General features: G+C 42.2%; 2 long non-coding RNA genes across 2 annotated transcripts; both read right to left on the reverse strand.

The window, feature by feature from the left end:
- Positions 1–34663: 34663 nt before the first annotated feature.
- On the reverse strand, positions 34664–39403 carry LOC130272779 (uncharacterized). Its single transcript, XR_008843743.1, has 4 exons — positions 39301–39403; positions 39113–39172; positions 34993–35156; positions 34664–34789 (listed from the first exon to the last, which is right to left on the reverse strand). It is a non-coding gene; the product is annotated as an uncharacterized LOC130272779 (long non-coding RNA).
- Positions 39404–40781: 1378 nt separating this feature from the next.
- On the reverse strand, positions 40782–48496 carry LOC130272780 (uncharacterized). Its single transcript, XR_008843744.1, has 3 exons — positions 48348–48496; positions 46290–46415; positions 40782–40853 (listed from the first exon to the last, which is right to left on the reverse strand). It is a non-coding gene; the product is annotated as an uncharacterized LOC130272780 (long non-coding RNA).
- Between the last annotated feature and the right edge of the window lie 23593 nt (positions 48497–72089).

Consider the following 72089-nt stretch of genomic DNA (forward strand, 5'->3'; position numbering starts at 1 on the left):
CTTGGTCCTTTTAAAGTTTTGTGTCAAATTAATCCTGTCTCTTACAAACTTCTTCTTCCTCCTTCTCTTCGTATCCCTAATGCCTTTCACGTCTCTCTTCTTAAACCTCTCATCCTCAACCGTTTTTCTCCTAAATCTGTTCCTCCCACTCCTGTTTCCGGCTCCTCGGACATCTTCTCTGTCAAAGAGATCTTAGCCTCAAAAAAGGTCAGAGGAAAAACTTTTTTTTTAGTGGATTGGGAGGGTTGTGGTCCAGAAGAGAGGTCCTGGGAACCTGAGGACAATATCCTGGACAAAAGTCTGATCCTCAGGTTCTCAGGCCCCAAGAAGAGGGGGAGACCCAAGGGGGGGGGTACTGTTACGCCGAGCGCTCCGGGTCCCCGCTCCTCCCCGGAGCGCTCGCTACACTTCCCTCACTGCAGCGCCCCGGTCGGTTCCACGGACCCGGGGCGCTGCGTTACCACCTCCGGCCGGGATGCGATTCGCGATGCGGGTAGCGCCCGCTCGCGATGCGCACCCCGGCTCCCGTACCTGACTCGCTCCCCGTCAGTTCTGTCCCGGCGCGCGCGGCCCCGCTCCCTAGGGCGCGCGCGCGCCGGGTCTTTGCGATTTAAAGGGCCACTGCACCGCTGATTGGTGCAGTGGTTCCAATTAGTGTTTACACCTGTGCACTTCCCTATATCACCTCACTTCCCCTTCACTCCCTCGCCGGATCTTGTTGCCCTAGTGCCAGTGAAAGCGTTCCTTGTGTGTTCCTTGCCTGTGATTCCAGACCTTCTGCCGTTGCCCCTGACTACGATCCTTGCTGCCTGCCCCGACCTTCTGCTACGTCCGACCTTGCTTCTGTCTACTCCCTTGTACCGCGCCTTTCTTCAGCAGCCAGAGAGGTTGAGCCGTTGCTAGGGGATACGACCTGGTCACTACCGCCGCAGCAAGACCATCCCGCTTTGCGGCGGGCTCTGGTGAAAACCAGTAGTGACTTAGAACCGATCCTCTAGCACGGTCCACGCCAATCCCTCTCTGGCACAGAGGATCCACCACCTGCCAGCCGGCATCGTGACACGAACATTTGTCATAATGAATATATTTTGCTGTATTCTAAATATTCGCAAAATTGCGAAGTGCCGATATTCGCAATAAAAATTCACTATTCTAATATTAGTGCTCAACACTAGTGTTTACCCACCCAAAGTGATTCTACAGACAGAACAAATTGAACCCAGTACGTCCATGTTTTTCTTAATTAGTCTGCCTCCAGCTGTGGCAAAACTACAACTCCCGGCATGCCCAGAGAGCCGACGGCTGTCCGGGCATGCCGGGAGTTGTTGTTTTGCCACAGATGGAGGCACGCCGGTCGGAAAACATTGCTCTATGTTGTAATTGGACACAGATGATGTCCTTACTGTACATGGCTGGGTTCGGAGAGTCTATAGCCGGGGGCCGGTATAATCAGACATATGTCGGTCCTCGCCATTCACAATCACACATAATGATCCTAATCAGACACTTTTATTGTCAGAAAAAAAGCGTAATACGATATCTCAATCATCCCGCACAGACATCTGATGAGATGTGATTAAGCCCAAGCAGTTAGCAGTTTCTTCTGCAGTCATAGATGGCGGGCAGCTGAAACCTTCTAAGGAGGCATTGAAGAGATCAGATGAATCCCCTGAACAATAAGTAACAATGGGGGAAAATTATCATTGTGTTAATTTTTTACCACATTGCACAAAAAATATGTGACCTTTACCCCATTGTGAAAATTTTTTTTTCTTTAAACTTGGTTTTGCTTTCCTGCAACCTATTTATCATAATGGTGCATGGAGTATGATAAATGTGATGCAGGGAGGTAAAAGTTTAGAAATTACTCCTCTGGGACTTTTCTGCCACTATTTACCCTGGTGCAAAAAAAATAAAAAGTGGGACTTTTACCCCATTATGAAAAAGAATGTATGAATTTTACCTGTTGCGGAAAAGAAGTGCCATTTTTACCCCATTGCAAAAAAAGGAAAAAAAAATGTGCGACAATGATGCCACAGTAGGAGGATAAAGAAGACAGTGATGTCACAGTAGAAGGATAAATAAGACAGTGATGTCATAGTAAACTGAAAAAGAAGACAGTGATGTCCCGGTAGATGGAAAAAGAAGACAGTGATGTCACAGTAGAAGGATACAGAAGACAGTGATGTCCCAGAAGAAGGAAAAAGAAAACAGTGATGTCATAGTAGATGGAAAAAGAAGACAGGGATGTCACAGTAGAATGATAAATAAGACAGTGATGTCATAGTAGATGGAAAAAGAAAACAGTGATGTCACAGTAGAAGGATAAAGAAGACAGTGATGTTACAGTAGAAGGAAAAAGAAGACAGTGATGTTACAGAAGAAGGAAAAAGAAAACAGTGATGTCACAGTAGAAGGAAAAATAAGTGAGTGATGTCACAGTAGAAGGAAAAAGAAGACAATGATGTCACACTAGAAGGATAAATAAGACACTGATGTCACAGTAGAAGGATAAAGAATACAGGGATGTCACAGTAGAAGGAAAAAGAAGACAGTGATGTCACAGTAGAAGGAAAAAGAAGGCAGTGATGTCACTGTAGAAAGATAAAGAAGACAGTGATGTCACAGTAGAGAAATAAAGAAGACAGTGATGTCACAGTGGAGGTAACTGGGGAGCAGTCTGCAAGTCGGACCTAAGGCTGCCGTAATTTGGTTCCTGGCTTTATTTATATCGCCAGGTAGGCTTAGTGTTAGGTCCCGTACCACTTGAGAAACCTTGGCGTGGTGTGCGGGCTCAGGTATGTCTTTCATATAAAGATATACTGGCTAATGTCTCAATTTTACATCAGTTTTGAGGGTTAGCTAATGGTCATTGTTTACATTTGCCACAGGAGTGAACCCATACTGTGGTCCACAACTGTAGGTCCTCCACTCCAACATAGGCGCACAACTGCACTTGGGGTTGAGCACCTCCTATCACCTTAGACCACGTTAATGTAATTGAAGGAAAAAGAAGGCAGTGATGTCACAGTAGAAGGAAAAAGAAGACAATAATGGCACATCAGAAGGATAAAGAAGACAGTGATGCCACAAGTATAATGCACACAGTGATGTCACATTATGGAGATAAAACACACAGTAACGTCATAGCACAGGTTTAATACCATGTATAGTAATTATACAGTAGAGAGATAATGCAGACCATGATGGTGGTGATGGTGGTAGGATAAACCCGCCAACTATGGAGCAGGCTAAGATTCCTGCATGACAAACAACAGGAAACCGTATTGCACTCAAACCTTCAGTGTGTGATCTGTGGGGTCCACATCCTGGGGACTACCATCAATCCGGAGAACTAAGACGCTCATCGAGCACCATGGTCACCTTGACCTTCATCCATGCTCAGCGGTAAGTCGTCATGTACTGCTATCTGGAAGAAAATTGAGGAGGGGGGGAGGTGGTTGAGGTTCGATGCTCATTGGAACCCCATGACTTTGCCGAACATGGAATCTTAGAAATCAGTTCGTCCCCTGAGCGTACACTGGTCGCCCATCCTAATGACCATTGTAATACATTTGACCAACGTGAACTACAGGTAAATACAAGTCATTTTCCATGTTTGAACTTTAACCCAGAAAACTGGATGAAGTCTCCCTCTCGCATACAGATTAAGGCACTTAACATCTTCTCTCTCATTCCGCCGGTGCAACAAGCGGTAATCGGCGGTGTGAATGTAATGCAGAATTAAGAGGGACTATTCATCAAAGATGTAAAGTGGAGAGACCTACATTAGTCATAAGTTGACTGTGCGGTAATTTCACATCCTTCATTCCAGATTTCCCACGTGAAATAATACCATGCGCTTTTAGTCATGTTTTCATATGCATTAAACTGCCTTGAGCAGACTGATGAGTATACGGCAGAATTATTTATCACACCCCATTGTGCAAAATGAATCAGAAATTCATGTCGTTTTCCAAACAGATTAAATTTGATGGACCCCTCGCTGAGACGACTCCTGTTTATAGATAAAAGCCGCTTTGTTTTCTACTACAAAGAAGAAAAGAAGGAAACAAAAATAGGTGATTATATGTCCATACAGGTTTATAAAAATAAATGAATAATAAATAAATAAATAAATAAATATGTAATCATTTATGGCTTGTTGCCAATTTGGCAGCATGCTCCAGTATATGGAGCTCATTCTTCTAGTCTGTGCCAATGACGCGAGTTTAGCGGAGAAAAAAAATAGAGCATGTCCGATTTTCATCTCCCCCCCCCACTAAATTCGGTAAAGAGCCTCATTCCCGACGAACCCCATTCAAGTCAATGGGAATGGTCGGGACTCGGGGGTGTCAGTTGAGGTCTGGTCCCGTTCTGGGTCCATTCTGCGCAAAAAAAAAAGTGAAAAGGACCGAGAAAGGGTCAGAGCACAATGGCATTGGGAACCTAGCCTTAATTACCCAAATTAAATAGTTTTTTTTTTTTCTCTTTACCATCTTCTGTAAGGACCTTTTCTTTTCTCCTAAGACAGACCTTGTTTAAAGGCTTGTTTTTTTGTGGGCCAATTGTATTTTCAACAGCATCCTTTATTTCACCCCAAAATGTAGTAAAGAAACCATTAAAAATGTATTTGTTAGGTGGAATGGAAAAAAATGGCACTTTTTTCATTTTTTTTTTTACTAGCGATCACAGGGACGGAGCATTGTGACGTCACGGCTCCGCCCCATGGGACGTCACACTCCGCCCCCTCAATGCAAGCCTATGGAGGGGGCGTGACATATGTCGCTGTGATCGCTAGTAATCAGACCCGGAGCGAGCACGCTATGGGGGCTGATTCTAACGGGGTGCGGCGTGGAAGATCACGGGGGTCCCCAGCTACAGGACCCCCGCGGTCAGGCATCTTATCCCCTATCCTTTGGATAGGAAATAAGATGTCTTAGGGCCGGAGTACCCCTTTAAAAAAAATTATAAAAAAAAACTTTCAAAAACTACATTATTTCGCATTGCACTAATCTATTTTGCTTTCCATCATTGGAGGTGTGAGGATGTTCATTTTTTGAAGGGTGGACTGTAAGATTTACTGGTACCAATATCTAAGGAGTAGATATTACTTTTTAATCCCTTTTTAAAACCATTGATTTGTCATATATATATATATATATATATATATATATATATATATATATATACTGTATAAATAGCATGAATGTGAGGTGACTATTCTATTTAAATAGTGTGAAGGCAATTTCCTGATCGTCCTACGGCGGCACACCATGGGTTAACTTTCCTTCTAACCCCAGAAAACAGAAGAGTTAGTAAGCAGTATGCTAATACAGAAACAAGGTAATTAGGCATAATTAGTAATTAGACAACTCCTAGCTAGGATACAAAAGACCCCACAAAACAGGGAACACTCGTATTTAATTTTCTTCTGAATGAAGACAGAAGAGCCTACAGAAGCAAGGCCCCAAACCCTCAGGCTTCTGGGGTCCCTGGGGTGAAATAAGGTCGCGTACTGGGGGCTCCCCTAGTTCTCCGACTATCTCCCCCTCCTCCGGTACCTGCCTCCTTCATGCCGATCGCCAGCGCTAGATGTCCAGGGCTGTCAACTGCCGGTGGGGGTGAGTTTGTGGTCTCCGGTCACCCGGTGATTCGCAAGTAAGCGCCGTCATGCTCACCTGTTGAAGGTTCATGCCGGCATTGCGCAGCGCGTCCCACGTGTCTTCCCTGCTAGGTTTTCTATGTGGGACGTGCGCGCGCAGGGGAACTTCCGGTTGCAATTGCGATAGGCTGTCAGTGCACAGCTCGCGACGGCGGTGCGCACGGCGCATGTGCGGTCCCTTCTGCGCATAAAAGCGCTACCCTGCCACTGGGAAGCTGCGCTTAGCCTAAGCAGCAGACTTCTCAGTTGGCAGAGGTAAGGAGTATTCCAAAGCTTGTCCAAAAGCTCCCTGAGTACCTATACCTTTCTTCTTAGTCTAATAAAAGTTTTTTCTCCCTTAGATGTCCCAATCTAGGAGGAAAAGATCCAGAAAATCCCGCCATAGGGAATGTACAAAGTGCAAGCAGCCCTTACCTGATGAGTGGCAGGATGACATCTGTTCATTATGCGCCACACCCCCGCACGCCTCAGCCCCAGTGGATCCTAAAGCCTTTCTGGGATGGTTTAGAACAGAGTTGTTCTCCACCTTTTCCGAAGTCAAGGCATCTTTGGGTGTAAAAAAGCACAAAACATCTCATAAGCAGCCGTCTCCCTCCTCATCCTCATCATCTGACTCCAATGATTCAAGCAGCTCTGAGCTGGTAGAAGTTAAGGAGGTTGAGATTCCAGAAGACCTTTATCTGTTGGATAAGGATAAGGTGCACACACTGATAGCGGCGACCAAAGAGGTCCTTGAGAGCAGTGAGGATGTCTCTCAAAAATTACAGAGAGACCAGCTATATTATTTTCCGCCATCTAATGATAGGTTGCTACCATCACACCCCATTATTAAAGACTGGTTTCGGAAGGACTGGTCAAAACCAGAAAAATATACTGATCCTGGTTCAAGACTACGCTCCACCTATAGACTCTCTCCAGCGGCTTATGAAGAGTGGGAAAATCCACCCAAAGTGGACCTAGCAGCAGCCCGCTTGACAAAGAAAGCCATCTTTCCGTCCGAAGAATCGACCTTACTGTCGGACCCAATGGAGAGGAAGGCAGACCTCCTTTGCAAGAAATCATATGGATCAGCAGCCGCAGCAGCTAAGGTAGCAGCGTCATCACTACCAGTCGCTAGAGCTCTACGGATCTGGGTGTCAGATCTGGCCCGGGATATTAAAGATGGGGTGTCCCGAAAGGACCTCCTAAAAAGCTTCCCACTGATCAAGTCTGCAACAGAGTTTCTATGTGACGCCCCGCTGGACGTCATGAAGTTTTCTTCTAGGACCTTAGCGTTGTCCAACGCGACAAGAAGAGCACTGTGGATTAAGAACTGGGGGGGAGATATATCTTCCAAGTACAGCTTTGTGAAGCTTCCTTTTCACCCTTCCTCTTTATTTGGTCCTCAATTAAAGGGCATATTAAAATCCCTGAGAAAAGACAAGGGAGAATATTTTCCATATGAAGATAAAAGATCTGGTAAATATGGTAATTCACGTAGAAGGAGTCGATACTCGAGTCCATACAGGAAAAGGGGGAATTTTCGTCAGACCGGTGCAAGACGTCAGTACCCCAAGAAGCAGGAGTCCGCAGCGTCAAAGAAGAAGCCATTTCTGCGGAAAGACAAGGACCAATGACGCCAGGATTCAGTTGCACCCAGTGGGAGGCAGACTTCAAGCCTTTGCGAATATCTGGTCCCAAACCTCCTCAGATGCCTGGGTGTCAGATACAGTGGAAAACGGATATACTTTAGAACTCCGGTCAATCCCTCCAGACAAGTACATGGTGAATCGAGCTTCTCCAATAGTCTCGGATTTAATTCATCAATTTCTTCTCAAAAGAGCCTTAGAAGAAGTTCCAGTACCCGAGCAAGGGAACGGGTTCTACTCCCCCATCTTTGCGGTACCCAAGTCCAGCGGCGATTGGAGGTTAGTCATAGACTTGTCAGATCTCAACAAATTCTTTGTGAAGAAGCGGTTCAAAATGGAATCGATAAAGTCGGCTGTCCTAGACATCCAGAAAGGGGACTATATGGCATCACTGGACCTCCAGGATGCATATCTGCATATTCCAGTCCGACCATCTCACCGCAGGTTTCTTCGCATAGCAGTGAAGAGTCAAGGTCATGTCAGACACCTTCAATTTACTTGTATTCCCTTCGGGATAACGTCAGCACCCAGAGTCTTCACGAAAGTCGTCGTGGTCCTGGTAGCCCATCTGAGACTATTGGGCATTCATGTGACACCGTACCTGGACGACTGGCTTATCAAAGCCCGGTCGAAACAACTCCTCATCAGCCATCTTCAGGTAGTGATAGAAGTCCTGAACGATCATGGGTTTCTCATAAACTACAACAAGTCACACTTAATACCCACTCAGAGAATTACCTTTCTGGGATTTATAGTGGACTCCAGCCGCATGAGGTTGTTTTTATCGGAAGAGAGGTCAACCAACATCTCCCAGAGTCTCCAAGCTCTGTTAGGTCTCCAGACATGCACAATTCGCCATGCCATGAAGATACTGGGTCTCTTAACATCATCAATAGAGGCTGTCTTGTGGGCAAAGTCACACATCAGGAGTCTCCAGTCACACATCCTGTCCAGGTGGGACAAGTCTCAATCGTCCCTGGATTCTACTATTCATCTTCCGAGGAGACTCAAGAAAGATCTTCTGTGGTGGCTGAATCCTCTGCGTTTCCTCCAGGGCAGGAGTCTGATATGTCCCCAACCGATAGTCCTCACTACGGATGCCTCCGCTTACGGTTGGGGTGCCCATGTCAGAAGCCTGTGGGTGCAAAGAGTCTGGAAAAGGGAAGAAGCAGCGAAATCCTCCAATTTCAAGGAGATGAAAGCAGTCTTCCTGGCATTGAAAAACTTCAGAGACACCCTGAAGAACCATCATGTGCAAGTTCAGACAGACAATCTTCCAACTGTTTTCTATATAAACAAGCAAGGTGGCACCAGAAGCAGAGAACTTCAGAAGTTATGTGCACGAATGATGAGCTGGGCAGAGAAGAATCTGCTCTCCATCTCAGCAGTCCACATAAGAGGTGTACAGAACTACAGGGCAGATTGGCTAAGCAGGAAGAAAATCTTGCCGGGAGAATGGGGTCTCAACCCGAAGGTCTTCCGTTCGTTGGTGATGAAATGGGGATCGCCGACGATGGATGTCTTCGCCTCTCAAGAGAACAAGAAACTGCCAAAGTTCTGCTCTCTCTCTCCAGCGGGTCACCCCTTCGCAGTAGACGGCCTGTCGGTAACTTGGAGGGGGAAGTTTATCTATGCCTTCTCTCCCCTCCCGTTAATTCCTCGGGTGCTCAGGAAGATCCTCGACGAGCAAGTCCATGCGATAGTGATCATGCCCTTCTGGCCACGACGGGCATGGTTTCAACTCGCCTGGGAAACATCAAAAGGAGACTTCCTCAAGCTTCCTCCGATAGAAGATCTCCTCCTACAAGGAGGCCTCCTTCACCCAGACCCAGGCAGCCTAGACCTGACGGCATGGAATTTGAACGCCTAGGGTTAGAAGAGCAAGGCTTTGCCTCCAGCGTGATCGATACATTGATGGCTTCCAGAAAACCGTCTACGGTTAAAATCTATGCAAGAATATGGCACCTCTATTCAGGTTGGTGTTCTAGGAAACAGCTGCCTCCTTCCGAAACAACCACTCTTTTACTCTTCCTTCAGGAAGGGTTTGAAAAAGGCCTGAAGCCCAACACTCTAAAGGTGCAGGTTACAGCGATCAATGCACATCTGAATGGTCTTTTCTCAAACTCCAGCATCGTCTCCAGATTCTTCAGGGCTCTGAAGAAATTACGACCACCGTATTGTCACCCATTACCATCTTGGGATTTACCGTTGGTCCTAAAAGGACTGTGTAGAGATCCGTTTGAACCACTACATTCCACATCCCTGAAATGGCTTTCCCTGAAAACACTCTTTTTGATTGCAATCACCTCAGCCAGGCGGATTGGCGAACTACAAGCCTTATCATGTAGAGAGCCATACTTGAGAGTCCTACCCAATGCAGTAATCCTCAGAACAATGCCAGGTTTTCTTCCCAAGGTTCCATCAGCCCAAAACCTGAATCAGGAGTTGGTGCTACCAGCATTGCTGGAAAAGGATGGTGAAGATCTACACCTCCTGGATGTGAGAAGAGCGGTTCTGATGTACCTAGAAAGGACCTCTTCGTTCAGATCATCCGAAGCCTTCTTCGTCCTATATCAAGGAGAGAAGAAAGGAAGGAAAGCTAGTAAAGCCTCCTTGGCCAGATGGGTCAGAGACACGATTCGGTGTTGCTACGAGTTTGAAGGTTTAACATCACCTCTTTGTCTAAGAGCTCACTCAACGCGCTCAACTGCAACCTCCTGGGCGGAGAAGTTCCACGTTCCTTTAGATCAAATTTGCCGGGCGGCAACCTGGGCGTCACCGACGACCTTCATGAAGCATTATCGGCTGGACATCTCTGCCTCTGAGGGGTCAGCTTTTGGTACAAGTGTGATTCAAGGAGCTGGTAGTATTTAGTTCCCTCCCTGTTATCTTTGGTTACCTGGACTGCTTTACAAGTCCCATGGTGTGCCGCCGTAGGACGATCAGGAAGTAGGAAATTTGTTCCTCACCTGAAATTTTCTTTTCCTGGAGTCCATAGGCGGCACAACTTTATCCCTCCCCAAATAAATTTTTCTTTATTGCTGCAAACTATACGAGTGTTCCCTGTTTTGTGGGGTCTTTTGTATCCTAGCTAGGAGTTGTCTAATTACTAATTATGACTAATTACCTTGTTTCTGTATTAGCATACTGCTTACTAACTCTTCTGTTTTCTGGGGTTAGAAGGAAAGTTAACCCATGGTGTGCCGCCTATGGACTCCAGGAAAAGGAAATTTCAGGTGAGGAACAAATTTCCTACATATTAAGTATATTTAGAATAAGCATACAATCTATATATATATATATATATATATATATATATATATATATATATATATATGTGTGTGTTTATGGAATTGGATTGTGTATTGAGCACAGAGCAGGGACTGATGTTGGGGGACGTTACATTATATTTTATATTTCTGCTGATGTCATGGAAATATTGCAGATGATGATGAATTCCTATGGGAATCCTCAGTAACACAAAATCAGAACAACCTAAATTCAACTTTACCTTTGGTCGCTCTATAAGCAAAACTCATTATTTGTATGTAGTGTTATATAATGACTGTATATATTACTATCAGTGTTATATAATGACTGTATATATTACTATCAGTGTTATATAATGACTGTATATATTACTATCAGTGTTATATAATGACTGTATATATGACTATTAGTGTTATATAATGACTGTATATATTACTATCAGTGTTATATAATGACTGTATATATTACTATCAGTGTTATATAATGACTGTATATATTACTATCAGTGTTATATAATGACTGTATATATTACTATCAGTGTTATATTATGACTGTATATATGACTATTAGTGTTATATCATGACTGTATATATTACTATCAGTGTTATATAATGACTGTATATATTACTATCAGTGTTATATTATTAGTGTATATATTACTAATAGTGTTATATAATGACTGTATATATTACTATCAGTGTTATATAATGACTGTATATATTACTAATAGTGTTATATAATGACTGTATATATTACTATCAGTGTTATATAATGAGTGTATATATTACTATCAGTGTTATATAATGAGTGTATATATTACTATCAGTGTTATATAATGACTGTATATATGACTATCAGTGTTATATAATGACTGTATATATTACTATCAGTGTTATATAATGACTGTATATATTACTATCAGTGTTATATAATGACTGTATATATTACTATCAGTGTTATATTATGACTGTATATATGACTATTAGTGTTATATAATGACTGTATATATTACTATCAGTGATATATAATGACTGTATATATTACTATCAGTGTTATATTATTAGTGTATATATTACTAATAGTGTTATATAATGACTGTATATATTACTATCAGTGTTATATAATGACTGTATAAATTACTAATAGTGTTATATAATGACTGTATATATTAATATCAGTGTTATATAATGACTGTATATATTACTATCAGTGTTATATAATGACTGTATATATTACTATCAGTGTTATATAATGACTGTATATATTACTATCAGTGTTATATAATGACTGTATATATTACTATCAGTGTTATATAATGACTGTATATATTACTATAAGAGTTATATAATGAGTGTATATATTACTAATAGTGTTATATAATGACTGTATATATTACTATCAGTGTTATATAATGACTGTATATATTACTATAAGAGTTATATAATGAGTGTATATATTACTAATAGTGTTATATAATGACTGTATATATTACTATCAGTGTTATATAATGACTGTATATATTACTATAAGAGTTATATAATGAGTGTATATATTACTAATAGTGTTATATAATGACTGTATATATTACTATAAGAGTTATATAATGAGTGTATATATTACTAATAGTGTTATATAATGACTGTATATATTACTATCAGTGTTATATAATGACTGTATATATTACTATAAGAGTTATATAATGAGTGTATATATTACTATAAGAGTTATATAATGAGTGTATATATTACTAATAGTTGTCACGATGCCGGCTGGCAGGTAGTGGACCCTCTGTGCCAGAGAGGGATTGGCGTGGACCGTGCTAGTGGACCGGTTCTAAGCCACTACTGGTTTTCACCAGAGCCCGCCGCAAAGCGGGATGGTCTTGCTGCGGCGGTAGTGACCAGGTCGTATCCACTAGCAACGGCTCACCTCTCTGGCTGCTGAAGATAGGCGCGGTACAAGGGAGTAGGCAGAAGCAAGGTCGGACGTAGCAGAAGGTCGGGGCAGGCAGCAAGGATCGTAGTCAGGGGAAACGGCAGAAGGTCTGGAAACACTGGCAAGGGACACACAAGGAACGCTTTCACTGGCACTAAGGCAACAAGATCCGGCAAGGGAGTGCAAGGGAAGTGAGGTAATATAGGGAAGTGCACAGGTGATAACCCTAATTGGAACCACTGCGCCAATCAGCGGCGCAGTGGCCCTTTAAATCGCAGAGACCCGGCGCGCGCGCGCCCTAGGGAGCGGGGCCGCGCGCGCCGGGACAGAACAGACGGGGAGCGAGTCAGGTAGGGGAGCCGGGGTGCGCATCGCGAGCGGGCGCTACCCGCATCGCGAATCGCATCCCGGCTGGCAGCAGGATCGCAGCGCCCCGGGTCAGAGGACGTGACCGGAGCGCTGCAGCGGAGAGGGAGAAGCGAGCGCTCCGGGGAGGAGCGGGAACCCGGAGCGCTCGGCGTAACAGTACCCCCCCCCTTGGGTCTCCCCCTCTTCTTGGAGCCTGAGAACCTGAGGAGCAGACTTTTGTCAAGGATGTTGTCCTCAGGTTCCCAGGATCTCTCTTCAGGACCACAACCCTCCCAGTCTACTAAAAAAAAATTTTTTCCTCTGACCTTTTTGGCAGCCAAAATCTCCTTGACCGAGAAGACGTCCGAGGAGCCGGAAACAGGAGTGGGAGGAACAGATTTGGGAGAAAAACGGTTGAGGATGAGTGGTTTGAGAAGAGAGACGTGAAAGGCATTAGGGATACGAAGAGAAGGAGGAAGAAGAAGTTTATAAGAGACAGGATTAATTTGACACAAAATTTTGAAAGGACCAAGATAGCGTGGTCCCAACTTGTAGCTAGGGACACGGAAGCGGACATATTTAGCGGAGAGCCATACCTTGTCTCCAGGGGAAAAAACGGGGGGAGCTCTTCTTTTCTTATCCGCGAATCTCTTCATGCGTGAAGAAGCCTGTAAGAGAGAATTTTGGGTCTCTCTCCATATAATGGAAAGGTCACGAGAAATTTCATCCACAGCGGGCAGACCAGAGGGCAAGGGGGTAGGGAGGGGGGGAAGAGGGTGACGGCCGTACACCACGAAAAATGGGGATTTGGAGGAAGATTCAGAGACCCTGAAGTTATACGAGAATTCGGCCCATGGAAGGAGATCTGCCCAGTCATCCTGGCGGGAGGAAACAAAATGTCGCAAATAATCACCCAGGATCTGGTTAATTCTTTCTACTTGTCCATTGGACTGGGGATGATATGCAGAGGAAAAATTTAATTTAATCTTGAGTTGTTTACAGAGAGCTCTCCAGAATTTAGACACGAATTGGACCCCTCTATCCGAGACAATCTGCGTAGGCAACCCGTGAAGACGAAAAATGTGTACAAAAAATTGTTTAGCCAACTGAGGCGCAGAAGGAAGACCAGGAAGAGGGATGAAATGTGCCATTTTGGAGAATCGATCAACGACCACCCAAATAACGGTGTTGCCACGGGAAGGGGGTAAATCAGTAATAAAATCCATACCAATCAGAGACCAAGGCTGTTCGGGGACAGGCAGAGGATGAAGAAAACCAGCGGGCTTCTGGCGAGGAGTCTTATCCCGGGCACAGATAGTGCAGGCTCGCACAAAGTCCCCAACATCCGTCTCCAGAGTCGGCCACCAATAGAAGCGGGAGATGAGTTGCACAGATTTCTTGATGCCCGCATGACCTGCGAGATGGGAGGAGTGACCCCATTTGAGGATTCCGAGGCGTTGGCGTGGAGAAACAAAGGTCTTTCCTGGAGGAGTCTGCCTGATGGAGGCAGGAGAAGTGGAGATCAGGCAGTCAGGTGGAATGATGTGTTGCGGAGGGAGATCAACTTCTGAGGCATCCGAGGAACGAGAGAGAGCATCGGCCCTAATGTTCTTATCGGCAGGACGAAAGTGAATCTCAAAATTAAATCGGGCAAAGAACAGAGACCACCGGGCCTGGCGAGGATTCAGCCGTTGGGCCGACTGGAGGTAGGAGAGGTTCTTGTGGTCGGTGTAGATAATAACAGGAAATCTTGATCCCTCCAGCAGATGCCTCCATTCCTCAAGTGCTAATTTAATGGCTAGAAGCTCTCGATCCCCGATGGAGTAGTTCCTCTCCGCTGGAGAGAAGGTCCTAGAGAAAAAACCACAAGTGACAGCATGCCCGGAAGAATTTTTTTGTAGAAGAACAGCTCCAGCTCCTACTGAGGAGGCATCAACCTCCAATAGGAAGGGTTTGGAAGGGTCAGGTCTGGAGAGCACGGGAGCCGAAGAAAAGGCAGACTTGAGTCGTTTAAAGGAGTCCTCTGCTTGAGGAGGCCAAGACTTGGGATCAGCATTTTTCTTGGTTAAAGCCACGATAGGAGCCACAATGGTAGAAAAATGTGGAATAAATTGCCTGTAATAATTGGCGAACCCCAAAAAGCGTTGGATAGCACGGAGTCCGGAGGGGCGTGGCCAATTTAAGACGGCAGAGAGTTTGTCTGGATCCATCTGTAGTCCCTGGCCAGAGACCAAATATCCTAGAAAAGGAAGAGATTGGCATTCAAACAGACATTTCTCAATTTTGGCATAGAGTTGGTTGTCACGAAGTCTCTGAAGAACCATACGGACATGCTGGCGGTGTTCTTCTAGATTGGCAGAAAAAATTAGGATATCGTCCAGATATACCACAACACAGGAGTATAACAGATCACGAAAAATTTCATTGACAAAGTCTTGGAAGACGGCAGGGGCATTGCACAGTCCAAAGGGCATGACCAGATACTCAAAGTGTCCATCTCTGGTGTTAAATGCCGTTTTCCACTCGTCCCCCTCTCTGATGCGGATGAGGTTATAGGCGCCTCTTAAGTCCAATTTAGTGAAGATGTGGGCACCTTGGAGGCGATCAAAGAGTTCAGAGATGAGGGGTAAGGGGTAGCGGTTCTTAACCGTGATTTTATTAAGACCGCGGTAGTCAATGCAAGGACGTAGGGAGCCATCTTTTTTGGACACAAAGAAAAATCCGGCTCCGGCAGGAGAGGAGGATTTACGGATAAAGCCCTTTTTTAGATTCTCCTGGACGTATTCGGACATGGCAAGAGTCTCTGGGGCAGAGAGAGGATAAATTCTGCCCCGGGGTGGAGTAGTACCCGGGAGGAGGTCGATAGGGCAATCATAAGGCCTGTGAGGAGGTAGAGTCTCAGCTTGTTTTTTGCAGAAAACATCCGCGAAGTCCATATAGGCCTTAGGGAGACCGGTTACTGGAGGAACCACAGAGTTACGGCAAGGGTTATTGGGAACCGGTTTTAGACAGTTCTTGGAACAAGAGGACCCCCAACTCTTGATCTCCCCAGTGGACCAATCCAGGGTTGGGGAATGAAGTTGAAGCCAGGGAAGTCCAAGGAGAATCTCCGAGGTGCAATTGGGGAGGACCAAAAGTTCAATCCTCTCATGATGAGATCCGATGCTCATAAGAAGGGGCTCCGTGCGGAAACGTATGGCACAGTCCAATCTTTCATTATTTACACAATTGATGTAGAGGGGTCTGGAGAGACTGGTTACTGGGATGTTGAATCTGTTGACGAGAGAGGCCAAAATAAAATTTCCTGCAGATCCAGAGTCCAAGAAGGCCACTGTAGAGAAGGAGAAGGCAGAGGCAGACATCCGCACAGGCACAGTAAGACGTGGAGAAGCAGAGTAGACATCAAGGACTGTCTCACCTTTGTGCGGAGTCAGCGTACGTCTTTCCAGGCGGGGAGGACGGATAGGACAATCCCTCAGGAAGTGTTCGGTACTAGCACAGTACAGGCAGAGGTTCTCCATACGGCGTCGTGTCCTCTCTTGAGGTGTCAGGCGAGACCGGTCGACCTGCATAGCCTCCACGGCGGGAGGCACAGGAACAGATTGCAGGGTACCAGAGGAGAGAGGAGCCGAGGAGATGAAACGCCTCATGCGAACAGAGTCCATATCTTGACGGAGTTCCTGACGCCTTTCAGAAAAACGCATGTCAATGCGAGTGGCTAGGTGAATAAGTTCATGTAGATTAGCAGGAATTTCTCGTGCGGCCAGAACATCTTTAATGTTGCTGGATAGGCCTTTTTTGAAGGTCGCGCAGAGGGCCTCATTATTCCAGGACAATTCTGAAGCAAGTGTACGGAATTGTACAGCATACTCGCCAACGGAAGAATTACCCTGGACCAGGTTCAACAGGGCAGTCTCAGCAGAAGAGGCTCGGGCAGGTTCCTCAAAGACACTTCGGATTTCCGAGAAGAAGGAGTGTACAGAGGCAGTGACGGGGTCATTGCGGTCCCAGAGCGGTGTGGCCCATGACAGGGCTTTTCCGGACAGAAGACTGACTACGAAAGCCACCTTAGACCTTTCAGTGGGAAACAGGTCCGACATCATCTCCAGATGCAGGGAACATTGGGAAAGGAAGCCACGGCAAAACTTAGAGTCCCCATCAAATTTATCCGGCAAGGATAAGCGTATCCCAGGAGCGGCCACTCGCTGCGGAGGAGGTGCAGGAGCTGGCGGAGGAGATGACTGCTGAAGCTGTGGTAGCAACTGTTGTAGCATAACGGTCAGTTGAGACAGCTGTTGGCCTTGTTGCGCAATCTGTTGTGACTGCTGGGCGACCACCGTGGTGAGGTCAGCGACAACTGGCAGAGGAACTTCAGCGGGATCCATGGCCGGATCTACTGTCACGATGCCGGCTGGCAGGTAGTGGACCCTCTGTGCCAGAGAGGGATTGGCGTGGACCGTGCTAGTGGACCGGTTCTAAGCCACTACTGGTTTTCACCAGAGCCCGCCGCAAAGCGGGATGGTCTTGCTGCGGCGGTAGTGACCAGGTCGTATCCACTAGCAACGGCTCACCTCTCTGGCTGCTGAAGATAGGCGCGGTACAAGGGAGTAGGCAGAAGCAAGGTCGGACGTAGCAGAAGGTCGGGGCAGGCAGCAAGGATCGTAGTCAGGGGAAACGGCAGAAGGTCTGGAAACACTGGCAAGGGACACACAAGGAACGCTTTCACTGGCACTAAGGCAACAAGATCCGGCAAGGGAGTGCAAGGGAAGTGAGGTAATATAGGGAAGTGCACAGGTGATAACCCTAATTGGAACCACTGCGCCAATCAGCGGCGCAGTGGCCCTTTAAATCGCAGAGACCCGGCGCGCGCGCGCCCTAGGGAGCGGGGCCGCGCGCGCCGGGACAGAACAGACGGGGAGCGAGTCAGGTAGGGGAGCCGGGGTGCGCATCGCGAGCGGGCGCTACCCGCATCGCGAATCGCATCCCGGCTGGCAGCAGGATCGCAGCGCCCCGGGTCAGAGGACGTGACCGGAGCGCTGCAGCGGAGAGGGAGAAGCGAGCGCTCCGGGGAGGAGCGGGAACCCGGAGCGCTCGGCGTAACAATAGTGTTATATAATGAGTGTATATATTACTATCAGTGTTATATAATGACTGTATATATTACTATAAGAGTTATATAATGAGTGTATATATTACTATAAGAGTTATATAATGAGTGTATATATTACTAATAGTGTTATATAATGAGTGTATATATTACTATCAGTGTTATATAATGACTGTATATATTACTATCAGTGTTATATAATGACTGTATATATTACTATCAGAGTTATATAATGAGTGTATATATTACTATCAGTGTTATATAATGAGTGTATATATTACTAATAGTGTTATATAATGACTGTATATATTACTAATAGTGTTGCTCGCGAATATTCGCAATGCGAATTTTATTCGCGAATATCGCATATTCGCAAATTCGCGAATATTCGCGAATATAGCACTATATATTCGTAATTACGAATATTCTTTTTTATTTTTTATTTTTTTTATTTATTTATTTATTTTTCACAGTACACATCACAGTGATCATCCCTTTCTGCTTCCAGCTTGTGTGGTGTAAAGAAGGCTCTAATACTACTGTGTGAGACCAGTGTGCGAATTTTCGCATATGCGGAAATTTGCATATGCTAGTTTTCGCATATGCAAATTTACGCTTATGTTAATTTCTGTATATGCTAATTTTCGCATATGAGAGTTTTCGCATACACGAATTTTCGTGTATGCGAAAATAAATCGAGAATATTACGAATATGCGAATATTCGCGAATATATGACGAATATTCATCCATATATTCGCGAATATTCGCGAATACGAATATGGCCTATGCCGCTCAACACTAATTACTAATAGTGTTATATAATGACTGTATATATTACTAATAGTGTTATATAATGACTGTATATATTACTATCAGTGTTATATTATCAGTGTATATATTACTAATAGTGTTATATAATGACTGTATATATTACTATCAGTGTTATATTATTAGTGTATATATTACTATCAGTGTTATATAATGACTGTATATATTACTATCAGTGTTATATAATGACTGTATATATTACTATCAGTGTTGTATTATGAGTGTATATATTACTAATAGTGTTATATAATGACTGTATATATTACTAATAGTGTTATATAATGACTGTATATATTACTATCAGTGTTATATAATGACTGTATATATTACTATCAGTGTTATATTATGAGTGTATATATTACTAATAGTGTTATATAATGACTGTATATATTACTATCAGTGTTATATAATGACTGTATATATTACTAATAGTGTTATATAATGACTGTATATATTACTATCAGTGTTATATAATGACTGTATATATTACTATCAGTGTTATGTAATGACTGTATATATTACTATCAGTGTTATATAATGACTGTATATATTACTATAAGAGTTATATAATGACTGTATATATTAATATCAGTGTTATATAATGACTGTATATATTACTATCAGTGTTATATAATGACTGTATATATGACTATTAGTGTTATATAATGACTGTATATATTACTATCAGTGTTATATAATGACTGTATATATTACTATCAGTGTTATATAATGACTGTATATATTACTAATAGTGTTATATAATGACTGTATATATTACTATCAGTGTTATATAATGACTGTATATATTACTATCAGTGTTATATAATGACTGTATATATTACTAATAGTGTTATATTATTAGTGTATATATTACTATCAGTGTTATATAATGACTGTATATATTACTATCAGTGTTATATAATGACTGTATATATTACTATCAGTGTTATATAATGACTGTATATATTACCAATAGTGTTATATAATGACTGTATATATTACTATCAGTGTTATATAATGACTGTATATATTACTATCAGTGTTATATTATGACTGTATATATTACTATAAGAGTTATATAATGACTGTATATATTACTATCAGTGTTATATAATGACTGTATATATTACTATCAGTGATATATAATGACTGTATATATTACTATCAGTGTTATATTATGAGTGTATATATTACTATAAGAGTTATATAATGACTGTATATATTACTATCTGTTATATAATGACTGTATATATTACTATTAGTGTTATATAATGACTGTATATATTACTATGATATCAGTGTTATATAATGACTGTATATATTACTATCAGTGTTATATAATGACTGTATATATTACTATGATATCAGTGTTATATAATGACTGTATATATTACTATCAGTGTTATATAATGACTGTATATATTACTATCAGTGTTATATTATGATTGTATATATTACTAATAGTGTTATATAATGACTGTATATATTACTCTCAGTGTTATATAATGACTGTATATATTACTATGATATCAGTGTTATATAATGACTGTATATATTACTATGATATCAGTGTTATATAATGACTGTATATATTACTATCAGTGTTATATTATGAGTGTATATATTACTAATAGAGTTATATTATTAGTGTATATATTACTATCTGTTATATTATGAGTGTATATATTACTAATAGTGTTATATAATGACTGTATATATTACTAATAGTGTTATATAATGACTGTATATATTACTAATAGTGTTATATAATGACTGTATATATTACTAATATAGTTATATTATTAGTGTATATATTACTATCTGTTATATAATGACTGTATATATTACTATCAGTGTTATATAATGACTGTATATATTACTATCATTGTTATATAATGACTGTATATATTACTATCAGTGTTATATAATGACTGTATATATTACTATCAGTGTTATATTATGATTGTATATATTACTAATAGTGTTATATAATGACTGTATATATTACTCTCAGTGTTATATAATGACTGTATATATTACTAATAGAGTTATATTATTAGTGTATATATTACTATCTGTTATATTATGACTGTATATATTACTATCAGTGTTATATAATGACTGTATATATTACTATCAGTGTTATATAATGAGTGTATATATTACTATCAGTGTTATATAATGAGTGTATATATTACTATCAGTGTTATATAATGACTGTATATATTACTATCAGTGTTATATAATGACTGTATATATTACTATCAGTGTTATATAATGACTGTATATATTACTATGATATCCTTGATATATAATGACTGTATATATTACTATCAGTGTTATATAATGACTGTATATATTACTATCAGTGTTATATAATGACTGTATATATTACTATTAGTGTTATATAATGACTGTATATATTACTAATAGTGTTATATAATGACTGTATATATTACTATCAGTGTTATATAATGACTGTATATATTACTATGATATCAGTGTTATATAATGACTGTATATATTACTATGATATCAGTGTTATATAATGACTGTATATATTACTATAAGAGTTATATAATGACTGTATATATTACTATCAGTGTTATATAATGACTGTATATATTACTATCAGTGTTATATAATGACTGTATATATTATTATCAGTGTTATATAATGACTGTATATATTACTAATAGTGTTATATAATGACTGTATATATTACTATCAGTGTTATATAATGACTGTATATATTACTATCAGTGTTATATAATGACTGTATATATTATTATCAGTGTTATATAATGACTGTATATATTATTATCAGTGTTATATAATGACTGTATATATTACTATCAGTGTTATATAATGACTGTATATATTATTATCAGTGTTATATAATGACTGTATATATTACTATCAGTGTTATATAATGACTGTATATATTACTATCAGTGTTATATTATGAGTGTATATATTACTAATAGTGTTATATAATGACTGTATATATTACTATCAGTGTTATATAATGACTGTATATATTACTAATAGTGTTATATAATGACTGTATATATTACTATCAGTGTTATATAATGACTGTATATATTACTAATAGTGTTATATAATGACTGTATATATTACTATCAGTGTTATATAATGACTGTATATATTACTATCAGTGTTATATAATGACTGTATTTATTACTATAAGAGTTATATAATGACTGTATATATTACTATCAGTGTTATATAATGACTGTATATATTACTATCAGTGTTATATAATGACTGTATATATTACTAATAGTGTTATATAATGATTGTATATATTACTATAAGAGTTATATAATGACTGTATATATTACTATGATATCCGTGTTATATAATGACTGTATATATTACTTTCAGTGTTATATAATGACTGTATATATTACTATCAGTGTTATATAATGACTGTATATATTACTATCAGTGTTATATAATGACTGTATATATTACTAATAGTGTTATATAATGATTGTATATATTACTATAAGAGTTATATAATGACTGTATATATTACTAGCAAGAAGCGAAGATACCAGCTCACTCCTGTAAGCGCCCGGATTGGATTTGGACTAATCCAGTTAAGTAGTAGGCAAAGAAAGGGATATCCAGCGCAGACTCTCATGCAAAAGGAACTTCTTTATTGGTTAAAATGCATGTTGCTAGGGGATACAGCAAGGATTCATGCAGTGTGACGCGTTTCAGCCCGCAGGGCCTTAGTCATACACTTAAAACATTTTTTGTGAGTCTGCTTATATATGCTAGGTGTAAGTGACGACACAACAGGTGACGCCTCTACTACACCTGCATACATAATCACCATCCAGTGTTAAATACAGACACTAAAAATGGAGCATAATATATTAGTAATACGTTTAACTCTACTTGGACACTCAGGGTTTATCATATAGAAAATATATAAAATAAATGAAAAAACCTTTCATTGTACAATCGTGAGCAGTCACAAAAAGAGAAAAAAACAGAAAGATTATAAAAGCAGACATGATAGTATCAATAAAACTAGATGGGAGAACATGTAGATGTAATATCTTGACTTAAATAATCTCAAACACCAAAACTGAGGTATAAAAAATTATTATTAATAGGCATGAATAACCAATATAGTATAATGCAAAAATATGCGGTGAAAAATGAAAGTAAAAAGCTTTTTGTTTATAGACTTAGACACCATATAAGTACATCTAAAGTGGAAGTAAATCTATATATATGAAATAATATAAAGAAAAATATAAGCAAGAAAAAATAAATTAAATTTAATAATCTTTCCACTAATAATGCAATATGGTGTCTAGTCGTCTGTTCAAACCTTGCGGCATACGTGTTTGAAGCGTTAAGATCCAAAAAATCTCTCTGTCAAGGACCTTTTGCCTCAAATCTTCTCCCCGTAGTGGTTTATTCACTCTTTCTATTCCTTGTAACATAAGGCTGGAGGTATTCCCTTCATGCATGTCTACACAATGTTTTGTTACCATGGAGACATGCCGCTTTTGGAAATGGGCAACGTCTGACAGATGTTTGCGTATGCGCACCTTGAGTGGATTAATAGTGCACCCAACGTATTGCACATTACAAACGCGGCATGTGAACAGGTAAACAACTCCAACAGTTTTACAATTTATATATTGTTTAATATCATATGTCTGATTGTTGCTAGATGATACAAACGATGTAGAGTTGTGAAATGTATATACAAAATATGCACCTCTGGGACCCACATTTGTAGGATCCAGGGTGATTAAGCCATGTTGGTTTTTGACAAGGAGACTCCAAGTATAAACTCGGTGACAATTTTTGACCGAGAGTGGGGGCCTTTCGTGAGACACACATAAAGCCATCACAGAGAGCTTCCCTGAATTCTGGATCAGTGTAGACAATAGGCATGTTTTTCTCAATGATTTTTTTGATAGCTGTAAAATCAGTGCTATACTGTGTTGAAAAAACTAAAGAGGGGGATTTTTTACTGGTGGATTTGTGTGAGACCACAAGTTCGTCATGATCACGGCCTTCAGCAATAATTTTGGCTCTAGATATGGTCCATTCTGGATAATGTCATTGTCTAAGTCTGTTACCAAGGGCAACGGCCTCGAATTCGAAGTCGCTGTCCTGGGAACAGTTACGGCGCGTGCGGATCATTTCACCAACTGGAAGATTCTCTATCACATGTGCGGGGTGGCAGGACCTGGCATGAAGTATAGAATTAACTGCCATTTCTTTGCGAAATGTTGTAGTATGAATTTTGCCCACAGTCAAGTCACCCCGCAATGTAAGATCAAGGAAATTGACTGACTCAGATTTGGACGCCACCGTAAAATGTAAATTCAGGTCATTGGAGTTAAGAAATTCAGTAAACCCCTGTATGGCCGCCACATCAGACCCCCAAATAAACAGGAGGTCATCGATGTAGCGGCCATACCAAATGAGACAGTGACTGTAGGGGTTAGTGGGGGCGAAGAGTGTCCCCCTCTCCCACCAACACATATATATGTTGGCGAGAGAGGGGGAGAACTTCGCCCCATCGATGCTCCAGTGACCTGAATAAAAAACCTCCTATTAAACATGAAAAAATTGTGGCTCAACAAAAATTCCACCACAAGTGAAATATATTCACAAAGTTGGGAGGGATAGCAGGAAAAGGTACAGAGAAACCAAGATAACGCCTGTATAGCTAGATTATGGGGGATAACGGAATACAGGGAGGTCACATCTGCCGTAATCCACCTGCATTCCGGACCCCAAGCTACATTCTTGAGCATGGCAAGGAGATGTTTAGTGTCTTTGATATGGCCAGGCATTTTAGGAATGAGAGGTTGAAGCAGGGAATCTACCCAGGCACAAAGCCGTTCGTTGAGGGAAGATATGCCTGCTACAATGGGCCTTAGGGGGGGAGGGAAAACCCCCTTGTGCACCTTCGGCAACGAATGAAAAAACGGTAAAACAGGGTTGTCAATGACCAAATATTCTGCTATTTTAGAAGAGATATGTCCTCTTTCCACTCCAAGGTGCACAATTGAAGTAAGTTGGGATTTAAACAGGGCTGTGGGATCCTGAGACAGTGGTCTGTACGTGGACACATCATTAGGCATGATCGTGTTCAGTTTGTTGTACAGGCTACTGTCCAGGATCACCACAGCACCCCCTTTATCGGCCTGTTTGATGACTATGTTGTCCCGCAATTGAAGTTCTACAAGTGCTTTTCTCTCAGTAAGCGAAAGATTATAATGAACTTCATTATATAATGACTGTATATATTGCTATGATATCAGTGTTATATAATGACTGTATATATGACTATCAGTGTTATATAATGCCTGTATATATTAATATCAGTGTTATATAATGACTGTATATATTACTATCAGTGTTATATAATGACTGTATATATTACTATCAGTGTTATATAATGCCTGTATATATTAATATCAGTGTTATATAATGACTGTATATATTAATATCAGTGTTATATAATGACTGTATATATTACTATCAGTGTTATATAATGACTGTATATATTACTATAAGAGTGATATAATGACTGTATATATTAATATCAGTGTTATATAATGACTGTATATATTACTATCAGTGTTATATAATGACTGTATATATTACTATCAGTGTTATATAATGACTGTATATATTACTATAAGAGTGATATAATGACTGTATATATTACTATCAGTGTTATATAATGACTGTATATATTACTATAAGAGTGATATAATGACTGTATATATTAATATCAGTGTTATATAATGACTGTATATATTACTATGATATCAGTGTTATATAATGACTGTATATATTACTATCAGTGTTATATAATGACTGTATATATGACTATCAGTGTTATATAATGACTGTATATATTACTATCAGTGTTATATAATGACTGTATATATTACTAATAGTGTTATATAATGACTGTATATATTACTATCAGTGTTATATAATGACTGTATATATTACTATAAGAGTTATATAATGACTGTATATATTACTATCAGTGTTATATAATGACTGTATATATTACTATCAGTGTTATATAATGACTGTATATATTACTAATAGTGTTATATAATGACTGTATATATTACTATCAGTGTTATATAATGACTGTATATATTACTATCAGTGTTATATAATGACTGTATATATGACTATTAGTGTTATAAAATGACTGTATATATTACTATCAGTGTTATATAATGACTGTATATATTACTATCAGTGTTATATAATGACTGTATATATTACTATCAGTGTTATATAATGACTGTATATATTACTATCAGTGTTATATAATGACTGTATATATTACTATCAGTGTTATATAATGACTGTATATATTACTATGATATCAGTGTTATATAATGACTGTATATATTACTATCAGTGTTATATAATGACTGTATATATTACTATCAGTGTTATATAATGACTGTATATATGACTATTAGTGTTATATAATGACTGTATATATTACTATGATATCAGTGTTATATAATCTTTTCCTATCCATCGGGACAAGCGCCTTCATTCTGGGAAATCCTTTTCCGTTATACTGTTTCTGTTTGAGGTTGTGGACAGGTGTCTCTTATACTGATAACAAGTTCAAACAGGTTCCATTTATACAGGTAACGAGTGGAGGACAGAGGAGACTCTTAAAGAAGAAGTTACAGGTCTGTGAGAGCCAGAAATCTTACTTGTTTGTAGGTGACCAAATACTTATTTGACCGAGTAATTTACCAACTAATTCATTAGAAATCCTACAATATAATTTCCTGTATTCTTTCCCCCCATTCTGTCTCTCATGGTTGAGGTTATAACCTATGTTGAAAATTACAGGCCTCTCTCATCTTTTTATGTGGGAGAACTTGGTGGCTGACTAAATACATTTTTTCCCCACTGTACTATGGGATGTGTAGTTTAGAGAACAAAATTCAACAGGAAATACCCAGTTCTGGCAGGTACGTACTACTAAAATCCCCTTATGGGGGATAATAACCCCTAGGGGTACTCCACTGGAAAACATTTTTCTTTAAATCGAGTGGTGCCAGAAAGATAAACAGATTTGTAAATTACTTCTATTAAAAAAAATCCTAATCCTTCCAGTATTTATCAGATGCTGTATGATCCGCAGGAAGTTCTTTTCTTTTTTAATTTCTTTTCTGTCTGACCACAGTGCTCTCTGCTGACACCTATGTCCATGTCAGGAACTGTTAAGAGCAGGATAGGTTTGCTATGGGGATTTGACCCTACTCTGGACAGTTCCTAAAATGGACAGAGGTGTCAGCAGAGAGCACTGTGGTCAGACAGAAAGGAAAGAACTTCCTGTGGAACATAGAGCAGCTGATAAGTAATGGAAAGGTTAAAGGGGTATTCCAGGCAAAACCTTTTTTTATATACATCAACTGGCTCCGGAAAGTTAAACAAATTTGTAAATTACTTCTATTAAAAAATCTTAATCCTTCCAATAGTTATTAGCTTCAGAAGTTTTCTGTCTAACTGCTCAATGATGATGTCACGTCCCGGGAGCTGTGCATGATGGGAGAATATCCCCATAGGAACTGCACAGCTCCCGGGACGTGAGTCATCAGAAAGCAGTTAGACAGAAAACAACAACTCAACTTCTGAAGTTAATAACTATTGGCAGGGTTAAGATTTTTTTAATAGAAGTAATTTACAAATCTGTTTAACTTCCCGGAGCCAGTTGATATATAAAAAAAAGTTTTGACCTGGAATACCCCTTTAACATTTTTTTAATAGAAGTAACTTACAAATCTGTTTAACTTTCTAGCACCAGTTGATAAAAAAAAAAAAAAAAAGTTTTCCACCGGAGTACCCATTTAACCCCTTAAGGACCAAGGACGTACCGGTACGTCCTTGGTCCTGCTCTTCTGATATAACGCGGGGTTACACAGTAACCCCGCGTCATATCACGGCGGGCCCGGCGTCATAGTGAAGCCGGGACCCGCCTCTAATAGCGCGCAGCGCCGATCGCGGCGCCACACGCTATTAACCCTTTAGCCGCGCGCTCAGAGCTGAGCCACGCGGCTAAAAGTGAAAGTGAAAGTTCACGGCTAGCTCAGTCGGGCTGTTCGGGATAGCCGCGGCTAATCGCGGCATCCCGAACAGCTGACAGGACAGCGGGAGGGCCCCTACCTGCCTCCTCGCTGTCCGATCGCCGAATGACTGCTCAGTGCCTGAGATCCAGGCATGAGCAGTCATCCGGCAGAATCGTTGATCACTGGTTTCTTATGAGAAACCAGTGATCAATGATGAAGATCAGTGTGTGCAGTGTTATAGGTCCCTATGGGATAACAATGATCAGCATAGAAGATCAGTGTGTGCAGTGTTATAGGTCCCTATGGGACCTATAACACTGCAAAAAAAAGTGAAAAAAAAAAAGTGAATAAAGATCATTTAACTCCTCCCCTATTAAAAGTTTGAATCACCCCCCTTTTCCAAAAAAAAAAAAAAAACACAATGTAAATAAAAATAAACATATATGTATCACATATATATAATCAAATAAACATATATGTATCATATATAATTAATTAAACCGCTCGGTCAATGGCGTGCGCGCAAAAAAATTCCAAAGTCCAAAATAGTGCATTTTTGGTCACTTTTTATATCATTTAAAAATGAATAAAAAGCGATCAATAAGTCCTATCAATGCAAAAATGGTACCGTTAAAAACTTCAGATCGCGGCGCAAAAAATGAGCCCTCATACCGCCCCATACACAGAAAAATAAAAAAGTTATAGGGGTCAGAAGATGACAATTTTAAACATATTAATTTTCCTGCATGTAGTTATGATTTTTTCCAGAAGTCCGACAAAATCAAACCTATATAAGTAGGGTATCATTTTAGTCGTATGGACCTACAGAATAAATATCAGGTGTCATTTTTACCGAAAAATGTACTACGTAGAAACGGAAGCCCCCAAAAGTTACAAAACAGCGTTTTTTTTTTTCAATTTTGTCGCATAATGATTTTTTTTCCCTTTTCACCGTAGATTTTTGGGCAAAATGACTGACGTCATTACAAAGTAGAATTGGTGGCGCAAAAAATAAGCCATCATATGGATTTTTAGGTGCAAAATTGAAAGAGTTATGATTTTTTAAAGGCAAGGAGCCAAAAACGAAAATGCAAAAACGGAAAAAAAACCAGTCCTTAAGGGGTTAAACCCCTTATGGTCCCGCCCCTAGGGATCACAACTAACCTGCATGATAGATTTTTTTTATTTGTAGTGCTTTTACTATTACAAGAAGCTGAATGAATCAAACACCAAAGGATACCGAATATTTAATAATTCATTATAATACGATAAATCGTGCATTTCTTTTCACTTGAGGTCTTGTTACTAAGGAAAGTACAACATGATGGCTGAATGAACGTCTTTCCTTCATCCTAATGGCCATGTAACGTTTTAGTGTCTGCACCAACCCAAGGAGACGGGCACCTTGGAGAGTCGAGAGCGGTTGTCTTAGTCACATGACACTTTCCTCTCCAACTCCACCGCAGATTATACATCATATCGGAAAGTCAGCATTTGTAGCTACAGCTGCTGACGTGTAAGAAATTATGAAAAAAAGGCTAAAATAATGAAATGTGTTTATAAATATAGAGACTGTGACCGGAATAGGAAATGCTGTCATAAATCAGGAATACATGTAACAGACCATGGATTACACTGACTGTGATAAAATATGCCGTGAATCACTAGATGTTGGTTTAAGACTTGTTCATAAATATGCACTGACCTGAGCGTCGGGACAAAGTGACATTGTGGTGTCCCAGTACAGCTGTTCCACCAGAGAGTTGTCGGGTGTATAAAGCTTTCCTGGATGTATAATGTAAATATATCAGGTACTGCAGAATCTTGCAAATGTATTTATTTCAATTGCATATTGTTTTATGCTTAATCTAAGATCTTGGTAATTTGGTCACATGTCATCTCCTAACCAATATGTGTTGGAGAAAGTTCTGGGTTCAACCTTACTCTTATGGCAGTGTTTCCCAACTGGGGTGCTTCCAGCTGTTGCAGAACTACAACTCCCAGCATGCCCGGACAGCCAACGGCTGTCCGGGCATGCTGGGAGTTGTAGTTTTGCAAAAAACTGAAGGCACATAGTTTGAATAGCACAGAGGTATAGGATCAGGAAGGCTGCCTGGGAATGCTGGGAGTTGTAGCTTTTCAACAGCTGGAGGCACACAGTTTGAAAGACACTGATGTAGAGGATCACACAAGCTGTCTGGGCATGCTGGGAGTTTTAGTTTTGCAACAAGTGGAGGCATCTTGATTGGGAAACACTGATGTAGAGGATCACACAGGCTGTCTGGGCATACTGGGAGTTGTAGTTTTACAACAGCAGGAGGCACCCTGGTTGGGAAACACTATCTTATGGGATGGAGATAAACCTGTTAGAACAAGAGCCACATGTGTGTCCCTTCAGCTCTGCTTTCTATGAGAAAACCAAGTTTAGTGGTCCTAGGTTTGCTAATGCCAGGCATACCTTACATAGGAACACATATTACCATAGTTGCTGTTCCTGATCCCTCTTTCAGTCCACATTGAGACTTTTTTTTTTTTTTTTTAAATCCTGTACTGATTTTTCCTTATTCTAGCCCAAGGGGATAATTTTTTTTTGTTTTTAAGAGAGGAGAAGTTGTACAAGGGCCTTGCTGCCTTACATTGATCTTTATTCTAGGCCAAATGGTCTGTGCTGAATATCTGCCATGTCAGATGGACTATTCTGTGTGAACCTTTTCAAGGGTCACATCTCAGATTACCACTAAATGTAAGAATGACAAACCAAACATGATGACCAAATATCCATTTTCCCAACTCCAAAGCTATATTTATGTAACTGTATTCCACTGGAATTGCAAAATGAGTTCAATAAAATTGTTTCACGGAATTCTAGTATCAGAGGTCTCATTTCTGTGCTTTATTTTTGGAAAAAGCTTCACTGATGGAAAGATGGCTGTGTACATACATTCCATTACGTATCCTGTATTATACTCCCAGATCTGTACTCACTATTCTGCTGGTGAGGTCACTGTGTACATACATTACTTATCCTGTACTGATCCTGAGTTATATCCTGTATTATACTCCAGAGCTGTACTCACTATTCTGCTGGTGGAGTCACTGTGTACATACATTACATTACTTATCCTGTACTGATCCTGAGTTATATCCTGTATTATACTCCAGAGATGTACTCACTATTCTGCTGGTGGGGTCACTGTGTACATACATTACATTACTTATCCTGTACTGATCCTGAGTTATATCCTGTATTATACTACAGAGCTGCACTCACTATTCTGCTGGTGGGGTCACTATGTACCTACATTACATTACTTATCCTGTACTGATCCTGAGTTATATCCTGTATTATACTCCAGAGCTATACTCACTATTCTGCTGGTGAGGTCACTGTGTACATACATTACATTACTTATCCTGTACTGATCCTGAGTTATATCCTGTATTATACTCCAGAGCTGTACTCACTATTCTGCTGGTGGAGTCACTGTGTACATACATTACATTACTTATCCTGTACTGATCCTGAGTTATATCCTGTATTATACTCCAGAGCTGTACTCACTATTCTGCTGGTGGGGTCATTGTGTACATACATTACATTACTTATCCTGTACTGATCCTGAGTTATATCCTGTATTATACTACAGAGCTGCACTCACTATTCTTCTGGTGGGGTCACTATGTACCTACATTACATTACTTATCCTGTACTGATCCTGAGTTATATCCTGTATTATACTCCAGAGCTGTACTCACTATTCTGCTGGTGGGGTCACTGTATATATACATTACATTACTTATCCTGTACTGATCCTGAGTTATATCCTGTATTATACTCCAGAGCTGTACTCACTATTCTGCTGGTGAGGTCACTGTGTACATACATTACATTACTTATCATGTACTGATCCTTAATTCATTATTCTGCATTCTTTAGAGGTAAAATGATGCCAACAATTGACACCAGTCTCTATATCACTGTTTTCCAAGCAGTGCGCCTCCAGCTGTTGCAAAAGCACAACTCCCAGCATGCCCGGACAGCCTTTGGCTGTCCGGGCATGCTGGGAGTTGTACTTTTGCAACAGCTGGAGGCACACTTCTTGGGAAACACTGCTCTATATAGTAAGATGAGATGGCATAAGAAAAATGAACCGCCCTCATGCATTATATTTGTAGGTAGGAAAAAATAATAAATAAATAAATAAGTTATAATTTTAAATAATATAATTTTATATAATATTCTATTTAATGTTATATATTATTCAATAGAATGTATATTTTTATTCCGAATGTCACACAGATGCGCATCTTCCATCACTGTTCACGATTTTACGCTCACAGAATTGAAATCTCGCCAGAATCTCAATCATAGAAAGAAAGAAAATTGCATTTTTTTGTTTATTTATTTATTTATGTTTTATTTATTTATTTTTTATTTTTTGAAATGTCACACATTGTAACAAAAGAGCAGCATGAAATAACATGTAAACAAAACATAAGGTCAGGAGCTTCTCTACCAGCATCAGGAGGAAGATTAATCGAAGAAGCGTCGCCCGCGACAAAGTTAAGGAAACGTTTACACTCGGCTTCGTCGCGGATAATCATCTGACATTTGAGGTTTTTGTCGGGCGGAGGACGGTGCAGTGCTTACCCCATCAGGCGACACTATTTATCCAAACACTAATAAGTGACATCACCACAAGGAGGCAGCACATCGCTTTACTGCTGGATGAAGAGACGCGTGCGCGTGTAGCAGAGCTCACTTTGTTATTTAGCACAAGATTTGCGCTTCAGATACAGACAGTGTGGGAGAGCTGTCAATTTGACAAACACACATGTAGCAGAGGGGAATTTGTTATCTGGCACCGTGATACCTTGGTGTGCAGATGGAGGTTTTACAATAAAATATGAGAAACCTGTTGGATCGTAGGTGTTTGTGTCGCAGAGTTAATTTTGCCGTGGAGTATAGTTCATCATCATCATCATCATCACAATGTAGACTGACACAGGGGTGCAGGATAGAGCCCACAGATGTAGCAGAGCTGTATCCTCAAGTTTGCACCATTGGTGAGATATAAGTGTCGTCTGTGGCTTAATATCATAGGACTGAATTATGAACGCGCTGCCCCTGATTTATCATTCTGTCCGAGACATAAACTGGAGTTATTCACCCACATCAACCAATCACAACTCAGCTTTCATAACTTAAAGATTTATTGTAAAATTAAGGCCGTGATTGGGATCTATCTCATTTCTATCACACAACTATCTTGAAAATGGTTTGGTGAGCAAACCGAAACGTCGCCTCGCGTTGTGTGAATAAAAATCCACTTTTTGCTCTTTAATGGAGTTGCTGCTATTCTGTGGACCCCTGAACCTGGGCTCTATGCTGACGGCACCCATGCACCTTACATTGGGGATGTGCTGCTCTCCTTCTGCTTTGGTATCTATATATCTCATATCTATCTATCGCATATCTATCTATCTCATATCTATCTATCTATCTCATATCTATTTCATATCTATCTCATATCTATCTATCTATCTCATATCTATCTATCTATATATCTCATATCTATCTATCGCATATCTATCTATCTATCTATCTATCTATCTAGACAAGATGCTGTATCTATCTATCTATCTCATATCTATCTATGTCATATCTATCTATCAATCACAGATCCATCTATCTGTTTCATATCTATCTATCTACCTATCTCATATCTATCTATCTGTCTATCTCATATCTATCTATCTCACATCTATCTATCTATCTATCTCCTATCTATCTATCTATCTATCTATCTATCTCATATCTATCTATCTATCTATCTTTCTCATATCTATCTATTTATCTCATATCTATCTATCTATCTCATATCTATCTATCTCATATCTATCTATCAATCTATCTATCTCATATCTATCTATCTATCTCATATCTATCTATCTCATATCTATCTATCGAGCTTGAGAAGGACTGCAATTGCGCAGTTGAAACGTTGTTCCTGACGTTGGGTCAATAAATCTTATTCACCTTGTACCTTGGAGTGCTGCGGCTTTTTGCTTCTTGGAGTGGATATCTATCTATCTATCTATCTATCTATCTATCTATCTATCTCATATCTATCTATCTATATATCTATTTATCTCATATCAATGTATCATCTATCTATCTCATATCTTTCTATATCATATCTATCTATCTATCTCATATCTATCTATCTATCTATCTATCTATCTATCTCATATCTATCTATTTATCTAGCATTCCTGAGGGTATGGGTAGGTGCCTACTGGCAAGAATCCCGGTTCAGGATCCTTCACAAGTATTCCAAGGAAAATTCTGTGGCCCTCAAATGATGAAAATAGTGGATTATTTATTCATCTTGAATGTGCAGAGAGGGCGACGTATCAATGGTCTCACACCATCATTATCAAGCAACTAGTGTTACAGCTTGTGGCTTTTTATGGTCACGCAGGACCTCATGATCAATTAAACAATTTAGTATAAACATTGTAAAAAAGTGCATAAAAAGAGACACATATATACAGCAGCATACATCAATGTGAAAGATACATATATCGGACCATCGGCATAATCTCCGATCGTTAAATATATAAATACAGTGCATACCATAATATGATTGCAGGTGCAGAGTGCATGGCGTGTAGGTGGGCAAAGGGAGGCGGGACACTCACCGCAGATCGCTATGGAATCCATCAGCTGTTCAGCGTGGACGCTAAGGCGCTTCCGGGATCCGTCCGCAGGACCGGAAGTGACGTTCCGCTCTGTGAGATCAGGTGGCATGTCATGTGATGGCCGTTACTGTGGAGCAGAGACACTCGCCTCAGCGCATGCGCTCTGTGTACCTAGAGTGTGGAAAAACCATCCTGAGTGTGGAAAAACAGTGCCCATTTCCTAGTGCTTGTCCCCACAGCATTCATCTTTATAGGTATTCTGCACAGATGGTCTGGGAGGCCTACGGATAACTGAAGGCTCTCCCAGGGTCCAAAAAACTGGCCGTCCCAGTCGTTACCATAGGCAACAAACTGGGAATAGCTTTGGTGCTAACCTTATTTCTGAAGAAGTGGGTTTTCATAACGGATGGCATCTGTTCATACGGGTGCAGCGCTCTGCAGATTAGGTCCAACACTAGACTAGGAGAAGAGAGGTTGGTCCACATGAATTCCTTACGATCAGGTTAGGCAGAGTGTTCCTCCATCACCTGGCCCATCTCTATAAAAAAGAGAGAAATATAAAATTAATAAAAACGTATTACTTGTAACGATCCACACACATAAGTGGTGCTATAACGGAGTTTAAAGTTTGACAGATTTCATGTGATATCTTAAAGTCCACATTGAGCCCTCGTGGCTTCAAAGTGTCCAATTGGTAGATCCACCAAAGTTCTTTACGTTTTAATTTGGCAATACGATTGCCGCCACGTTTTAATGGTGGTACGTGGATGACAACTGTGAATTTTAGATCCTTTTCATTATGTCCCTTGTCAAGGAAATGTTTCGGGACGGGCAAGTCAGCACGACCCTTACGAATAGTGTAGCGGTGCTGATTTATCCGAGTTTTTGCTTCATGAATGGGCTCGCCAACATATCACAAATTGCATGGACATTGGAGTTCAAATACAATACACTCTGTGTTGCAGGTGTGGTAGAACTTAATTGGGAATCGTTTTCTTGTAGTGGGGTGTACAAATTCATTACTCTTATTCATGTATGAGCAGTTTATACAAACACGGCAAGGGAAGGAGCCCTTATTAGCAGTTGATAAAAGTCCTTGTGTTGCTTTTGGACACTGACATCTGCCTTTACTAATCGGTCACGAAGATTAGGGGGTCTTTTGTATGACATTATCAGAGGATTATTGAACTCGGGTATGTGACTAATCCCCGTGCTCAATATATGCCAGTGTTTTCTCACAATGTTGGATATATTGGTCCATTGGTAATCGCTTATCATCTCCGCTTTTTTCTTTAGGTTGTAGTAATGTCTGTCTGTCAAGGGTTAAAACCTTGTCTTTTGCTTGTGTCACCAATTTTTTCGGATACCCTCTACGTCTGAAGTTTTCCATCATGTTGTCTAATGCTGGCAATACCCGCTCGTCCGAGCTAATGATGCGTTTTGCCCTGACCATCTGGCTCACAGGTAAGGCTTTAACCATGCTGCAGGGATGGTTACTATCGAATCGCAGCATGGAGTTGCAATCTGTTTGCTTAACAAATAGGTCAGTCTCTAGGTGATTGTCACTGATGTATACCCTAGTGTCCATGAATTGTATACTGTCACTGGAAGAGGTTATGGTGAAACGTATGTTGGTAGTCGTGGAATTCAAGAACTCAAAAAAATCAGTCAATTGTTCAGGTGTTCCAGTCAAAATCATGAAAATGTCATCAATGTATCTCAACCACTTTAGCACGAGGCCAAAGTGGGGAGATACAAAGATGAGTGATTCTTCCAGATATGCGACATATAAGTTCGCATAGGAGGGCGCCATGTTTGTCCCCATTGCTGTCCCAGTCATTTGATTATAGTACACCTTATTAAAGACAAAGTAATTCTTAGTCAGTACCAGTGTAACCAGTTGTATTAGGAATTCAGTCTGTTCTGTGGTGAAATCAGAGGAAATGAATGATCTGGCTGACTGTACACCTCCATCATGAGGGATGGAGGTTTACAGGCTTGTAATGTCAAGAGATACGAGAATCGTGTTGGGGGGGACCTCCCATCCCATCCTTGTTTTTATTTAGGAAGTCACCCGTATCTTTCAAATAAGATTTGGCCCCATATACATATGGCCTAAGTAATTTGCCAACAAAAATTGAAATATGGCTTGTCAATGAGTCACACCTGGACACTATAGGTCTTCCAGTGGGATTGTGTAAACATTTATGAATTTTCGGCATGAAATATATGACTCGGGTGACCGAGGAATTTCAAAGATTACAGCTAATGTTAGAGCTAACAGAAAGTAACCTGACAGTGTAAACAAAAGGCTGTTTTCCCTGTAGAAGGTGCATAAATTGCAAGTACCTCCAAAAGGGTCACACATTTATACATCTGAGGACAGGCAAAACATTCCCGATACTTAACATGTGAAAGTGACCACAAAGTGTACATTCTCTGGTGCCCTTGCTACCTCATTTATGTGGGTGAGACGAGACAAAATGTTATTTTAAAACAAGACTAAACCAACATCGTTATACTATACGAAAAAATAGGGCTGACCTACCGGTATCCAAACATTTTATGGAGGAGGGACACTCAGAACCTGACCTTAAAGGGGTACTCCGCTGCTCAGCGTTTGGAACAAACTGTTCCGAACGCTGGAGCCGGCATCGGGAGCTTGTGATGTCATAGCCCCGCTCTTCATGATGTCACGCCCTGTCCCCTCAATACCAAGGCTAAGGCTCTGTGACGAGCCAAAACGCGTCACCTCTGTCTACTCTACCTCTACTCTATCTCCATATACTGATGTGACATGCGCAGTAAGTCACAGCTGTGACCGAAGCTACGCTGTGCTAGAGTTATTGCCTCCTTTTCTACCATGGTAACGAGTGAGGCTCCATTGTAATTGGCTATAGCTCCTCTGTACCCGGAAATGACTCTCAGCCCAAGCCGGCGGGGTCCCGGGCTTGCGGACCTTAGCGTTTCACGCCTTGAGGGCGGTTGGTTTCCGTTGTCATCACGACTGGTAATGTTTTTATCATTCACACCTGTACACTTTCACATATGTTCTCAAGAAATCACAGATCTGTTGACTGTATTTATAGATCAGCGCATAGGTTTTATCCAGGGCTCAAGTCCTGCAGGAACACATGGGAACGGAATTCCTGCACTTTTCCACAGCAGGAACACTGTTCCCATTAACCGGAGTCCTGTTGGACCAGCCCTTGAGTGGAAATCTTGGGTGAGTTCCCACATTTTTTTCCCCAGGACTTGACCCCTGTTTGTTACCACATTGATTATAAGAGTCACAGTTGTTTCCCAACTTATGGGGAAAGCATTATTAACACTGTAACATGAGTTTTGCACTTGCCTGTGGGGATATCGTTTTCTGGATGAGGATTGCAGTGACGTAACTATGAGGGGTGGGTGATAAAGCATGTGGCAGCGGCTAGGCATGCTATGCTTATTGCTGACAAATAAGTATTCCGGTCGGCAGCATGAGACCTTTCTGTGTGTTACATTCTGTGTATAACGTTAGTATGTTTGTTCAGTGCATATGTTTAGCTTAGATTCATTCTGTGCTTACAAGTAGCATGTGTTAACTAGGTATACGTTTAGCGTGTTTAATTCTCAACTGACCCTTGAGAAGCAGTGTCAGTTCCGCAAGGAGTCTGTCGATCTTCTGTATAGACTCAGCTGCCCCCCCACAACCCCCCTAACTTTCCCCACGCCCCAATACACTCAACTACCTTGTCCATGTCCCCTGTCCAAAGTTCTGTCCGTTCCCGTCACATCTCCCCACACTATTCACGTCACCGCTCTGCATCGTGCCTGTAGATGTGCTAGGTCTTTGTGAAACCATCATGCATGTAGGCGTGACAGGTCTTTGCTAAACCCTCGTGCCTGTAGACATAACAGGTCTTAGTGAAACCTTTGTGCCTGTAGATGTGACAGGCCTTTGTGAAACCATCATGCCTGTAGATGTGACAGGCCTTTGTGAAACCATTGTGCCCGTAGATGTGGTAGGTCTTTGTGAAACCATCGTGCCTGTAGACTTGACAGGTCTTTGTGAAAACATCATGCCTGTAGATGTGACAGGTCTATGTGAAATCATCATGCTTGTAGACGTGACAGGTCTTTGTGAAACCATTGTGCCTGTAGATGTGACAGGTCTTTGTGAAAACCATTGTATTGGCGCTTTGCATGATTCGGGTCAGATGAATCCCATAGGGCAGGACGAGCTTCAACCATACTAATTAGGAGGTTGTCATCTATTATAACCTCCAACTCGCCCTGCCCCACTTGAGTATTCACCCGACCGGGTCGAGCGCCAAACCTGAAATTATAAATATTCTGTTAATAGTTTTGCAAACACTGTGGTATATAGTTGACTAGGCAAGCAATCGCATTGGCTCTTAAAAAGAAAAAAAAATAATCCATGTAATTACTTGCTCTGGGCAACAGACTTCCAAAGTACAATTACAAAAAACAACTATATTAAATACTCACACAACTAAGTCCTCTGCCACGGACCACAATTCCTCCTCTTCTGGGTTGAGGCTCAGGACGCTATTAAAAAAAAAAAAAAAATATATATATATATATATATATATATATATATATATATAAATGTATTTATATTTAAAATACGGTATACAATATGTTGAAAAGATGCAATAGAATTGTGCAAAACATACTGGTTCAGGCTCTTTGAAAGGCCTATCCTGGGAGTCCTGGGGGGCCGACACTTACGGGACACTGTCCTCACTCTCCTCCTCGGATTCCTGATGGGGATGGGGTGGAATATATTCTGACTGTCAAAGAAATAGGAAAAATTTTAATTATATAAAAAGTGATTTCATAATCACTCCAAAAAGAAAAAACAACACTCACACCTGAGCTTCCACGTGCATGTGTCCCTTGTCAAGATTCTGATTCCTCAGATGTTGACCCCGGTAACTGCTTCTGCAAAAAAAAAAAAAAAAAATTAAAAAAAAAAATAAATTGACTTGAGTATAAGCCTAGGGTGGGAAATACATAATCCCCCCCTGTCATCATCCAGACCCCCGTCATTAACACCCTCATCATCATCACCCTGTCATCATCCCCCCTTCATCATCATCATCACCTGTCATCATCCCCCCTTCATCATCCCCCCCTTCATCATTACCCTGTCATCATCCCCCCTTCATCATCCCCCCCTTCATCATTACCCTGTCATCATCCCCCCCTTCATCATTACCCTGTCATCACCCCCCCTTTATCATCCCCCCCTTCATCATTACCCTGTCATCATCCCACACCACCCCCTTCATGATCACCGCTTGTCAATGTCTGATTTAACAGTGGTCTTCAACCTGTGAACCTCCAGATGTTCCAAAACTACAACTCTCAGCATGCTTGGACAGCCATCGGCTGTCCGGGCATGCTGGGAGTTGTAGTTTTGAAACATCTGGAGGTCCGCAGGTTGAAGACCACTGCCCGGGCCTTCGTCATCATCCATCCCCCCTTAAGTTTTGTACTCACCTCCGCTCGGCGAGACGTTCGGGTGAGCTGGTCCGGGCCATCTGTGCTGCAGGACCGTCCGGTGGGGAGGGATAGTCGTTCCGGGCTGTCCATCTTCACCGGGGGGGGCCTCTTCTTCACGCTTCGCGCCCGGCCCCAGAATAATGACATTGCCTTGACGACGACGCACAGGGATGCAATGTCCCTGTGCGTTGTCGTCAAGACAACATCATTATTCCGGGCCCGAAGCGCGGAGATGAGGCCCCCCCGGTGAAGAGGGACAGCCCGGAACGACTATCCCTCCCCACAGGACAGTCCTGCAGCACAGATGGCCCGGACCAGCTCACCCGAACGTCCCGCCGAGCGGAGGTGAGTACAAAACTAAAGGGGGATGGGGGGGCTGGATGATGACGAAGGCCCGGGCAGTGGTCTTCAACCTGCGGACCTCCAGATGTTTCAAAACTACAACTCCCAGCATGCCCGGACAGCCATCGGCTGGGATTTGTAGTTTTGAAACATCTGGAGGTCCGCAGGTTGAAGACCACTGAGGTCGGAGAGTTCACTCGAGTATAGGCCGAGGGGGGTGTTTTCAGCACGGAAAATCGTGCTGAAAAACTCGGCTTATACTCAAGTATATACGGTAAATAATTAGGCTAAAAAATTTGATACTCACAAAGGGTCCTGGAGAAGCACGAAGTCTAGGTTCCTCCTCAGAATTTGAAGATGATTCCATTGGTGGTAGCTTCTGATAAATCCAAATTAAAAAAATTAAAAATATTCAGCAATTAAAGAATGTAAAATAATAACATAAATCATTCCAAATTATGATAACTCCCCCTTTTTTTAGGGCCGTCTTGTGCTCCTTTGATTTTGCCAATTTTTGGTGCATTATGTCTAGAGATGAGCGAACTTACAGTAAATTTGATTTGTCACGAACTTCTCGGCTCGGCAGTTGATGACTTTTCCTGCATAAATGAGTTCAGCCTTCAGGTGCTCCGGTGGGCTGGAAAAGGTGGATACAATCCTAAGAAAGAGTCTCCTAGGACTGTATCCACCTTTTCCAGCCCACGGGAACACCTGAAAGCTGAACTCATTTATGCAGGAAAAGTCATCAACTGCCGAGCCGAGAACTTCGTGATAAATCGAATTTACCATAAGTTCGCTCATCTCTGATTATGTCTATTAAAAAGAAAATAATAATCTTCAGTTATGAAAATAAGCTGAATTTGCAATACAAAAGCCAAAGCATTCATGCACCCATACAAACTGCATGCAAAAATGCATGTGTCCTGAAAATATGCAAGTACATGGCAGACATAAAAAATTCGCAGAAGGGCACCACATGGTCCAAAATGATCATGCACACTACTCTACCAAAACCATTCATGCACCCTACAAACTGCTGGAAAAACACACACACACAAAAAAAAAAAAAAAAGCAGGCAAAGCACATGTTTCAAAATACACAGAAAACTACAGAAATCAGAGCAGCCATCGGTGTACCCACCTTCTGTGAAAAGTATTTTTTTTTGTACGTGCCGGATGATGGCGTACGGTGCCGGATGGTAACGGATTCAGCTTCAATACTGCTTGCTGCCTCCTTCTGTAGAATACAGATGAAAAGAGGGGGTGGAACAGGAGGTGTGAGCACTACACCATGTGACTTCTGGGGTTTGAAGGCTTTACTGAGCATGCTCAGTAAAACTAACGGAAGTTATTATAACAGGCATTAACGGGTGTATTTGCTAACGTCCGTCAGCCATAGACTTCAATGTTAAAAATAACGGACGTTAATTTACCCTTTCTTGTGACGGGCAAAAAATTAGCGCATGTCACGTTATTTCTCCCGACCCAACTAACGTCCGTTATTCATGAAGGGCTATAACGGGTCATAACGTGTAATATAAAAACACCATAGACTTGAATGGGGTTGTTTAACGCCCGTTTAAAATGGATTTTCTAACGGGCGTTAATAACGGGGGAATTTTTATAGTGTGAAAGTAGGATGTCTCTGTAGTAGGACAGATTGTCCTCTCTCTCAATGGGTGTAAAAAAGGCCCACATTTTGTGCCAGTAGCAAGGGTCACTACGCAAGCAAGTGATCATGTATCTTGCCATTTGTGCAAGTGACTCGGAGGGACTCCCTGCCTCCATCTCCACTGCATACTGCCACAGTGTGTCTGGGTCCTCTGTCTCGTCTTCCTCATCACCCTGTAGCTCCTCTGGCATCCTGTAGCTCCTCTCCTATCGTTAGATGAGTATAAAAACCACCTGTTTCGCTACACATTGCCTGTGCTCCACTGTCCCCCTCCTCCTTATCTTCCAGTTCAGCCCCCACAGGGCTCATGTAGCTGTGAGATGTAGGCACCATGTCTCCAGTGCCCTGACCAGCCATTGTTTCCACCATCTATTGTAGGAAATGAAGCAGTGGGATGATGTTGTTCATCCCGTAATCCTTGCGACTGACTAATAATGTGGCTTCCACATTCGTACATTACGTACGAGCTGCCACTGGTTGACATTGAAGTTACACAGGGGAGTCCCCCTATCTGCTTGGATCATCAAGAAATCAGTGATGGCTTTTCTCTGTTCGTATAGTCGGTCCAACATATGGAGGGTGGAATTCCAACGTGGGGAAACATTTCATATCAGACTATGTTGGGGGATACCGTTCTGACCCTGCAGCTCAAGGAGGGTGTGCTTTGCAGTGTATGAGTGGCTGAAGTGCATGCACAGTTTCCTTCCCATTGTTAGGATGTCTTGCAGATTGCTGGAACACTTTGGGAATCGCTTGGCAACCAGATTGAACACTTGTGCAATGCAGGGCGCATGGTTCAGGCTTCCTTGACACAGCGCAGACAAGATGTTTTTCCCGTTGTCGGTCACCATGGTTTCAATTTACAGTTGTCGCTGAGAAAGCCATGATTTGATTTCTTGATGAATCACTTTGAGCAGTTCCTCCCCTGTGTGACTCCGTTGGCCAAGGCAAACCAGGTAGAGAACAGCGTGACACCGCCGTGCCATGCACACATATTATGCTGGAGGGGCACTGAGACTTGTCCATACAGTGGAGGCTGAGGACATGGTGGAGGATGAGGAGGCAGAGTCGGACATTGTTGGAGGACCAACGGCCTGAGAGCGTGGAGTCGAAAGCGGCGTCACCTGGCCTAGTTGCTGTTTTGGCTGTGCAGGAGCCACATTCACCCAGTGGGCAATAAAGAACATTATTGTCCCTGACCATAGTTACAGCTCCATACGTCGGTGCTGCCATGCACTTTGGTACACCAACAGGCTCAAGGACTGGCCCACCTTCTCTTGTACAAACTTATGCAGGGCTGGTACTGCCTTCTTCACAAAGAAATTACGGCTTGGGACTCTCCACCTCGGCACAGGCCATCAGTTCTCTGAAAGGTGCAGAGTCCACCACTTGAAAAGGAAGGGACTGCAGCACCAGCAACTTGGACAGGAGCACATTCAGCTTCTGCACCATTGGATTGGAGTGGGAGCATACTGTTGTCTCTTGGAAATCGCTTCGGTGATGGATTGCTGCCAAAATGACTGATTAGAAGTAGAAGGAGCAGGAGTATCTGGACCAACAGAAGTTGGGAATGACAGACAGCTCCCTTCAGGTGAGGTGGCGGAGCCTTGGCTGGCTGAAACAGGGAGTGACGTGCCACTGGGTGATGTAGCAGGCTGGACCACCACATCGGAGCCACGGTTCTTCCAGGCCGCTTTATGGTGATGCTGCATATGTTGACGCAGGGCTGTGGTGCAAACATTTGGACCCTGGCCATGCTTCACCTTCTGCCGACATATCTTACATTCGGCCATGTTAACCTCCTCCGGATGCTTGACAAAACATTGCCACACCGCTGAGTAGCTGATTTACCCCCAACAGTCCCCCCAACAGTCCGCAGTGACTGACTGCTACTGCTGCGGACTCACTACCTCACGGGCAGGTAGGCTGCTGCAAAGATGGTGGTCTACCCCGGGCACATTTGGCTCCAGACTTCCCACTGCTTCCACCCTACTGACTCCCAACCATGCGACCACCTTGCTGGCTCAGCTGCTGCTTCACGGGCAACCTGCAACTTTCTTCTCCTGATGATGATGAAGCTCCTTCTGCATCCGGCTCCCAAGTGCTATCGGCTTCATCATCATCGAGTTGTGTCCGATGTCCTCCTCAGGTTCCTCAACAGTGTCTGCTTCAGGAGCCTGATTGCTCTCAACAGCACCTCCCACATCACTCTCCTCATCACTATTTGCCATCCTAGGGGAGGATACGGTGGATGTCTCCTCCCCTTCTTGGCTGAGCAGTAGCTGCTGACTGTTCTCTAGTTGATCGTCCTCGCTGTATAGTGGAGCTGAGCCCACAGCATAAGATACTTCTGTGGGGGAGGGAACGGAAGGACAGGGACTGAGGGTTGTGTATGAGGAACCCACCAACCATTGCCCTGGGGTGTTGGATGTCACTTGGGATGAAGTGGATGACCGAGACACGACCGCTAGCTGATACCGGGAGCTCAGACCTCTTGATGCGACTCCTGCTGCCACTCGCCCCTATTCTCCTGTGACCTTTGCGTAAATTTAGGCCACTGCCACTTTTCTGTGCACGGCCTGGCACTTCTCTGCCTGGCATACTTGTAGAACAGTGGTATGCGTATATATTTAACTTTTAATAGAAAAATACGCCCATATACGGCTGCAACAGAAACTTGTGGAACACTCAATGGGAGACATGGATCAAAGATTTTACTCCTGTTTTGTGTTTAATTTTTTTGCGCAAAATTTTGCGCAAGCTGTTATTTTGCGTCTTTTTTTTTGCGTACATTCTGGTGGAGCATTTCCTACAGATGTGTAGGTTTTGATGTACCTTGGAGTGACATATTTAGTACGCACAAATTTATTAACTGCGCACATTTAATTTACCCGCAGAAATCATGCGCAATTACCATGTTTTAACGCAAATATAAGCCATCTTGGACTGCACGTAGCAAGATGCTCTAAATCATCAATTTTATTTTTCAAGGAGTGGAGGTATGAGGAGATTACTATATTTTCCTGCAATTTATGAAACTCGTTGCGCTTGATTGATAAATGTATCGCTTCTGTGCATAATTTTGAATTCAGCAAAAGGGGTAAACTGCTTCTACCATACACAAATAATGTTACATGTCCCCCAATGTGTGTATATATATCCCTGCATTTACACTAACAGGCCACTATCCTCAGAAAACACGTACAACTGCGGAGTGCATATATATTTCACTTATTTTAGAGTAATACCCACCAGTACGGTTCCACCAGAAATAAGCGTAACAATCTACTGCGTAAGTCTTTTAGTGCTTTTACACTTACTGCCCCTATTAGCTTTAACCAAAAAAAATGTAGAACTGTGGAGTGCGTTTATTTTTCACTTTTTATACAGTAATACAACCCAGTACGGTTGCAATAGAAAACTGTCCCTGCCTGCGCTGTGGTTGCTTGTAGTCTTTGAATGGGAAGTGCTTCCTGTGATGATCTCAGTTGGCATACTATGAAATGACTTCTAAGTTCTAAACTCTCCCTGCCTGCAGTGATGCGGGCTTGAGGTCAATGGATTTCCCCTGTGATGATCTGTATTGTCAGTAACGCTGATTAGAATGAATGCAGGCTTGAGGTAAATGGGTTAGATGCAGTAAAGATCTGTATTGTCAGTAACGGTGATTAGTGCGCACACACAGTCTCTGCTCTCAGCAAAACGGGAAATGCCCGTCTTTGGCAATGGTTGTCAAATATATAGGGCTGTGACATCACAGGGCTGGCTGGCTGCTGATAGGCTGCATGCTGCCATGTGATTCAGGGTGATTCCGCCTACCTGCTTTCCCAGAGTTCCTTGCTCCATGTCCTCACACATGTAGCCACCATTTTAGCCCCCCGGCCCACACAAAATGTAGTGAATGAAGCGTTTCCTTACCACGAAGCGCGAGGAATTTCGGATTAGTTCAGAATCGAATTTTTCATGAAATTTGGAACGAATTTGACTTTGTCAGCTTCTCTCTAATCATCATTATCATCATCCAGCAACAATGCTGCTATCAGTAAGATAAGAGATAACAGTGGTTTGCTGTGTATCTTGTTTGTTTACATTAGAACCATAAGTAATAATAGGACAATGTGTCAGCTTCTATATATACATTACCCAGGGCGGCAGTCATGGCCGGGGCTGAGAAAAGGCTCCCAGCACAGTCTATTCTGGAAGAACTCCGACACCTGCGACTGCAGTAAACTCTGCACCCAGAAGATGATACCCAGCATGGTCGGGGGACTGCGGATGTCATGAAAAAGAAGAAGAGTTAACGCCACAAATATTGATACTTTTCATAAACGTGATGTTTTTGTCAACAATTTAAAAATTTATGAAATGTTTATAATTATATTTCAGTAACCATAGAAACATCTGACTAAAAGACCTAAAATTACTAAAGCTGTCAATATCAAAACTTTTAGGTATGAATGTAAATAGATGAATAGATAGATAGATAGATAGATAGATAGATAGAAGAAAAATAAATAGATAGATATGAGAGATAGATAATAGATAGATATGAGATAGAAAGATGGATAGATAGATATAAGATAGATAGATAGATATGAGATAGATAGATAGATAGATATGAGATAGATATGAGATAGATAGATAGATAGATAGATAGATAGATAGATAGATGGCTTGACAAAGGCCTTGTGAGAAGGCTGAAACATCGCAACTTCTGATGTTTTGGTGAATAAAGCCACACATTATTCACATATACCTTGGGGTGCTGCTGTTTTTCTACATATAGATAGATAGATAGATAGGAGATAAATAGATAGATAGATAATATATACATATGAGATAGATAGATAGATAGATATTAGATAGATAGATAGATAATAGATAGATAGATAAATATGAGATAGATAGATATGAGATAGATAGATATGAGATAGATAGATATGATATAGATAGATAGATAAATAGATAGATAGATAGATAGATAGATATGAGATAGATAGATATGAGATAGATAGACAGATAGATACTAAAGTCCTAAGAATAGCACATCCGCCCCGGTATCTCACTAGTAGTTAGGTGCACGCCATCATGGGGTTCCAGGTCAGGGAATCCGGTTTTAAATCCAAATAGAAAAGACCGCAGCACACAAAGGTAGTTCAAAAAAATCGTGAAGTGTTTATTCCATCCTCAAAATACAAGCAGGTGCGACGTTTCGACGGCCTCTTCGCCGTTCTTTTCAAGCATGAATTTTGCTGCTTGTATTTTGAGGATGGAATAAACACTTCACGATTTTTTTGAACTACCTTTGTGTGCTGCGGTCTTTTCCACATGGATAGACAGATAGATAGATATGAGATAGATAGATAGATAGATAGATATGAGATAGATAGATAGATATGATATGAGATAGATAGATAGATAGATATGAGATAGATAGATATGAGATAGATAGATAGATAGATATGAGATAGACAGACAGACAGATAGATATGAGATAGATAGATAGACAGACAGATAGATAGACAGACAGATAGATAGATATGAGATAGATAGATATGAGATAGATAGATATGAGATAGATAGATAGATAGATAGATAGATACATAGAGATATTTGAGATAGATAGATAGATATGAGATAGATAGATATGAGATAGATAGATAGATACATAGATAGATATGAGATATATATGAGATAGATAGAAAGATAGATAGATAGATAAATAAATAGATATGAGATAGATAGATAGATAGATAGATAGATAGATATGAGATAGATAGATATGAGATAAATAGATAGATAGATATGAGATAGATAGAAAGATATGAGATAGATGGATAGATGGATAGATAGATAGATAGATCCATGAATAAAAAAATATACAAATTTGCTCTCCTTCAGAACCATCATCCTTCTGTAGTTATATGGGTAGTTATGGTGCCTGTGATTGCAGGTATATGTTTGGTGTAGGTAGACTTCTTTTTGAGCTATTCTAAGCGCTAGAGCCAACGGCTGTCCGGGCATGCTGGGAATTGTAGTTTTGCAACAACTAAAAGTCCACAGTTTGGAGACCGCAGCTCACTCCAGTTATCCCACTTACCTTGGTTCATATTAACACACAGCGTCTCATACACTAAACCCCAGTATTAATAAATACCTAAAGAAGCCAAAGATTTATTTCCTCCCCGGTTTTGACCTTACCTGTCCTACATTCGATATGATTTATTAAACCGATGGCCGCGGTGAGCACTTCCTCCATCCTCTGATATCACATAGCAGATGCCTGCAGATTACCGTCTATGAGATTCGCACGGTGACATGAGCAATATGACATTGAACGATAGGTGCGAAAACACCAAGCATGGCAGCCGAGCGCCTTTCTCTCCGCCATCTGCCCTTGTCTAGGAAAACACCAATATAGAAAATGCACACATGGTAAACAATCGTGTCCTTGGAGGCCACAGAGAGAACGCTTATAGCCGGTCACAGAAAGAGAGAAACGGGACCGAAAACAAAGCACTGCACAAAACACATCCATTGAGGGAATGATGATACCTACGAGCCCCGGGATTACGTTCATCCGTAAGGAATAAAAAGATATTAAAAAGATACACACAATCTAAGTAATGAAGCATCAAGGAAATGAGGCCGACATTACTGCAGGATTGAGTCTCGGGGATCTGGACATGACCAAAATAAATTGGAATGCATGCAAAGTCGGCCGAGGTGGAAAGCAACTGTGGCATTAGGAGAGAAGAAAATCGGGTCAGAAAATGAAATTATATTCAAGAGACAAGAAGAGGTCGGATATACTCCGGTATGCCCAACCGGGGGTCAAGTCCTGGGGAAAAAGTGTGGGAACTCACCCAAGATTTCTATTCAAGGGCTGGTCCTGCAGGACTCCTGCTAATGGGAACGGTGTTCCTGCAGTGGAACAAAGTACAGGGACTCCATTCCCATGCATTCCTGGGAGACTTGAGCCCTGGCCCTAACAATAAGACCAATGAGAGGTGAAGTGAATTCCATGGATGATCTGGTGAAGTCCATGGATCATATGGTGAATTCCATGGTGGATCTGGTGAATTCCATGGATGATATGGTGAATTCCATGGTGGATCTGGTGAATTTCATGGTGGATCTGGTGAATTCCATAGAGGATCTGGTAAATTCCATGGATGATCTGGTGAATTCCATGGATGATCTGGTGAAGTCCATGGCTGATCTGGTGAATTCCATGGTGGATCTGGTGAATTCCATAGAGGATCTGGTGAATTCCATGGATGATCTGGTGAATTCCATGGATGATCTAGTAAATTATACGGATGATCTGGTGAATTCAGTGGAGGATCTGGTGAATTCCATGGATGATTCCATGGTGACAATGGAGCAAGTGGCCAGTCAATTCTTGAGGTTAATGTTGAAACAGGAAAAATGAAAGGACTTGAGGGACTGTGACTAGGGCTGAATTTTGTAGATGACTGGGTCAGAGCTAGAGCCCAGCATCAGGATTGGGATAGCTCAGGTCCTGCAGGATTAAAAAAAAAAACAACTTGCAGGCACTGGCGGTAACGAGGTAATTGCGGGGGGGGGGGGTAGCGGGCAGTCACAGAACAAACAGCAGGGGGCTGATGAAATGGCACAAGGGAGTGATGAAATAGCACAACAGGGTAATAAAATGGCACAGGGGGTATCGTTTGTTAGTAAAAGCTGTGACAAAATGGTTGTGGGAGCGGGCGTGGATGGACACACATGTTGCGGGAAGAGGCAGGAGTGGAACACACACCTTGCTGGAGCAGGCAGTAGTGGTCAGAAATCCAGCAGCAGCGGCCAGGAGCAGGATAAAGAAAACAGTCCCACGCAGGCCTCTAGTCAGACCCTCTCGAGATCCAGTGTATGTAGTGGCAGTCTCTTAGTCTTTGACTGGGAGCACATGGTAAGTGAGCTTTATCACCAGTTCACACTGGTGCTGTGCTTTGCGGCGGCCATTGCTGCTGTGGTGCCGTGTTTGTGGGGAGGCGTGGCCGTTTGTGGGGAGGCGTGGCCCATGGTCTGGTTGGACGGAATTGGGGCTGATATGCCAGTGGGCCTTTCCCTCTGTGGGCACTGGAGTTGTGGCACTGGTGGTCGCCGCTCGGTGCAGCACTATTTTATGCTAAGGATGTTAGGGACCCAGTATGTACAGTGGCCGTGACATGGCTTGCACTTCATGGTCATTAAATACATTAACAACCTGTTAGTTTACTAAATGTTGCTGAGAAGCCAAGAATAACTGTGCATGTTGTAGATGTGCAACCATGTCTTGAATTCACATGTAGTGGTTAGTACCTACCAAAAGGGATCCAAGGAAGGACAACCAGAGACCAGGGACAGTGGTTTGATGGATCGCCTGTGACAATATATGGTGCATGTGTGTCACTTACCCGGAGAAGAGATGACACCACGATGTGAAGAAGACAAGCCGGTGGGGCAATGTGATGGGCAATGTTCTGCTGGAAATCTTGGGTCAGGGCATCATGTGACTCTTACTGTGACACAGACCACCTACTTAAACATTGTGCACGCCAAGCATGTCTACCCTTTTTAGGACCATTCTTTCTGTCTTCTTCCTGCTTCCAACATGAGTGCCTTAAAGGTTAATTCCGGGATATAACAACTTATCCCCTATCCTAAGGATAGGGGATAAGTGTAAGATTGTGGGGGGTCCGACTGCTGGGGACCCCCGTGATCTCCAGAACTGCACCCCGGCTTCCTGCATGGAACAAGCATTTTTGACCACCACAGGAAGCGGCAGCCGACACCCCCTCCATGCAGCTCTATGGGAGAGCCGAAGCGCTACTTTTGGCAATCTCTGGCTTTGCCTTAGAACTGCATGGAGGGGGCATGTCGGCCGCAGCTTCGTGCTGTGGTCGAAAATGCTTGTTCCATGCAGGGAGCTGGGGCGCCCTTCGGGAGATCGCGGGGTGCCCCAGCAGTCAGACCCCCAGCGATCTTACACTTATCCCCTATCCTTAGGATAGGGGATAAGTTGTTACATCTCGGAAGTATCCTTTAAGCAGGACCTGCCCGATCAGCATGGTCCCATCTGGCAGGTCCTGCATCGAGCACTTATTTCAGTAGCAGTAAGAAGAGAGGGGACCAGAGGACCAGACAGAGTTAACGGGAGCTGCGGGGGACCAGTGTAGGATCGGGGCTAGGTAAGTATGTTTTTCTTTCAATACCACCAACTCCAGAGCCAAAGCCTGGAGAAACTCACACCCCTATATAGTGTACCCCCCTATAAAATGTAACTTTTATTAGTTCCAATAAAACCCTCTAAATAATGTTTAAAAATGATCTGTTACAGCTCTGCAGTAGGTTTGGATTATTAATCCCGGGATAATTCCCTTTTTGAGTATTATAGTTGGTGCTGCCTACACCTTTCTCTAGGTGGCAAAGTGTTAATTTTTTAATTACACACTGTGACGGCACTAGACAAAGGTGTTGGCAGCACCAACTATAATACTTAAAAAGGGAATTATCCCGGGATTAATAATCCAAACCTACTACAGCGCTGTCACAGACCATTTTAAAACACTATTTTGAGGGTTTTATTGGAACTAATAAAAGTTACATTTTATAGGGGGGTTCAATATTTAGGGGTGTGAGTTCCTCCGGGCTTCGGCCCTGGAGTTGGTAGTATTGTCATTCATGACCCCTGACCCTCTTTTGGGTTTTCTTAGTTTTTATGTTTTTCTTTCCCCACTCGTAGGACCATATACGTTTTTCATAAAACACTGGATAACCCCTTTAAGAAGATGAGTAATGTATATGTCAATTAAAACATTTTCAAAAGCTTTCAGCACAATATTGACAGCCGAACTTAACAAGGTGATGTCAAAGTTTTTCCCATCGAAACGTCTACATGAACACACTCCTTCTGGAAAATCTGATCTCCCTGAGTGCATAAAATATATCGGCAACAAAGATGTAAAGTACGGAGCACTCACCGGGTATCTTTGTTAAGCAAGGAACTTCTTTATTCCATCTTAGGGCACGTTCCATCTTCCATATTCCATCTTAAGGCACGTTCACATTGAGTAACTTTATCGGAATGTTCATCGGCAGAATTCCATGAGCGCGAGATTCCATCTGGTGACTGCAGCCAAAATCCTTTGTTGGTAGGAACCTGCGGCCCTGCGCCCTCACCATTGACGGCAATGCAGTGCTGGCGGAATTCCGCGCAAAGAACGAACAGGATCATTCTGTGCGCGGATCAATTTCAGCTGCGGAATTCTCCCCCGCTGAAATTTTTTGCAGTGTGAAGGGATCCGTAGTATGCCCATTCACACTAATGGTAATTACTCAGTGTGACCAAACACTTAGGGTACAGCCATGGGGAGCGGACAGGTGCAGCGGGGTGGAGGAAGTGTCAGGCAACGGACCGTGTAGTTCACACAGCACGTTCGTGACACAGTCCATGAGCCCCGAAGGAGGGTATCTACTAAAGACACTGCTCTTGGCGTCATGTCTATAGCTGAAGGTGTTCTGAACTTTATATTTGTCAGTAGTGTTGCTCGCGAATATTCGCAATTCGAATATTATTCGCGAATATCGCATATTCGCGAATTCGCGAATTTCGCGAATATAGCGCTATATATTCGTAATTACGAATATTCGTTTTTTTTTGTTTTTTTTTCTTCACAGTACACATCACAGTGATCATCCCTCTCTGCTTCCAGCTTGTGTGGTGTAAAGAAGGCTGTAATACTACTGTGTGAGACTGACGTGCGAAAATTCGCATATACGGAAATTCGCATATGCAAAAATTAACATATGCTAATTTTCGCATATGCGAATTTACGCGCGTGTTCATTTTGTATGCCAATATTCACATGTTAATTTTCGCATGCGCGAATATTCGCATATGCGAAAATAAAACGAGAATATAACGAATATGCGAATATTCGCGAATATATGACGAATATTCGTCCATATATTCGCGAATATTCGCGAATTCGAATATGGCCTATGCCGCTCAACACTATTTGTCAGTGGTGGTGAGATAGCTTTTGTCTTCTACTGGAGGTGAGTCCATAAAATAAGTTCTTCCCGACTGTCAGATAAAAACTAAGAAATAATGAGGGTAAAACGGCATTGTATTATTCAGAGGAGGCTACAAACAACAAATAAAGAAGCGGAGAGAGAATCATTATTCCGGACGGCTCCGCGGACCCTCCAGAAGAGCTGACAACTAATTAAAATGGACATTATTCACATGCTAATATCTTCTGACATTTCTTACAACGTCCTAATCACGGAGGGCTCTGGAGACGGCCGCCTCACTCCTCTGTATTGCACACAATATCCCTGGTTTGTTATAAATAAAACATTCATTACTGGAGCCAATTGATACTGTAATTTCTCTCTTTTAGTTGTTATCTGTAACATCTGGCTGGTGACATTTCCTTCACCTTTCACACACTTGTTACTTCTTATTAATATTTCAAGTAATTACTTGTAGTTATGCAAGAGAAAAGGTGCATTGTACTGAGAGAATACAGAATACATTAAAATACAGGGTGGTAAGAAAGTTGTCTCTTTTTTATTGTTATACTATCTATAGGAGTCAGTATTTGTCCTCCCACCTCTCATCTAACTCACTTTTTGACCTGCTGCAATCTGGCTTCAAATTCAGTTACTAAAGCCTCCTGAACCAAAGTCACACAGGATCTACTGACTGACAAATCCTCAAGACATTACTCTGTGCCCCTAGACCTGTCCCCCTCTACATTACTCTGTACCCCTAGACCTGTCCCCCTCTACATTACTCTGTGCTCCTAGACCTGTCCCCCTCTACATTACTCTGTGCCCCTAGACCTGTCCCCCTCTACATTACTCTGTGCTCCTAGACCTGTCCCCCTCTACATTACTCTGTGCCCCTAGACCTTTTCCCCTCTACATTACTCTGTGCTCCTCATAGACCTGTCCCCCTTTACATTACTCTGTGCCCCTAGACCTGTCCCCTTCTACATTACTCTGTGCTCCTAGACCTGTCCCCTTCTACATTACTCTGAGCTCCTCCTAGACCTGTCCCCCTCTACATTACTCTGTGTTCCTCCTAGACCTGTCCTCCTCTACATTACTCTGTGCTCCTCCTAGACCTGTCCCCCTCTACATTACTCTGTGCTCCTAGACCTGTCCCCCTCTACATTACTCTGTGCTCCTCCTAGACCTGTCCTCCTCTACATTACTCTGTGCCCCTAGACCTGTCCCCCTCTACATTACTCTGTGCTCCTCCTAGACCTGTCCCCTTCTACATTACTCTGTGCCCCTAGACCTGTCCCCCTCTTCATTACTCTGTGCTCCTCCTAGACCTGTCCCCCTCTACATTACTCTGTGCTCCTAGACCTGTCCCCCTCTACATTACTCTGTGCCCCTAGACCTGTCCTCCTCTACATTACTCTGTGTTCCTCCTAGACCTGTCCTCCTCTACATAACTCTGTGCTCCTCCTAGACCTGTCCTCCTCAACATTACTCTGTGCTCCTCCTAGACCTGTCCTCCTCTACATTACTCTGTGCTCCTAGACCTGTCCCCCTCTACATTACTCTGTGCTACTAGACATGCCCCCTCCTCTACATTACTCTGTGCTCCTCCTAGACCTGCCCCCTCTACATTACTCTGTGCTCCTCCTAGACCTGTCCCCCTCTACATTACTCTGTGCCCCTAGACCTGTCCTCCTCTACATTACTCTGTGTTCCTCCTAGACCTGTCCCCCTCTAAATTACTCTGAGCTCCTCCTAGACCTGTCCTCCTCTACATAACTCTGTGCTCCTCCTAGACCTGTCTTCCTCAACATTACTCTGTGCTCCTAGACCTGTCCCCCTTTACATTACTCTGTGCTACTAGACCTGCCCCCTCCTCTACATTACTCTGTGCTCCTCCTAGACCTGCCCCTCTACATTACTCTGTCCTCCTCCTAGACCTGTCCCCCTCTACATTACTCTGTCCTCCTCCTAGACCTGTCCCCCTCTACATTACTCTGTGCTCCTCCTCATAGACCTGTTCTACTCCTCCTACATTACTCTGTGCTTCTCCTCATAGACCTGTCCTCCTCCTCCTACATTACTCTGTGCTTCTCCTCATAGACCTGTCCTCCTCCTTCTACATTACTCTGTCCTCCTCCTAGACCTGCCCCCTCTACATTACTCTGTGCTCCTCCTCATAGACCTGTTCTACTCCTCCTACATTACTCTGTGCTTCTCCTCATAGACCTGTCCTCCCCCTCTACATTACTCTGTGCTACTAGACCTGCCCCCTCCTCTACATTACTCTGTGCTCCTCCTAGACCTGCCCCCTCTACATTACTCTGTGCCCCTAGACCTGTCCTCCTCTACATTACTCTGTGTTCCTCCTAGACCTGTCCCCCTCTACATTACTCTGAGCTCCTCATAGACCTGTCCTCCTCTACATAACTCTGTGCTCCTCCTAGACCTGTCCTCCTCAACATTACTCTGTGCTCCTCCTAGACCTGTCCTCCTCTACATTACTCTGTGCTCCTAGACCTGTCGCCCTCTACATTACTCTGTGCTACTAGACCTGCCCCCTCCTCTTCATTACTCTGTGCTCCTCCTAGACCTGCCCCCTCTACATTACTCTGTCCTCCTCCTAGACCTGTCCCCCTCTACATTACTCTGTGCTCCTCCTCATAGACCTGTTCTACTCCTCCTACATTACTCTGTGCTTCTCCTCATAGACCTGTCCTCCTCCTCCTACATTACTCTGTGCTTCTCCTCATAGACCTGTCCTCCTCCTTCTACATTACTCTGTCCTCCTCCTAGACCTCTCCCCCTCTACATTACTCTGTACTCCTAGACCTGTCCCGATCTACATTACTCTGTGCTCCTCCTAGACCTGTCCTCCTCTACATTACTCTGTGCTCCTAGACCTGTCCTTCTCTACATTATTCTGTGCTCCTCCTAGACCTGTCCCCCTCTACATTACTCTTTGCTCCTCCTAGACCTGTCCCCCTCTACATTACTCTGTCCTCCTCCTAGACCTCCCCCCTCCTCTACATTTCTCTGTGCTCCTCCTAGACCTGTCCCCCTCTACATTACTCTGTACTCCTAGACCTGTCCCCCTCTACATTACTCTGTCCTCCTCCTAGACCTGCCCCCTCTACATTACTCTGTCCTCCTCCTAGATCTGCCCCCTCTACATTACTCTGTACTCCTAGACCTGCCCCCTCTACATTACTCTGTCCTCCTCCTAGACCTGCCCCCTCTACATCACTCTGTGCTCCTAGACCTGTCCCTTCCTTCTACATTACTCTGTGCTCCCCCTAGACCTTTCCCTTCCTTCTACATTACTCTGTGCTCCTAGACTGGTCCCCTCCTTCTACATTACTCTATTCTCCTCCTAGACCTGCCCTCCTTTCTACATTACTCTGTGCTCCTAGACCTGTCCCCCTCCTCTACATTACTCTGTTCTCCTCCTAGACCTGTCCTCCTCTACATTACTCTGTGCTCCTCCTAGACCTGTCCCCCTCTACATTACTCTGTGCTCCTCCTAGACCTGTCCCCCTCTACATTTCTCTGTGCTCCTCCTAGACCTGTCCCCCTCTACATTACTCTGTGCTCCTCCTAGACCTGTCCTCCTCTACATTACTCTGTGCTCCTAGACCTGTCCCCCTCTACATTACTCTGAGCTCCTCCTAGACCTGTCCTCCTCTACATAACTCTGTGCTCCTCCTAGACCTGTCCTCCTCTACATTACTCTGTGCTCCTCCTAGACCTGTCCTCCTCTACATTACTCTGTGCTCCTAGACCTGTCCCCCTCTACACTACTCTGTGCTACTAGACCTGTCCCCTCCTCTACATTACTCTGTGCTCCTCCTAGACCTGCCCCCTCTACATTACTCTGTCCTCCTCCTAGACCTGTCCCCCTCTACATTACTCTGTGCTCCTCCTCATAGACCTGTCCTACTCCTCCTACATTACTCTGTGCTTCTCCTCATAGACCTGTCCTCCTCCTCCTACATTACTCTGGGCTTCTCCTCATAGACCTGTCCTCCTCCTTCTACATCACTCTGTCCTCCTCCTAGACCTCTCCCCCTCTACATTACTCTGTACTCCTAGACCTGTCCCGATCTACATTACTCTGTGCTCCTCCTAGACCTGTCCTCCTCTACATTACTCTGTGCTCCTAGACCTGTCCTTCTCTACATTATTCTGTGCTCCTCCTAGACCTGTCCCCCTCTACATTACTCTTTGCTCCTCCTAGACCTGTCCCCCTCTACATTACTCTGTCCTCCTCCTAGACCTCCCCCTCCTCTACATTTCTCTGTGCTCCTCCTAGACCTGTCCCCCTCTACATTACTCTGTACTCCTAGACCTTCCCCCTCTACATTACTCTGTCCTCCTCCTAGACCTGCCCCCTCTACATTACTCTGTGCTCCTAGACCTGTCCCTTCCTTCTACATTACTCTGTGCTCCTAGACTGGTCCCCTCCTTCTACATTGCTCTATTCTCCTCCTAGACCTGCCCTCCTTTCTACATTACTCTGTGCTCCTCCTAGACTTGTCCCCCTTCTTCAACATTACTCTGTGCTCCTCCTCTTAGACCTGCCCCCTTCTACATTATTGTGTGTTCTACCCCCTAGACCTTTTTTCCTTCTACATAACTCTGTGCTCCTCCTCCTTGACTGGTCCCTCTTTCTACATTCCTATATTCTCTTCCAAGACCTGCCCCTCCCCCTTTCTACATTACTCTGTGCTCCTCCTAGACCTGTCCCCTTTCTACATTACTTTGTGCTCTTCCCCCTAGACCTTTACCCTTTCTACATTACTATATGCTCCTCCTACTAGACCTGTCCTCAATTCTACAAAACTCTGTGCACCTCCTCATAGATCTGCCCCCCCTTCTATATTACTCTGTTCACCTCTCATAGATCTGTCCCTCCTTCTACATTACTCTGTGCCCCTACTAGATATTTCACCCCTTCTATATTACTCTGCTCCGCCTCCTAGACCTTCTACATTTCTTTGTGGTCCACCTCATAGACCTGTCCTCCTTCTGTATTACTCTATGCTCCTCCTAGAACTGCCCCCCTTCTATATTACTCTGTGCTTCTCCTCCTAGACCTTTCCCCTCCTTCTACATTACTCTGGGCTTCTCCTCCTAGACCTTTCCCCTCCTTCTACATTACTCTGGGCTTCTGTCTCTGTCTGCACATAACTCTGTTCCTACTTTTAGACCTGCCCTCTATACTATTCTCTTCTTCTCCGTGTAGACCTGTCCTCTAGATTCTACAATACTCACTGCTGCTCTTTCCAGACCTGTCCTCCACTTCCTACATTATTCTCTGTTCCTACCTCTAGACTTGTCCTTCTTTATTATTTTCTGCTCCTTTTTCTAGATCTGTCCTCTGCTCCCCACATTACTCTCTGCTCCTCCTTTTAGACCTGTTCTCTGCTCCCACATTACTTTCTGCTCATTCTTCTAGACTTGTCCTCTGCTCCCTACATTACTCTCTGCTCCTTATCGACTTGTCCTCTGCTTCCTACATTACTCTCTGATCCTTCTTCTAGACCTGTCTTCTGCTCCCCACATTACTCCCTGATCCTTCTTCTAGACCTGTCCTCTGCCCCCCACATTACTCTCTGATCCTCCTTTTAGACCTGTCCTCTGCTCCCCACATTACTCTCTGCTCCTACTTTTAGACCTGTCCTCTGCCCTCCACATTACTCTCTGATCCTCCTTTTAGACCTGTCCTCTGCTCCCCACATTACTCTCTGCTCCTCCTTTTAGACCTGTCCTCTGCCCCCCACATTACTCTCTGATCCTCCTTTTACACCTGTCCTCTGCTCCCCACATTACTCTCTGCTCCTCCTTTTAGACCTGTCCTCTGCCCCCCACATTACTCTCTGATCCTCCTTTTAGACCTGTCCTCTGCTCCCACATTACTCTCCACTCCTTCTTCTAGACCGGTCCTCTGTCCCCACATTACTCTCTGATCCTTCTTATAGACCTGTCTTCTGCTCCCCACATTACTTTCTGATCCTTCTTATAGACTTGTCCTCTGCTCCACACATTACTCTCTGATTCTTCTTATAGACCTGTCCTCTGCTCCCCACATTACTCTCTGATTCTTCTTATAGATCTGTCCTCTGCCCCCCATATTGCTCTCTGATCCTTCTTCTAGACCTGTCCTCTGCTCCACACATTACTCTCTGATCCTTCTTCTAGACCTGTCCTCTGCTCCCCACATTACCCTCTGATCCTTCTTTTAGACCGGTCCTCTGCCCCCACATTACTTTCTGCTTCTTCTTCTAGATCTGTCCTCTGCCCCCCACATTACTCTCTGATCCTTCTTATAGACCTGTCCTCTGCTCCCCACATTACTCTCTGATCCTTCTTCTAGACTGGTCCTCTGCTCCCCACATTACTCTCTGATCCTTCTTCTAGACCTGTCCTCTGCTCCCCATATTACTCTCTGATCCTTCTTATAGACCTGTCCTCTGCTCCCCACATTACTCTCTGATTCTTCTTCTAGACTCATCCTCTGCTCCCCACATTACTCTCTGATCCTTCTTATAGACCTGTCCTTTGCCCCCCACATTACTCTCTAATTATTCTTATAGACCTGTCCTCTGCTCCCACATTACTCTCTGGTCCTTCTTATAGACCTGTCCTCTGCCCCCACATTACTCTCTGCTCCTTCTTATAGACCTGTCCTCTGCCCCCCATATTACTCTCTGCTCCTTCTTATAGACCTGTCTTCTGCTCCCCACATTACTCTCTGCTCCTTCTTCTAGATCTGTCCTCTGCCCCCACATTACTCTCTGCTTCTTCTTCTAGACCTGTCCTCTGCTCCCCACATTACTCTCTGATTCTTCTCATAGACCTGTCCTCTTCTCCCCACATTTCTCTCTGATTCTTCTCATAGACCTGTCCTCTGCTCCCCACATTATTCTCTATTTATTCTCATAGACCTGTCCTCTTCTCCCCACATTTCTCTCTGATTCTTCTCATAGACCTGTCCTCTTCTCCCCACATTTCTCTCTGATTCTTCCCATAGACCTGTCCTCTTCTCCCCACATTACTCTCTAATTCTTCCCATAGACCTGTCCTCTGCTCCCACATTACTCTCTGATCCTTCTTATAGACCTGTCCTCTGCTGCCCACATTACTCTCTGATCCTTCTTATAGACCTGTCCTCTGCTCCCCACATTACTCTCTGATCCTTCTTATAGACCTGTCCTCTGCTCCCCACATTACTCTCTGATCCTTCTTCTAGACTCGTCCTCTGCTCCCCACATTACTCTCTGATCCTTCTTATAGACCTGTCCTCTGCCCCCAACATTACTCTCTAATTCTTCTTATAGACCTGTCCTCTGCTCCCACATTACTCTCTGCTCCTTCTTATAGACCTGTCCTCTGCCCCCCACATTACTCTCTGCTCCTTCTTATAGACCTGTCCTCTGCCCCCCACATTACTCTCTGCTCCTTCTTATAGACCTGTCCTCTGCTCCCCACATTACTCTCTGCTCCTTCTTCTAGATCTGTCCTCTGCTCCCCACATTACTCTCTAATTCTTCTTATAGACCTGTCCTCTGCCCCCACATTACTCTCTGCTTCTTCTTCTAGACCTGTCCTCTGCTCCCCACATTACTCTCTGATTCTTCTCATAGACCTGTCCTCTGCCCCCACATTACTCTCTGCTTCTTCTTCTAGACCTGTCCTCTGCTCCCCACATTACTCTCTGATTCTTCTCATAGACCTGTCCTCTTCTCCCCACATTTCTCTCTGATTCTTCTCATAGACCTGTCCTCTTCTCCCACATTTCTCTCTGATTCTTCTCATAGACCTGTCCTCTTCTCCCCACATTTCTCTCTGATTCTTCTCATAGACCTGTCCTCTTCTCCCACATTTCTCTCTGATTCTTCTTATAGACCTGTTCTCTGCCCCCCACATTACTCTCTAATTCTTCCCATAGACCTGTCCTCTGCTCCCCATATTACTCTCTGATTCTTCTCATAGACATGTCCTCTGCTCCCCACATTACTCTCTGATTCTTCTTATAGACCTTGCTCTATCAGCTGTATCCTCCTTCTTCTCCTCCTGATTTCTAAAACTCTAAACACACCTGATGAAAGGGACAGCCTAGAAACATGTTGTATATATATAATACATAAATTCCTTTGATAAAACTTTACTGTTGATATTTGAATGCTGGCAGCACTGGACAAGCTTCTATCTTTTGTTTTCCTACGTTCCTCCTGACTATTGAAGTGAATGGATCCAAGTTGTCATATCACACACAACCTGAGGGCAGGGCTGGTGCTGTATTTGGGAAAAATAGGTCTGTTTTTCTATTCCTGGATATCATCTTTTAAAGTAAATCAAAGCAAAATCTACCCAAATCTATCATCAATTTACCATCTGATCTGGTCCTTTTCCTTTGCCCTTCCTGTATCATAATTTTAGACTGTTCACTCATGTTATATATAATATTTTAGCTAATGATTCAGGTGCACAGACCTTCTCCTGTGCTGCACATTCTTCTTCCATGTTTCTGTGCTTATAAGGGGTTCTCTCGACTGGAAAAACCCCTCCTATATGTTCTATTATCATGGAAATCCACAGACATTTTTCCAGGAGTGGGTATATGTATACTATCCATGCTCTGTTTCTTCTTGACAATGTCATGTAAGGGGGCATAGTCAGTATCACATAAAGCGTACACATGCAAAAGGGTTGAGAAACCTGATTCAAAAGCTTAATAGAAGAACCAAACAGCTATTTACCAGATCAGAGAACCAGACAGAGCTGAGTGGGAACTCCAGGGGACCAGGGTAGGTAAGTATGGGTTATTTTTCCACTTTTTGCAAAAATGCCGGATAAACTCTTTAATAGGCTGCTTGTAATACCACATTAATCCATCCTGCAATGGGCACAGCATTTGGCATACATGGCTCCTCTCTGTAGTCAATGGCAATTATATTGACGCTGGGGCAATTTTCTTGTGATGTGGTGTTTGTGCAGTTGCTACAACCCCTTTATTGGCAAGTTCCGCAATATATTTCCAGGTTCACACATTACAATTAAGTCAAACCACATAGCAAAACCAAACACAGTTTATTGTCATAAAGCATCCATTTTTCCTCAAACTGCAGTAAATCATTAATGGCATGTAGTTTTAGCTCATATTTCTTGTCCACGACCCTACCACTCTATAGCCCAAACATCTAAACCAAACATTAGAAATTGGGACCATTAAATTCATAATTTTTTGAACTTTTCTATATTTTACTTGTAACAATTGCACCTGACCATGGCGTGCATGTTGCTCTCTTGTCAGAAGAGAGTTACAGGTCTGGGCCAGTCAGCAGCAAGAAGGGGTTACTTCTGAGCCTTTCTGGCTTGCTGCTAATTTCCCTTAATTACACATGTATTCTTGTTTTGAGCCATGGTCTTTGTAGTTCACCCGTTTGTGTAGTTATTTACTTTGTCCTGTTGGTTCGGTATTTGTCTGTGCTGTCAGTTTTATCCTGTCTAGTTTGCTATCTGTATTAGTAACTTTTGTCCTTGTATTTTAGCTTGTGTTCACACCTGTTTCTGTGAATCCTGAATCTTGACCTGTGTTTAGACTTGTCTGTATTTTGAATTTATTTTGGCTTCCGGGTCAGGTCCTGATCCACATAGATTTGTTGTGCCCCTAATCTGGAGTCTATTTGGTTTTTGTATTTCGTATTCCTCCATTGTTGGAGTTCAGTTTTGAAGATAGTCTAGTGTGAATTGATTCTAGTGCATCCTTTAAACTCCATCCCCTGCATTCCTAGTTAGTCTTGCCGTTGTATTTCTAGTTATTCATATTCTCATTACTGCCTTATCTTGCTTTGGTTCTTAGGCTGTTGTTTGTTCACTATATACTCACCCCCATGTTTCCATGATATGTGTTTGTAACTACTTTGCATTCCTGCAATTATTTAGTATCCTGGTTCCCTGTCTGTGTATTTATAGTTATTATTCTTTCACATCTTGACCTGTGTCCCCGACCTTGTACAGTTTCTGTTTCTTGTTTTGACCATGATGTCCCTGCACTTTAGTTAGCAGAGGGACTGGTGCACCCAGTTGTAGAGACGCTGTTTAAATTGGCTATGCAAAGTAGGCAGGGAACGGAGTTCTGGTATAAGATCAGGACTCGCTCTTCCATGCCCTACATGATGCTACATGACATTACTGTATAAAAAAAATCAACTATTCTCTTATAATCTTGCTATATAACTAATAGAAAGCATCAAATGTTTGTCTTATTATCCTTTTGGCTTCTGCGTACTTGTTATTAGACTCTGCTCCCACAGTGACTACATTTTGATGCTTTTTACGCACCCGCTGTTCTATTCATTTCATGGAGTCCTTGCTTTCCTTATTTGCGGAGACACCACTCTGTTAAAGTGAGATAGGTAGAGGACCGGGAGTGTGAAGAATGCCCTGGAGCATCGGAGATATCGTAAATGTAATGTTCTGTCCAATATAATATGTAATATACCATATTCCAGCATAAAGCGGTTATCAGAAAAACAAACCTTCCGGAGTGAAATGTAGCGTGAGAGGTCACATATAGTAAATAGATTATCCTGAGAGCCTTCAGAAAGGTAAAAATAAATATTTTCTTCTGTCAATTACATATGGGGAATAATGTCTTAAAAAATTTAACCCAGAAGCACATAAACAGAACCTCAAGGCTAAGTGGAAATAAATTGTTATTCATGTCATTCTTAAATGTATTGTGCATCACTCAATAGACTCGTCCTACTACTACTGGGGTTCACAGACTTGAGAATTTTACATTCCATTCAAGGACAAAACAAGCGGCAAGGACACGCTGAAGGACAGAAGCATTATACAGGAGGCTTGGCTTCCCAGGCTCACAATATATGGCACACTTACCTACACAGTAGATATGAAAAACACAAAAAGCCTGCTTAATAGGAATGTATTTTCATGTCACATGATCAATCCATCAAAACATAGGTTTTATTAAGGGATGTCCCATACACACCACAGAGGCAGAACAGGCCATTGCTGTGAGCTTTAGATGGGGTGGCAGCTTAACCTAGTCCTATGTCTTAACCTTGTTCTTTCTAGCAACATAATTCTATCTTAAAAAATATTATACCCCAACCTATACCCCAACCTATACCCCAACCTATACCCCAACCTAGTCCTATCTACTATTTGTTTTTTTTAGCCCAACTTAGCCCTTTTTCTCAATCTAGTCCTTCCCCCAAGTCCTTTCCTTCAACCTAGTCTTTTCACCGTACTCCTATCTCCCAGATTTTTCCTTTCCCCAGTCAAAAAATTTACCTCAACCCGCTCCAATCACCAAGTCTAATCCTATCTCCCAACATAGTTTATCTTCCATCCTAGTCCTATCTTCTAGTCTATATTCATCTCTCAACCCCTTCCTATCTCCCAACCTTGTTCTTAAATCATCCTTGTCCTAACCCCCAACCTAGTCCTTTCCCTAATTGAGTCATTTCTCCTATCTAATCCTTTATCCAACCCAGTCCCATCCCTCAGCCTTTTGCCCCAACATAATCCTACCCCCTAAATAAGTTAAATGTCTCATTTAAAGAGGCACTGTCATTGTTAAAAACTTTTCATATATTTCAGGACTCATTATAATATGACATTTCACAATATACACCTGTTAAAAAAAATGTAAGTTTTGACCTTGAAATTCAAGCTCAAAATAGCTGCCACTTTTAGCCAGAAAGACTAGTCTAGATTTTACAGCATACTGGATACAGGCCGTAAAGCATACCGGTATCCAGTATAGGAGATTTCTATTGTGTATGCGAAACTACAGATAAAGGATGTGTGGACATGCTGGGAGCTGTAGTTTTACAACAGCTGGAGACAACACTCTAACACAGTTATTTACAAACATTGCAACTTCAGTTGTTACTAAACTACAACTCCCAGCATGCTGAAATAGTCAAAGCTTTCTCGGACTCCTGAGTGACAAAGAAGTTGATCAGACTTTCAGGAGTCTGTGAAAAATGAATGACACACAAAGTGACAGCTATGCTGATTAGCATCCAGCTTTCCTAGGAGAAGATAAAACAGATAGAACATGTATTCATAAAAATGCTGTACTTTCATCTAAAAAATCCTTGCACTAATTTTATAAAGATCTATTCTTATATTTATACATTTTATCCTGTTATGACTTCACCATAATGTCTTCTGATTACTGCAGGCAAGCTCCAAGTATCTTCCTCTGACACATGACACAGCATAAAACCAGAGAGGAAAGGGTTACAGAGTAGAGAGTACTGATTGGCTGACTGCACAGGCTTGCTCCTGTGAGGGAGACAGACTGACACTCCCCCTCCAGCCTGCACAATGAAAAAGTAACTCACCAGCAGATAAATGCTTATATCTCTGGATATATAGGTCCGAGGCACATAAAAATGATATGCACATGATCAGGATTGGGTCCTGAGTAACATATCATTTTTTATGACAGATACGCTTAAAGTCCTTTGTCCTAACCTAATCCTTCCCCTATCCCAGTAATTTCCTTCAACCTACTTCTATCACCCATCCTTGTTCTATGCTCATTCTAATCCTATATTCCAACAGTCTTATCCCTCAGTCTAGTTTATCTTTTAGTCTAGACCTATCTTCCAACCTATTCTTATATTCCAACCTGTTCTTTGTCTATACTAGTCCTTCTCCCCAACCTAGTTCTATCCTCAAATCTAGTCCTTTCTCCCAACCTACAGCAATCCTATCTCTGAACCAGGGGTGGAACTATGGAGGGTACAAGGGTGGCAATCGCACCAGGGCCCTGGTGCACAAGAGGGCTCCAAGACACCTCTGCCCAATAAGAATGCACCACACCAGTATGATAAATGTCACATGGTAGATATGGGGCCCTGTTACACATATTTTGCATTGAGGCCCAGAAGCTATACATGATGCCCATGCCCCAACCCTCTAATTTATCTTAACCTAGTTCTATCACCATGTCTAATGGCAGGAATTAAGGAAATGGGGAGATGGCCATAGCGGCATCACCTAAGATGGTCAAATAAGGTTTAAGATAGAAGTGGAGATGGCTACTAAGAATGGGATGGGTTACAGGTTACACCCCAGTCCATTGTTACGCCGAGCGCTCCGGGTCCCTGCTCCTCCCCGGAGCGCTCACGGCGTTCTCCTCTCTGCAGCGCCCCGGTCAGACCCGCTGACCGGGAGGGCTGCACTGACACTGCCGGCCGGGATGCGATTCGCATCCTAAGCTACTTACCTGTCCTGGTCCCCGGCTGTCACGTCCTGGCGCGCGCGGCTCCGCTCTCTAGGGCGCGCGCGCCAGCTCTCTAAGATTTAAAGGGCCAGTGCACCACTGATTGGTGCCTGGCCCAATCACTGTAATTAGCTCCCACCTGCTCCACGCCCTTATAACCTCACTTCCCCTTCCCAGCATTGCCGGATCCTGTTGCCCTTGTGCCTAGTGAAAGTGTTTCTTGTGATTGCCATACCAGTGTTTCCAGACCTTCTGCCATTACCATTGACTACGAACCTTGCCACCTGCCCTGACCTTCTGCTACGTCTGACCGCGCCTCTGTCTAGTCCTTCTGTCCCACGCCTTCTCAGCAGTCAGCGATGTTGAGCCGTTACAGGTGGATACGACCTGGTTGCTACCGCCGCAGCAAGACCATCCCGCTTTGCGGCGAGCTCTGGTGAATACCAGTAGCAGCTTAGAACCGGTCCACCGGTACGGTCCACGCCAATTCCTCGCTGACACAGAGGATCCACCTGCTGTCTGCCGAATCCTAACATCCATGTATAATAGAGTGTTGTGGAATGAACCAGCATTATTAAGGGGGTCCTGCTGTTATTTTATTATGGGGTACATTCTCTTGTTTGTAAGTCCTTTGGTTTTTCTTCACTATGGGAGTATAGATCCATTCAATTCATTCCTCTATAGCCAGAGATGCATCTAGAAGTTCTGCTATATAGTAGAGAGGAGGAGCTAGTTGTTGGGGTTTGCATAATATTTTTAAAAATTGTTCTGTAATTTTTTAGAAACAACGTCACTCCTGTCCTTGGGTTGTGTCTGGTATTGCAGCTCAAACCCATTAAGTTGAATAGTCATTCACTGGCACAGGCCTCACCACACACAGCATACAATAGTATATATAGACAGGTTAGCTCGGCACTGCATACATATAGAGGTGTATTGTTCGGGAGACGGTGCACCATCTCCCGTCCTGTTAATGTATACATGAATATAACAGAATAAAGAAAAGAAGTTTGAAGAACACGGTGAGTGCCGACTCTACCTTTTCTATGAACTATATTATACGCACAGCATACAGACTGCAATAAGTTTCCTCTTGCGCCCGGACCACGTTATGACCAATGTCGATGTCACAATAAATGCTGAATATCATACTTTATTTTAGTAAAATTTCCTTCAGGATGTGTTTAATGCAGTGGAAATAAAATGTTTCTCTCTTGAGTACTGATCCTTTATTCCTAATGCAATGCACTGACCTATTTCTGTTTACCCGCACATTATGCCTGTGGTGGACAATAATATGCATAGGGCATATGGGCCTAGGGTATAACTAAAGTACATGCGAACAGGCAGATTACAGGACAGCCCTAGTAGCGTTTGTGAGACCTTGATCTGTCATCACATAAAGGTGAACCCCGGCCATTAGCCTGTAAGCAGTTTACTGTATTCTGTGCTTAGAATATTATGTGTCTCCCATGGCTCCATTGCAGTTTGTATATGATAAAGTATGCATAATGTAAGATGCCCGTCCATACAGAGGTAAGGATATCTATAGAGAAAAGACTTAATCTACAAACATATTACAAGTCCACTGTATTCACCCTTTAGCCAGCATACACCCATCACCATAACATTGCACCTCTGACAGGTGAAGTGAATAACATGGCTTGTCTAGTGACAATGGCGCCAAGTAATAGGACAGTGATTGGCCAGTTCTTGAAGTTGACATTGGAAACAGGAAAATGGGCAAGTGTGAGATTCTTTCTGAGCGACTGTGACAAGAGCAAAACTGTGAGCAAGAAGAAGATACACGAGGAACCTGCCAGAAGAAGAGGATGCTAAGAGGCATCTGGTATTAACTGCTACATGGGTCATGAACAGGACAACACGTTTTGAGAGGTAGAGTCTTATCTTTGTCAGGAATGTACTTGATGAAAAGAGAACTCTACCGCTCAAAAAGGTTAAGATTAGATGCCTTTTTGGCGCCGTTAGCATCCTTTTCTTCCTACAGGTTCCTTGGTCTCAGTCACACTCAGGATTTAGCTCACCATAGCAAAGCCCATCTGGAACTTCTAAGAATTCCCAATCACAATGGTTTACTCACAGAGTGGATGCGATATAGACGTGACGGTGCACACTTCAGTCCCATATGGTGAAAGCCTTGAATAGAATAATTTATCAAAGGAAGAAAGGCTACAGCACTCACTTAGTCCAACAGGTACCATACGAGATGCAACAATAGTTTTGCAGGTCTCCTCGCTCTTTCACAGCTTTAATGGTTGGGAGAATAGCGAAACAACTGTTAACTCTGGTACTGAATCTGCTTTTAGCTTTTTTTTTTTTTTTTTTTTTTTTTTAAATGAGTTGGACTGGACGAGTGCTGCAGCGTTTCTTCTTTTCACCGCAGCTACCAGCAATCTCCTCAAACCTCCATCTAAACTACCACTATCTCGAAATGGCACCAAAACCGAGATGTCCAAGGGCCTACCTAATCCCACCCAGACGCTGCTTCGTCTACCATGGTATAAACAAAGAGACCACAGGTCAGCCCAAAAATGGACACATAAGGGAAAAATGACAGATAGGCACAACACCCCCTCCACCACCAATACCCAAGGACAACAGCACCACCAAAACCAAAGGCCCCTAGCCCCAAGAAACATAAATGAACATCTTAAACATGAAATTTGTAACAAACCTACCAATACACATGAACACACAACTCAGAAGGCCAACAACTGTACACCACACAGTGCACCTTCTTCCAAATATAATACCGTAAAGAGGGTGCGCTATTCATAATACCTGTCCAGTTGCTTGGTTTATTTTTATCTATTCTAAATGAGGAAGAGGGAAGGAAATTCTCGACCAGAGTCATTCAACCCTATACATGGGCAAAAACAATCTTGTTTTCGATGACACCATTTCAACAAGTCCTCAGTATGACACCGTATGACAGAAGTTTCATGTGGAAATGTCGCAGTCCCGGAAGACGAGGTGATTCTGTGATCTGGATATTCTCATTCTTCATTAATTGCATTCTTTGTATTAAAACGTCTTCCCTGAGAATTTTGATAGACTTGGTTCTTACGTCTCAGGAGATCCGGTCGGCTCGGTTTTCATGCAGTAGCATGTGAAGACTAATGACGTGGCTATGAAGGTTCAAAGCCGTCCTGTGGGAAATACCTTAAATAAAAGCCATTGATAGATCTCGTAGAAACCCATTGTTTCCTCAATTACTAATTGTTTGGTGGAGGCCGGGAGGACATGTTGGTTCCCCAAAGCAATAGACCTCATAGTTCACTGGGGAGCTTGACATTTTCTATTAAGTGAAGGACAAAAAGCATTAAAAAATATATATAGAGGGAATTTGTCTCACGAGTATGCAAGAATATAGCGGTTGTTTATAACCATGGCGCAGTATTGTTGTTACTTAGTCTATTGCTCTGGTTTTCCTATGGGAATGATGTGTATTTCATATTTCAGGGGTCTAGGACAGGTTATTTTGACATTTGTAAAATAAAAAGTTTAAGTTTTGGAAAAGTTTCCAAGGTTAATATGGAGATTTACTTATGGTTGATTTCAGAGGAAAAGTCTTTATTCCAATGGTTTTTTGTGCCTTGAAATGTTTTCATGTGTTCTATTATCTATGTGTGAGGGACCTAAGTCAAGCCTGTGTAGTGCTAAAATGGAGTCTCTTATACAGCAGATAGGGACTTTATTGGAGACCCTCATCTAGTAGCATATTGGACCCTCTTTGGTCTTAAAAATTGTAGTCATTTGCATTGATGTAGATGCCATTAGGCAGTGGTGAACATAGATGAAAGGGGGCCCTAAAGCAAATATAATAATATGCCTCTTATTATGGTGCCTGATTTTGCCCCCCAAGACAGAAGGCTCTGGTGTATATGTCCCCTTTGCTTTCTGTGACCAATTGGTCAATTCCTCTCTCCATTAATTTGCTGACAATGTAGTTCCCGTAGGGACCGCCGCGATAGGCGTGTATTCACCGTATAAGACGCACCAACTCCCCCCCCCAGTTTTGGGGAAGAAAAAAGTGCGTCTACTGTATATATGTGGACATGCATACATATGTGAGACAGATTTTATGCTAATTCTATTAGACCCGCCTGCTACAGTGATACGGGATAGAAGCACTTGGGACATGTCAAAAGTGGATTATTTTTTATTTTTTATTTAAATGACACTCGCTCTTTAAGTATTACTCTCAGTTGAGGTTAGATAGCTCCAAGGATGGTTTTTCTGGGATGTTTTGTTAGTTATTGCTGAGCCCTTAGAGTAATATCGCAGTTGTGGGAAGATTTATCATTGTTCCAAGTTTTATCCATTTGCCCATAATGGACTTCACTGTGATTTGTGGACTAAAGCTTTTTTGTAGAAACTGTGCAGGGATTACTTTATTTCCTTTACCAACTGAAAAAAAAAAAATAAATAAAAAAAAAAAAAAGATTTTTTTTTAAAATACGTATTTTGTACAATTTCTCTTAATTGAAGCTCATTTCTACCATCTACAACAATGGGTGGGTCATTTATAACACCTTTTTACCTCCACTGTTTAAAGGGGTTATCCAGGAAAAAACTTTTTTTTATATATCAACTGGCTCCAGAAAGTTAAACAGATTTGTAAATTACTTCTATTAAAAAATCTTAATCCTTTCAGTACTTTTGAGCTGCTGAAGTTGAGTTGCTCTTTTCTGCCTAAGTCCTCTCTGATGACACGTGTCTCAGGATAGGGGATAAGATGTCTAGGGGCAGAGTACCCCTTTAAGGACGCAAGGTTTTTCAGTTTTTGCATTTTCGTTTTTTCCTCCTTACCTTTTAAAAATCATAACCCTTTCAATTTTCCACCTAAAAATCCATATGATTGCTTATTTTTTGCATACCCAATTCTACTTTGCAGGGACATTAGTAATTTTACCCAAAAATTCACTGCGAAACGGAAAACAAATCATTGTGTGACAAAATCAAAGAAAAAACTAAATTTTGTAACTTTTGGGGGCTTCCGTTTCTGCGCAGTGCATATTTCGATAAAAATGACACCTTATCATTATTCTGTAGGTCCATACAATTAAAATGATCCCCTACTTATATAGGTTTGATTTTGTCGCACTTCTGGAAAAAATCATAACTACATGCAGGAAAATTTATACGTTTAAAAATGTCATCTTCTGACCCCTATAACTTTTTTATTTTTCCACGTACAGGGCGGTATGAGGGCTCATTTTTTAAGCCATGATCTGAAGTTTTTATTGGTACCATTTTTGTTTTGATCTGACTTTTTATCACTTTTTATTCATTTTTTAATGGTATAAAAAGTGACCAAAATACGCTGTTTTTGACTTTGGAATTTTTTTACGTGTACGCCATTGACCGTGCGGTTTAATTAACAATATATTTTTATAGTTCGGACATTTATGCACGTGGCGATACCACATATGTATATTTTTATTTTTTTTAACACTGTTTTATTTTTTTTTATGGGAAAAGGGAGGTGGTTCAAACTTTTATTAGGGAAGGGGTTAAATGACCTTCATTAACACTTTTTTTAAACTTTTTTTTTGCAGTGTTATAGGTCCCATAGGGACCTATAACACTGCACACACTGATCTCTCATGCTGATCACTGTCGTG

This window comes from Hyla sarda, chromosome 5, assembly GCF_029499605.1.
Source record: "Hyla sarda isolate aHylSar1 chromosome 5, aHylSar1.hap1, whole genome shotgun sequence".
Taxonomy (NCBI): Eukaryota; Metazoa; Chordata; class Amphibia; order Anura; family Hylidae; genus Hyla; species Hyla sarda.